This window comes from Ambystoma mexicanum, chromosome 6q (genome assembly GCF_040938575.1).
Source record: "Ambystoma mexicanum isolate Mex_15411 chromosome 6q, UKY_AmexF1_1, whole genome shotgun sequence".
NCBI classification, from domain to species: domain Eukaryota; kingdom Metazoa; phylum Chordata; class Amphibia; order Caudata; family Ambystomatidae; genus Ambystoma; species Ambystoma mexicanum.
In genome coordinates, this window is record NC_090937.1 from 193,327,567 (window position 1) to 193,399,655 (window position 72,089).

The window sequence follows — 72,089 nt, forward strand, 5'->3', positions numbered from 1 at the left end:
GTTGAATTGCTTCTATATTTGTTCTTAGGTTGTTTGTGATGTTGTCACAAAGGGATTGCGATCGTACGATGCATTTGTTGCACGATGTTGGGTTTTTGATTTCCTTCATGATTTTGAATAGTTCTCTTTTAAGTTTTGTTGCCGATTGGATTATTGTGGTGTAGTATGATTGCTTTGCTTTTTGAACTGCTGATTTGTACAATTGGAGTTGTCAGTATTTGTTTTTGTCTTATTGTTTGTAATGATTTCTCCATTGTTTTTCCAGTGTATGTTTTTTTTTACGTTCCCTCAATTCTTCTGTGAACTGTCCTGCTGCCATTTTATTTTGCATTGGCATTGAAGGGACTTGCAGGTGCTAATTGGTCTAGGGCCTCTTGCGCTGAGTCTGGAGTCATTTTGTTTAGCTTGAAGATGTTTGATTTGGTTGATTCCATTAGCTCTCTTAGGGTTTCTAGATCAATGGTTTTCCAGTTTCATTTGTTAGTAGCATGGAGTACTGCATTTCTGGGATCAAGTGGTGATCGCTCCATACGATTGGTTCCGGTGGGGCACTGGTCCAGAGTCCATCTCTTCAGAAAATTGCATCTAAGGTGTGTCCAGCATATTAGGTGGGTCAGTTTACTATTTGTGTGAAATGCTGGGTTTCCAGTTGGGTCCTGAGGGAGTTTGCTGTTGTTTCGTTTTCTCATTCAAACCCGATGTTGAAATCCCCCAGAACAATTATGTTATCATGATAAGTGAAGAGGTTGGCAATGGCATCAGTTAACTTCATTGCAAAGTTGGGGTTGCAAGATGGTGGTCTGTAGATCAGGAGCAATAGTAGGTTGGCTTCGTCATTGAGCTTGATGTTGATTAGGAGTGATTCGCAGTCTTCTATGTCGGTTGGGGGAGTGGTGTGGGGCAGATGCGGTCTTTGTGTGCTATTGTGATTCCACCTCCTATTTGGTTTAAATTCACACGGAATAGTTTCGGCCATGTGGGAACCATAGATGTTGGCTCTAATTGAAAGGAAGGAACCGGCATAAGCCCTCTTTGAAGTTGCATCTACCTTCATGTCCATGGTATCCCTTACAGCCGCATCTCCTGCTGACATTGAGGATCTTCCCACCAGACTAGAAAGGATCTTGCGCCCCCTCCACAGAATCAGTAGTGCTGCTTCGCCTCCTTTAAGGGGTTTCAATTTGGCCTTGAGCTGAGGCATGACCATGTGTTCATGCTCTTTCTATTCCTTTAAAATCGTATCCCTTACATCTGCAATCAATGGCGAGCTAGATGCACTGGTCCTCTTGTACTGCCTGATTTGTGGGTGCAAATCTGGACCTGTCCTAGCATCCTCATCATGGGTGCACCTAGGTTAAGATTTTGAAGGGGCTAACCCTTCAAATGTTGGGAGAGGTGCTAACCTCAGAGTCTGTGGGGAAGGACCAAACTTACATGTCTGGGGGCATCCAACTTCTTTGCACATTCTAACGAGACAATAGTGGTGCAGCTTCAATGTTACAAGCAGGTAACTCTCTCCTTCACATATAAAACCACACACTTAAGGACTGCTGTGATAATGAGCTGTCTCCTGTCCCCCCTACCCTTCCAATCACTCCCCTGGCATGCACGTACTAACCCCAAACCACAATTTCAATTGCCTAAAGATGTATGCATATGAATGCAGGTGCTAACAATGAAATACTATATGTTAGCAATAGCAGGGTCTTTATTTCTCTGTCCTGTCCTGCCACAGCTCTATAGGTCAGCCAGGTCGAGGGGTAAAGGGGCCCCCCGCAGCCCTCGCGGTGCGGGGGTCCCCACCAGCACATGGCCTGGGAGGGGGCCCCACTTGGAAAAAAATAAAATGAAAACATTTTTTTTGTATCAAAAACATTTTTTCTTTTTGATTTCACTTTGCATTCATAAAGAAATTATTTCTGTAACAGAAATAATGTCTTTATGAAGGCGGAGTGACTACAAAAAGAAACTTTCTTTTTGAAGTCCGAGGGATCCACCCACCCCATGCAATGGAAGACCTAAGCTGGAGGCCTCCATGTCATGGGGTGGGGAAACCCTATAACTTCAAAAAGAAACAGTGGGCCTCATTATGAGTTTGCCGGTCCGGAAACAACAGTACCGGTAAGCTTGGTGTTACCGTTGTTCCGGACCGGCAAACTACGAGTTCTGCAAGCAGATGCATTTCACCGCCAGGTCTGACCTGGCAGGCGGAACAGCATCAGTGCGCAGAACTCAACGGATGCACCGGCACCATTCATTAATGGTGCCGGTGCATCCGGCCTCCCCATTCCCATTGAGTCCAATGGGACTCAAATGGGAATGGGGAGTAATATTTTCCGTAACCTGGGAATGGGCAATTACCGGGTCCACCAGGGCTGTAATGCACCAGTAGTTGTGCATTCCCAGGCACTGGAAAATTCATTACTTCGGCAGCAGCTGTGCCGGTATTTACCGGCACAACTACCGCCAGGGTCATAATGACCCCCAGTATCTTTTTGAAGTTTATTTCCGTTATGGTTGAGAAATGAGTCCCTAAAGGAAATCATTTTCAACGTGACTTCAAAAAGAAACAATTTCTTTTTAAAATAATAGGGCTCCCCTTACCCCCATGACGGGTGCGTGTGTGAGGGTATGGTGAAAGGGTGTACACTTAAATGTATAGGTGGCTGACTGTGAGTGTATGGTGAAAGGGTGCACACTTAAATGTATGGGTGGTTGCCTGGGTGTGTGTGCCTATATGGTGAAAGGGTGCACACTTAAATGTATGGGTGGCTGCCTGAGTGTGCTTGCATGGTGAAAGGGTGCACATTTAAATGTATAGGTGGCTGCCTGTGTGAGTGAATGGTGAAAGGGTGCACACTTAAATATATGGATGGCTGGGTGTACATGTGTGGATATGGTGAATGGTGTGTGTGCTTGTGTTCAGGGGTGCAACAAAACCTACATTTCGGGGGGGCTAACCCTTCAAATGATGGGAGAGGCGCTAACTTCACGGGCGGTTGAGGAGGGGAAAACATATTTGCGTGGGAGAAATCCAATTTCATTACACATTTTAATGAGACTATTCTAGTGCAGCTTCAATGTTACACGCAGTTAACTCTCTCCCACTTATGGACTGCTGCGAGAATTGAGTGGTATGCTGTTCCCTCTCTACCCTTACAATCACTCCCCTGGCATGCAAGTACTAAACCCCCATCACGATTTCAATTGGCTAAAAAAATTGCCATTTGAATGCAGGTACTAACAGTGAAATGCTTTATGTTAGTAATTGCTGGGCTCTTGTTAACAGCAAAACCCAGGTGCCGTTTAACATCTTTGTCCTGTTCTGTCCCCCAACTGCTCTGAAGGTCAGCCAGGTCGAGTCAACATAGCCCAACATTTCGGTGGGGTGGGGGGGAGTGCTCAATCCCAGTCAACTCAATGGTGTTGCACAACTACTTGTGTTTAATGCCTTGATTACTTATTGGTAATCTTCATTACTCCTAGCCATATTCTTGATCGTCCCACTACTTGTGCATGAGGCACTCTGCCTCAAACACAAGTACTGGGATGATGTAGAGGTACATGGAGGTAATGCCTGACTTAGCTACCTGTAATATTCATTACTCCTAGTCCCACTCTTACCCATCCCAGTACTTACCTATGAGTAAAGGAGCCTCATATGTAAGCTCTGGGACAAGGAAGAGGGACGTGGAGGTAATCCTGTGCCAAGGAGCGGATTTTGGAGGTTGGGGTAGAGGTGGGAGTGAGAGGGGATGATATAAGTCATTTATAACGTGCCTGTACACAAGTGTTTCTAGGCGCGACAAGACACGGGAGGGAAGATAGAGGGAGGACAAGACAAACGATCTTACTGGGCCTTGTGTCATTCAGATCGCGCAGTTGTGAGAACGAGAAGTGCAAGGAGAAAGGGAGGGGGAAGTGCAAAGGATAGGGGAGGAAAACACAGGGCAGCAATTCTCCGAGTAAGTGTAGCCAGGGCAGGGCAGCTCTGAGTAGTGCAAGGAGAACAAGAGACTGTAGGGTTACAGTTACAGCCCCTAAGTGTGTGGTAGGCCCAGAGGCAGTGCAGGGGTGACTGACCAAGAAAGAGTCTGGACATAGTGAGACACTGAGGGTAGCCCAGCAAGCAGTCGTTACAGCAGACAGGTAGGTCAGGTAGGCCAGCAGAGGTGAAGAGGAAAGTTTTGAGCTGCTCCGGTTCTTCAGGTGGTCCAGCTCAAGTTTGAGAGGGGCAGGGAGGCCTTTCCAGAGGGAGGCACATGCATAGGAGAGAGACCTACCGCCCCCCCACTCTCTGCCTGGGGAAGTGTCTAACACTTAGAGAGTTGGAGGTAGCTGAGCGAAGGGCTTGAGAAGGAAGGTATTTTGGAAGAGAGTGATAGATGTAGTGTGGGCCCTGGCCCAGAAAGCTTTGTTGAAAATGCAAAGGGTCTTGAAATTGATCCTTGCAGCAACCGGGAGCCAGTGGAGAGATTTAAGGGCTGGAGAGATATGATCCATGGGCTTGAGACCAAGGATAAGTCTAGCAGTCCTGTTCTGGATTAGTTGCAGAGTGAGAAATGGAAGAGTCCCTTTGAGGAGGAGCAGCTGGTAGTGGGACTTTTGGCGATGTCCGAAATGTGAGGAGAGAAAGAGAGAGTGGAGTCAAAGATGACAACCATGTTTTTGCCTCACAGGAAGGCGAAAGAAGGGGGCCCAAGGTGGGCAGAGAGCGTGGAGAGGGAAAGCAGGGGCAGGGGACCCAATGAGAAGGATCTCCATCTTACTGGTATTAAGGGAGAGATCAGTGGATGCGCACCAGGCCTGAATCGTGGATAGACAGTCAGGAATGAGAGAGAGAGGAGAGGAGTCTGAGGGGAGCCTGAAGGAAAGCTGAGTGTCATCTGCATAAGAGGGGAAGGTAGAGATCAGGTGGGCCAAAGGGACCAAGAAGAGGTTAAAAAATCAGGGTAACAGGATGGAGCCCTGGGGAACACCACAGGTATAGAGAGATGTGGCGGAGAGAAAGGGACCAAGGTGCACCTGGGAGGGACAGTCCAAGAGGAAGGAGGTCTGCCACTCAAGGGCCTGATCCGTGATGCCCAGGTTCTCATGGAGTCGATTAATCAGGATGGCGTGGTTGACCGTGTCGAAAGCAGAGGAAATATCAAGGAGGATGAGGACAGAAGGAATGCTGTAATCAAGGTTAGAGAGCATATCTTCACAGGTGTTGAGGAAAACAGTTTCCATGCCTCTGTCATCTATGAAGCCAGACTGATGGTGATGGAGACAACCAAAAGATTCAGTGTGGAGAGTAAGTTGGGCAGTTTTTTTCCAACAGTTTGCCCAGGAAAGGGGTGATGGATATTGGGCAATAGTTTTCCAGGCAGGCAGGAAAGGCAGGCGGCTTCTTGAGGAGTGGGTGCACAAGGGAGTGCTTAAGGGGAGAGCGGAACATTCCAGTGGTGAAAAAGTGATTACAGAAATCAGCCAAGGCTGGAGCGATATGGTCCTTGATGGTTTTAGAGGAGCAGGGGAGCACCTGTTTGGACAACACATTCAAAGATCAAACTTGTCTAGAAACCTCATCAGGTATTGTCAGAGAGAAAGAGGAGAAAGGAGGAAGAGAAGTAATGCTGGCCAATGGGGGGGTCAGGAGAGGAAGAGGGAGAGGAAGAGGAGATGGGGGGCTGGATGTCCTGAGTTTTAGCAGAGAAGTGAGAGAACAGAGCCATACAGAGGGCCTGGGAGGGAAAAGGAGAGGTAAAGATCGCAACAGGATTGACCAGTTACTTACATGTTTTAAAGAGTTTGGCCGTGTTGTTAGAGGCCGAGATGCACCATGAATGTGTGTTCTCTTCTTGATGATTGTTATTGAGTCAACTGGCATTTGGTGCAACCAGTCTAGGTATGTCTAAATGTGGCCTGGCATGCTTTACTGTAATGTTACTACACTGGTCTACATTGTGCAGCCAGTTGGACATGTTTTCATTGTGGTTTGGCATTTTTAATAGCAAAGGATTAATATTCCTGTGCACTGTTGGTGACTTGCATGTATTGGATTGGTGTTACCCTACAAAAACATTGCAAACACTCTGGCTTTTTAGCCAATTTTTCTCAGAAAGTGTGCTGTATATTGCACTAAAACAGATATTTATATCTTTCTCCAAGTGCAGTGTGTGGCATACCCCTTCAAGCGTGATAATGTAGGCCGGCCCAGAGTGTGGCTCGCAGGGGGGCCCCCACATTTTGTGTTACGCCACTGGTGCCAGCTGAGACTCCTTTTATTGACAGTCAGTCATGACGAAGTCACGGCACATATTCTTAAAGGGGCAACACCACACTGCACTCTTTTACATCAGAGCAAATCACCAATACTCAGCTAGTGTCTCGTTTCCCTAACGCCATCCTGGCCTTAACTGCAGTAGCTGCAGCAGAGATTCAGTGCTCCCCCAAAGTCCAGCAGTTAGGGAGTTTCTTTGAGCTACAATTCCTCTTGTACCGTGTCTGGAGGGCAGGATTTAAAAAATACATCCATGGTATTGCAGGTTGTTGGGGGTTATATACCTCAAGGGAGGATGGGGCAGCTCCAAAAAGAGTTGGATAACATCCTGTCATGGAGGCTGGTGCCGCAAATGGTGAGTACTAGGACGAGGAAGAGGCACATGGAGGTAATGTGTAATTTATTCAGCACACAAAGGGCCTGATTCACAGAAGCGTTTTATAATGGTGCAATCCCATAGGAAAACGTTCTGTGAATCAGGCCCCAAGTCTCAGGACGAAAGTGTTAACATGAAACTTTGATTCAGTTCCACTTAAGCAACACCCACCCTCTATCTGCAGACCCGTCCTCCCATGGCCTGTCCTTGAGTGGTATCGTACTGCCAGCCGCTCTATCCCGGTGTACAGGTCATTATTTCTCTATTGCCGTCACTGGAATTCACCCTGTCATGTTTTGGGGATGGAGTGCCAGAAACAGCGAGCTTCATGTAGCTCTACCCTGTTGAAAAAGCTTTTTGGGCTGATTCTGCTGAAATTCAAGAGGTGCAGATAAATGCAAGACATGGATTAGACAACACTTTCAGGGTTAAATCGGAGGTCACTGGCGCTGGCAGATTGCAGCGCAGACATCACACCGACTTTGAAACAAAAGATGTGCAGACCGACATCCAGTATGCGCCCTTAGGTCATTCCCTGCAGGATGTCTAGGCCATATCATTCAAATGTATGCGACATGGGGAATGCTGTATTGTTTACAGTTCAGACCTGTGTGACAAGACAGAATTGAACCTTCAACCCTAACAATAGTTTGGCTTGTGGAGAACAGCGAAGGAATAGGGCAGTAAAGAAACGTAGGTAGAGAAATAATCAAGGACACCTTTGTTGAAAGATTGTATTTATACACAGAGGCCACTGATTCACAAAACATTTTTGAGGGTGCAAGCAAATGTGTACACACGCACATTGTAGTTGGCCAATTTGTGCCTGATTCACAAACAGCAAGTCAGGCCATCCAAAATATGCATGTGTGCAACTTGCGCAGCATGTGTGCAATTTGTGCACACTTAGAACTGCAACCTGATGGAAGTGGGACTGTACTGCCATTAACAGCTACCTTTCATATACAAAATGGGGGTGCCTGGAGGAATGACAATGGCTGTACAAGACAAAAGAGGGACACACCTTCAAACACAAATGAACACCCAGATTCCTGGAAAAGTAGCAGGTAATTGCTCCTGCAGCAATGTGTTCCTGTTCCAACCAGGCCCGGCTCCAGGAATTTTCATCTGGGGGGCCCAGGGTTGTAATCAGGGGGGCCCACATTCCATTGGGTGTGGGTCTAGGAGTACCATAAACAAAGTGCTGGCGTTGATCTAGATTTCCCAGATCCGTGACCAGCAAAAAATGTCTTCCCAGGTCTGCAAAAATACTTTGCACCTCTCTATAAAAAACAGTACATAGCAAAAGAGAAGCAAGGAAAATGGTGTTGCAACATCAATCTACCCATCTTCCCTTCCTGTCTGCTCTCCCCTTTTCTGTTATATCTGACCCTCCTTCACCTTTCACCGTCCAGTCACCTTCCTTCAGCTGCCCCTGCCCACCATTCCCATTTATCTCCACTCCCACCTACTCCCACCAGCACCCAGCATGCCTTTCCTGGCCTGGCTTGGGAGAATTGAGGGTGATGCCTCCTCTTGCTCCTCTGAGAGGGCTGAGCAGTGAGGTCCCCAGTCTTTGTACCATCTCAGATGGTATCCGCCTAACCTTGCTGAGCACTGTGGCTATTTCCAAGAGGCCCCGGAGGAGATGCTTGTGCTCCCTCCATCTTGTTGGGAAAGACATACCCCCTGCACCTAGAATACCGAAGCAAGGAATATGAGATTTTGTTTCCTATAAAATTACTTTTTTTTATCCCAAACTTATTTTCATTTCAAGGACAGAACATAACATGTCCAATCAATACAGGTAGCCTTGTTGATCTTAAGAATATTTCGAGCACAACAACATATCCTCCAATAATAAACACATGTATATACAATTCTCCCTTCACCCACCCATTCCACAACCTCCTCCCCCCTCCTTTCCAACTGAACCCCTACAGCAGTTCCATTTTAAATGTCTTCCATCAATGATTCATTTACAAAATTACATTTTAACCACAAAATGTTATTTTGTGTTGCATTTTTGCAGCACATTTTAATTGAGTTGAGAGTGCAAGGGCTGTAAGGGCGCATCAGGAGGCAGACGGTGCTGTTTGAGAGGTTTGCAGCCTCCTGGTATCACTCCTGGTGGGGAGTGCCCCTATACATCATTTTCTGGTACATACTGTTAACATACTGGTTATAATATGCAATTGTCCAAGATGACTCTTTGTTTGATGTGTTTACTTTGATTTGCTATTGAATGACACAATTCTGTTCGATGCATGTGGCCCAGATATTTTCAAAGTTAGATGTGTGTGCATCCTAATGCCTGTGCTGCCCATCTATTAAACCACGAGTGCGGCTTTTTGGAATAGCTTATAATGCAAACTGAATCACTTCTAGGGGCACCTAATTTTAACAGGTAAGGCATAGTGAAATTAAAACATATGCCCAGGATCACACACTTTCGTCAAGTCATAAAGCCATAATTTGAGCCCAGCCTGAAATTTAGATACTTGTCCACACATCTTCCGAGCTCAAGTTGGTACAAATATGTGTTGAAGTTTGGCTTTGAATACCTAAAATAATTATTTTTTTAATTTTTATTAAAATGCATTTGGTTTACATCTTAAACCTTACATTTATCATTCACATTCAGTTTACATTATTCTCCTTCTAATAAAATTCACAAACAAACACCAGACATCATTTATCTTTTATCCTTCTTCATTTCTGTTACTATTGTCCAGCGTAATGTTTTCCCAGAAGTGAACTATGGTTGCGACCATCTTTCTATTATTTCCTATTAAGATGTGACTCCATCTTTCTTCTTTTTCCATTTTTACTGTGGCACTCGAGTATTTGGCGCTAAAGAGCAGTCTCTTTTGATTTAGTGCCTCGCATTCCATAATTACGTGATAGAGCGTTTCGGTTTTTCCTCTTGTTTGGCAGAATCTGCAGTCGCTATTTGCACTTTTATATTGGCTCCATTTCCCCTGTACTTCTCTTGTTGGCATTAGGTTCAGTCTGAATCTTAAGAACATGTCTCTAATTCTTCGAACTGGATATAATTTTAAGTAATTTGGAAGTTGATTAAGTGCTCTTTCTTCTCCCTCGCGTTTGAGTGTCATTTTATATTGATCTTTCTGCACTTGAGTTTCAATCCAATCGGTTCTACTCAGCTTCTTTTTTGCGATTTGAGGCATTTTCGTCAATGTCTCCAGTGTGATTCCTTTTTTGTTACATATACACATGGCTGCTTCTTTCCATTTGTCCAATGTAACATCGTTTACGTGTACTTTTGAAGTTCTTAAGATTTCAAATGCCGGTATCTTTTCTTCGCTGTTCATTTTTCTGTAGAAGTCTATTATTTTCCATTCGATTATTGATTCTAATGATTGGAGGCCCAATTCATAGCGTATCCGTATCATAGGCATGTTCTGGGGTAGACTAAGTACTTTTCTCCAATAAATCGCTTCCAATTTCATCCATATGGTTCTATCATGGTTAATCATCGTTTCTGCACCGTATGCAAGGATTGCTGTCACTTTTTGCTTAGAAAAGGTTACCGCTGGTTTAAGCGAAAATTTTCCGAATTTCTTATGTATTGACAGGCCTTGTCTGGCTAACATTCTAGTTTTTGCTTTTAGCTGTTCTGCCCATGGTGCTTCTGTCAGAGATTGGTTGATCCATATCCCTAGATATTTATAAGTTGTAACCTGGATCAGTTTCTCTTCCTGGAGGTAATATTGGAATGTTTTTTTCCCATTTGAATTCTTCTTTGTTAGGTGCATGATTCTTGTTTTCTTAGTGTTTATTGTCAGTTCATTTTGTTCCATGTATTCATAGGTTTTGTTAAGAGCTTTTTGTAATCGGCACAGTGTTTTTGCTAATAAGATGATATCGTCTGCATAGATCAAACAAGGTACTGCAGTCGCATTTAATTTTGGTGGGTTGATGGTTGGTGTATTTATAGCCTCTTCAAAATCCGACGTAAACAAACTGAACAGTGCGGCTGCTAGCGGACACCCTTGCTTTAGACCATGCCAGGCGTTTATTTGCTTTGTTATTATTCCATCCGCTGTCATTCTTACTTGTATTTTTGTGTTGGAATACAAAAGTTTAATTGGTTCTAGGATGTCACTAGGGCATCTCCATTGTTCTAATTTCTTCCACAGCAGGTCTCTATTGATTTTATCATAGGCAAGGCTCAAGTCGACATACGCCACTATTGTATTTGTTTTTGTTCTTTCTGCTTCTTGTTTCATCAGATTTAGAATCATGAGATTCACGTTTGTTCCGACATTGCGCACAAATCCTGTTTGGCGCACCGCTTGATGTTTTGTTTGTTTTGCCCAAATGTTTAATCTTATCAGTATCAAGTTAGCAAAAATTTTCCCTAGTGGATCCAGGAGCGCCAGTGGTCGAAAATTCTTTGGTTCTTTTGATGATCCCTGTTTGTATATTGGGATTAGTGTTGCTATTTTCCAGGACTCTGGGACCTTTTTCGTGCGGTTAATCAGATCTATAATTTTACCACAGAATTGTGCCCAAACTTCTGGATTTTGTTTTAATGTTGCGTTCGACATGCCATCTGGCCCCGTTGCCCTTGATGTATTTAGTTTTTTTATTATGTTGGTAATGTCTTCAATATCGTATCTAATATTCCATTGCTTTGGCAAATGTTGTTGAGTTTTCTTTATTACTGTTGTTCGTTCTTCGTAGAGAGTTGAGAAATACTCTATCCACGCTGCTTCTGGAACATCCACTATCATTGCATTTTCAGCTTTTGTACGCGATTTCAAGAGTTCCCACAAACGTCTGGTGTTACGATTTTTCAGGGAGGCCATCATGGATTCGGGGTTTTCTTGGTCTTGCATCATTTTGGCATTTTTATGCCAATTTTTAAATTTTTGTTTTGCTTGGCCAATTATTCTTTTTTTGGTTTGAGGTGATTCTTTTTGTGCTCTTTTAATGGATTCCTTTTTTTCCTTTTTCTTTTCTGTGATATCTTTGTTGTAAATATATTTTCGCTCAGGTTTGGATGGATTATTGTATAAATGTTATGCAGATTACTTTAAAAATGCACAAGTCACATGATAAACCAACCTGACAATGTATTTATCATTGTAGAAACATATTGATGAAAAGATTAAGGGGGGGGGGCATTTTGTTTTGAATCCTAAATTGCACTGAGCAGAATTCTCCTGTTTGCACCTTTTTTGCAAAAGGGGCCATTCATTAATGTTAATTGTTTTCACCAGGTCCTGGAAAAGTAGAGTAAAACACAGGCAAAAATTGCATTTGCTCCTTTCTTTACCACTATGTGTCTGGAAAAGTGTAAATTACTTCCACAATTAACAATTGTGGGAGATATCCACAATGTATTCCTTTGGACTCTGCCCGCTTTTACCAGGTGTAAAAGTCAGGCAGATCCCATAGGAATCCATTGGTTTTCTGCCAATGTAAAAATGCATGCTGGTGGAACACCTATCGGATTTAGCAGGGGGACCTTGTTAAGTCTGATTTGCTCTCCAACTTCGCCTGTCAAATCATACAAAAACCTGCAGCTCATAAAAAGTGGAACTAAATGCATTTAGTGCCACTTCTTCCACTACGCTTGACCTGGAATATTATCCCCTATGACTGTAGCTTTATTTTCCCCATCCTGAATGGAAGCCTACAAGCTCCAGCATAGCAATTAATGAAAACTTACAAAAAATTTCATACAGACTTTACTTTAAATTATTTGTTAGGAACAGCTAAAGTTTCCCGGAGGCACACGGGCGCCAAAGACATTAGTTAGCAAGCAGTCAGATTGTAGGAGTCTGAGGACCCCTTTATTTAAACAAGAGTGTTTTAAGTTTGTTCTCGAATAGCTCGAGTGTCGGGCAGTTTCTAAGGCTTGAAGGTAGAGCGTTCCATCTCGCCGGGGCAGCTGCCCAGAAGGCGCCCCTTTTAACGAGTTCCAATGAGGTTTTTGGAATTTGCTCATTTTTGCCATCATTAGAGCGCAGAGTGCGCGCCACCTGTTTGTACTTCAGTCTGTTTGATATATAGGCAGGAAAGGATCCATTGAGGGACTTATAGGTGATGGTAAGCAACCAAAATTCAATCCTTTCTGCAATAGGTAGCCAGTGGAGCTTTCTTCTTATCTCCGATACATGTGCAAACTTACATAACCCCATGATGGCTCTGATCATGCTGTTCTGCACCACTTGATGTTTACAGAGTTCTGTTTTACCCACTCCTATGAGAATGGAGCCACAGTAATCAATGTAATCGCTTGAGCGATCGTTTCGCAACCCCGTTGGGATAAAAATGGACAAATATGCGCAAGGAGCCTGATATAATAGGCCGAGGTTGACACTAGGCTATTAACATGATCGGACATATTCAAGGCCTGATAAAATGTCACCCCTTGGATTTTTATGTTGTCCCTTGTCGGGGTGTCGTGATTCACAATGCAGAAAGATTCGTACTGTGGTGCAAGTTTTCCAATTCTAGGTCTGGATCCGATGATCATAAGCACGGTCTTGCTATGATTCAATGCCATTCCACTCATTTCCATCCACAAATTCAAATGAAATGCATAACAAGGTTGTTTCACACAGCTTGCTCTGTATCCCCTTAATTACTAATTACCCAACAATCACACTTAAATAGCTTCTTAAAACCCTATATATATTTTTTTTAAAGTGCCACAGCAATGGTCACTGCCTTTTTCCTTTTCTCATCTCTAATAACTTCCTGTTGTAAATAATCTGCCTCTGAGACACGTTAAAAAGATAAGATCTCACTGGTAGGGCCTGTTCAGCACTGCTGTTTGCATCTGATGGGAGGGAAATCCATCTCTGATTTCACTCTTTAGAATATATTTAAATACTTCTTTTTATGTACACCTTTTATTCTTTGTTCGTAACATTTTAGAAAATTCTGTTATTTTACAGGTGTTCACGTTTCATTTCCGGCAGTGCCTAAACACCCAGCACCCAGGATTTACATCATACTTTCCAAACAAATCCCACAATACACATGACATATTCTGTTTACATGCAAACTCTGTAAAGTTAATCAAACAGAATGAGGTTATCAAGGCAGTACTTATCAGTTTGAATCATGAAACGTTCTGGCAGAGTAGACTATGCTTCCAAACAAAGATACATTCTATTTAGGTCAGAGCCCTACTGGCAAGTATGCATTAGAAGATCTGAAACTGGTCAATATTTGCCAACCTAGTCTTATTTTCAGGTAGGGCCTTGTTGGACCAGCTCAGTGAGGTGCACCTTGATTCCATAGTTATAGCAAGCAAGACACCAACATCTGGGCATATGCACATTCACTTAGGGAGACAAAGAGACAAACTCAAGGCAACATGCATTGGCCTAGCCAACAGCTTGGGCTTTTGATTAGGCATGGATTGGCATTTGCCAGGCACTGCCATAAGGTTACCAGCTGGCCATAAAATGGGAAAAGCTGGAAAATGGTGTCAGTAATTGGGCATATGATGGCATGGAAAATGTCTGCTACTACCTATACGCATGCCAAAACGGCTGGCTTTGTGATTGCTTGTTTAAGACAGGACTTCAGTGCAAGTCAGAAGCATTGACAAATATATTGCTTATAAAATCAACTTGTTGACACACATTAAGAGAATTTTACTACAACAGGAGCTCATTTACAGAGGCAATTAAGTAATTAAACCCTCAAAAGAATGCCTAGATATAACACTGGCAGGCCCTATACAGCAACACGTTTGTTGTTACTTTGTGATAGAGCTTGCTCAAAGGGTTCTGGAAAGGTTAGATTTTGGTGGTGAGGCATTAACATATCCATGGCTAGTAATTAGGTGGGTAAATGACCAGACACACCCATAAGATGTGTGTTTCTCCTCACAGTTTATTGCCATCCTATCTGTGGTCCACAGCATGCGTTCTGGTTGTAGCTATCAGGTAAAAAGTCTCTGAATCAATTAGAACCACCATCATTGCTCTGGCTAGCCTTCTATACCATTGTTTGCATATCAGTCTTGGCCCTGTCACTAATGTTAGAAGCCCTTCCAAAACTGCTAGACCACAGGGACAAAAAATTCATGTGGTTGTTTGTGTTCCAGTGCAAATGGAACACGGCCTAGCAATTGAGATTCAACTGCGCCTTTTGGTGGCAGCACCAAAAGTAATTTGCTGATGGCTTTTTCCCTTCTCTAATCGCACAGAAATACTACAGAATTATGGCATGGAATGTTGTGCAAAGCAATGGTAGTGGTAATGTGGTAATTCAAAGCATTACATCTATCACTTTTTGATTTTACTACACTCTCCCCTCCAAAATTAAATTTGTGTTACTACCAACCTTATCTTTTCACTTAAACTCAAGTAGTTAATGCAGCAGAATATATACTACAAATGTAATTTGTAAGTGCCCCCCGTCAGTTGACGCACCTTCTGCAGAAATCTGTGTTAGCAATTTTACCTGTCATTTATTGTTTGATATAGTTAACCATTTTATTACGCATGATGTAAAAAACCACTTTATTCCCACAAAAAACAAACATATTTTAAATTACGGAAACCAAAATTTTGATTTTAGGTTTCAGAAAATATTTGTAGGCAGCCTGTTTGAATAAGTGTGCTACCTCACTTAGAGGTGTGAATGTCCCTCATCTCCCTGGTCATTTGTACTTTTATGGCTTTGTGGCATAAATCATTGTCTAGGGTAAGAAAACAAATCCTGGCCTGGCCTCCTGCAATTCAGCCTCTCGGAATGTCTTAGAGGTTGCTGCTGAATGTTTACAGTGACATCCACCTCCCCTCCCTCGTTTACCAGTAGTGTATAACACACCACTAACATGGCCTCCTTTCTACGGGGGGCCAGAGGCTGGCTCTGGGGGGGCCTGGCCCCCCTGACCCCCTGCTGGAGCCCGGCCTGGTTCCAACCTGGAGTAAGTCAGTTTTGGGACATGTTATGAGGTGTTGATATATACTGTGCACTGCTGCCATTTGCATGGTCTCTAGGGGCTCACATGGCTCTGTAAGAAAGTGGGTGGGGTTGGTTTGTAAGGGAAGAGGGATAGGATAGAGGTTGTGCTCTTCAAGGAGAAACATGCACCTGTGCGTGTCGGCTTGCTGACTGTGCTTTGATTGTGTGCACTGGGCTTGTTGTAGCTGCAGGGGTAATGTCCAGTGTCTGGGTTGTTTGTTGTTTGCAGCTGTTTGTTCTTGTGGCGGATGTGTAGCTTGTGTGTTTTGTGTGTAGTGTGGCTGGCCCTTTTGGGCATGTGTAGCACGTGGCAGATATGTAGGAGAAGAGCAAGGAGCAGGGTGTGGTTAGTAGGTTAGTATGTTTGGCTTAGGATGTGTGGTTGTTTTAATTGTCGGTTCCACAATCTGTACTAATCCATGATTGCTTTGGGTTTGGGGTATGAGTTGTGCGGTTGCCTGTTTTTATGCTTGTCTCAATGAATTGAATAGCCAGGTTTTCAGTCATGTTTTGAAGGTTAGGTGGTCTTCTGTACCTATTCTTTCCTTCAGTATCGAGTTCCATAGTTTGGCTGTCAAGCGGGAGAATGCGGTTCCTCTGAATTTTCTTTTCTCATAGCGTTTCATTTCGATTTGGACATCGTTGCTTGATCTTAGGTTTCTTCCTGGTTGGTAGTGGTTGATTTTGGCTTGGAGAACTTCGTCTCCTTGTCCGTCTAGTGATTTGTGAGTCATCCAGAGGGCTTCCAAGTTACAGTGTTTTTTACTGGAAGGCACTGTAGGCTTCTCAGGGCTGGGGTGATGTGGTCTCTTCTGTTTAGTCCCAGGAGTAGTCTTGCTGCAGTATTTTGGATGAGTTGTCCTTTTTGTTAAGAGTTCTGGAATTCCATGGTAGGCGCTGTTTGCCTAGTCTGGTCACGATAATACTAAGGAGTTAATTGCAAGAGTGTGTGGGAAGGTGAGGTACGGGAGTATCCCTCTAATTAGTCGCAGGAAGTAGATGAATTCGGTTGTTATTGTGTTGACCTGCGGTTCTATTGTGAGTCCGTTGTCCATGAGTATTTTCAGGTTTTTTATTACGGCAGATGTCTCCGGTTGGGCTCCCATGCATGATGGCCCGCTCAGGTGTGTGTGTGTGTGTGTGTTGTGTTGTCCTCTGTTGGGGAGATCATCACTTCTGTTTTGGTCGGGTTTAGTTTGAGATTATTGGTTGCCATCTAAGTGTATATGTCTGTGAGGCATTTGTTGTTATTAATATTATTTATTATTATCATTATTATTGTTATTATTATGCTATTTATTGAGCGAGGACCTTGCTTTGAAAAGCAAAAAACGCTTCACAGAGGTATACAATACAGATACATAACAGAGTGATTTATAGAGATATACAACAGTATAGATGCATAACTGAGTGCTTTTCAGTCGTAACAACAGAACAGATATACAGCAGGTGGTAGGATACAGAGGGGCACAGAGGAGGGTTATAGCTGTACCGAGAGGCGGGGAGGAGAGGGACGGGCAGCATCTGGCGAATCAGGTGTTGTGCGAGGGGCAACATGATGGCCTAGGTGTTGAGGAGGAAAGACTACTTGAAGAGGTGAGTTTTGAGTTCTTTTCTGAATTGTAGGAGTGTGGGGTGGGGGAGTTTGATGCCGACGGGCAGGAGGTTCCATAGTCTTGGGGCATAGGCAGAGAAGGCTTGTTTTCTGGTCCTTTCCTTTTTCCAGCAGTAGATTTCAAGTCTGCACGTATCCCGGCTTCTTGTGTTGCGCTGTCTGCCGGTGATGCTGAGTTTCTCTGTGAGGTAGCTGGGTCACTTGAGGGCGACTGCCTTATAGATGATGCAGCAAGACTTGAAGGTGATTCGTGAGTGCAGTAGAAGCCAGTGAATGTCGATGAGGGCCGGCGAGATGTGGTTGTATCTGCGTAGAATCTTGATGAGGCATTCAGCCGCGTGTAGGACACTTCTCAGGGATAAAAGGGGGGAAAACGGGGGGCCTTCGAGAAGGGCATTGCCCCATCCAAGTGTGATAGGGCCAGTGCTTGAATGGTGGATCTAAAGCTGTCCCTAGGGAGGAAGGGCTTGACTTTCCATGGGATGGAGAACTGATACCAAGCTGTCTGAGTTTTCTTAGCTATGTGTGTCTTGAAGGAGAGGTGTGTTTCGATGTGGAACCCGAGGGACTTAGTGCAGGAGGTGAGCTTGGGTCTGAAGCCCTCACAGTTCATGGTTGATAGCTAGGCCTGCATTTCTGGGTGTTCGGGGTTGTTGGTGAGGCGTAGGAATTCGGTCTTGGAGGGGTTGAGCTTCAAGTATGCACTGGACCTCTAAGACTGGATCAGTGAGAGCTAGGTTTTTAACCTATAGATGTCCTTGATGGAGTCGATCTTGAGGTATAACTGTGTGTCATTGGGGTATTGGTGGATGTGGATGTTTTGTGTGGCTAGGAGGGCTGCCAGCGGCTCCATGTATAGATTGACGATCACTGGGGAGAGGATGGAACCCTGCAGGACTTCACAGGTGACGGGTAGCATTGCTGATCTAGAGGAGTTCATCTGTTTGTTGAAGGTGTTTGAGTCTTAGGATAAGGTTATCTTGAAGATGAGTTGGGTATCGTCTGTGTAGTTGCAGGCGGTCAGTCCATGAGTTTGAATGAGTTTCATTGGAGGAGATGTAGATGGAGAAAAGGAGTGGGGAGAGGCTAGATTCTTGTGGTACGCCACAGATGATGTTTTTGGTGCTAGATGTAAATGGCGGTATGTTCTTTCTGTTTGGTTGGTGAAGAAAGATGTCAGCAATTGTAGTGCAGAGTCTTTTATGCCTCATTCCTCCATTCTCTAGATTAGTGTGTTGTGTCTGATTGTGTCGAAGGCGGCTGTTCTGTCTAGTAGTATGAGGGCGGATCGGGTGCTGTTGTCTGCATTTATTTTTAGGTCGTCCCATATGGAATGAAGTGCTGATTCCATTCCTCTTATGGGTCTGAAGCCGACTTGTGAGAACCATAGATGTTGGCTCTAATTGAAAGGAAGGCACTGGCATAAACCCTCTTTGAAGATGCATCTACCTTCATGACCATGGTATCCCTTACAGCCACACCCCCTGCTGACATTGAGGATCTTCCCACCAGACTAGAAAGGATCTTGCGCCCCCTCCACAGAATCAGTAGTGCTGCTTCGCCTCCTTTAAGGGGTTTCAATTTGGCCTTGAGCTGAGGCATGACCATGTGTTCAGGCTCTTTCTATTCCTTTAAAATCGTATCCCTTACATCTGGAATCAATGGCGAGCTAGATGCAGTGGTCCTCTTGTACTGCCTGATTTGTGGGTGCAAATCTGGACCTGTCCTAGCATCCTCATCATGGGTGCACCTAGGTTAAGATTTCGAAGGGGCTAATCCTTCAAATGTTGGGAGAGGTGCTAACTTCAGAGTCTGTGGGGAAGGACCAAACTTACATGTCTGGGGGCATCCAACTTCTTTGCACATTCTAACGAGACAATTGTGGTGCAGCTTCAATGTTACAAGCAGGTAACTCTCTCCTTCACATATAAAACCACACACTTAAGGACTGCTGTGATAATGAGCTGTCTCCTGTCCCCCCTACCCTTCCAATCACTCCCCTGGCATGCAAGTACTAACCCCAAACCACAATTTCAATTGCCAAAAGATGTATGCATATGAATGCAGGTCCTAAAAACGAAATACTGTATGTTAGTAATTGCAGGGCCTTTATGTCTCTGTCCTGTCCTGCCACAGCCAGGTCGAGTTAACATAGCCCAACATTTCGGGGGGAGGGAAGGGAGTTACAGCCACTGATCCTCATTGAATCCCATTAACTGAGCCAGCGGGATCAGTACATACTACACTTCTTCCCTGTCCCAGTACTTGCTCCTGGGATCCACGTTTTCCTCGGAACTTGACAACTGGGGTGATGAAGAGGAAGTTTCTAAAATAAAGAATAATGATGATGAATAGGAAAACAAGGAGGACATTAGTATTTTTCCTTTCTTTCTAGGTCTATGCACTTTTTTGGAAATCCTGTGATAATATTGTGCAATTTTCTTAACTTTCTTCCTCTTCTTGTTTTGAGAAGTCCTGAACAATGGTTCTTCCGTTTCCTTCACATACTTCCCTTTCTCCTTTATCTTGAGAGAACTTATCCTGAAGTGGCTCTGACAAAGAGGGCCAACATAATGTAACCCTTCCATGCTTTGTAGAGGGTGTTTACATTTTAAGCATGCCTGTGCATGGCATTCCCCTTCAGAATTTCCAAATCCAAGATGGCTGGTGGCTATCTCCACGCAGCTAGCACTGCCATCCTGGGACCTGGGAAATTTAAAAAACTGAGTGCATCTGGCACGCTTAGAATGAGCCCCTTCCCGGTTCCCTATGGAAGGGTACTGATTGCTGTTACCTGCCTGTGGTGTTGCCCCTTTAAGAATATATGTTGTGACTTTGTCGTCACATGGCGTCAGCCTGCAGGCCCAATAAATGAGATACGAGACAGACGTGCCAGTCATGGAGTCTGCTGCAGTTCTGGCGCACGTGCCGGCTGAGGCTCCTTTTATTGACAGTCATTCATGACGAAGTCAGGACACATATTCTTAAAGGGGCAACACCACACTGCACTCTTACATCAGAGTGAATCACCAATACTCAGCTAGTGCCTCGTTTCCCTAACGCCATCCTGGCCTTAACTGCAATAGCTGCAGCAGAGATTCAGTGCTCCCCCCAAAGTCCAGCAGTAGGGAGTCTCTGAGCTGCAATTCAGCTTGGTCCCTGGCTGGAGGGCAGGATTTAAAAAAACATTCATGGGGTTGCAGGTTGTTGGTGGTTATATCCCTCCAGGGAGGATTGGGCGGAACTAAAAAGAGTTGGATAACATCCTGTCATGGAGGCCGGTGCCGCAAATGGTAAGTACTAGGACGAGGATGAGGCACATGGAGGTAATGTGTAATTTTCTTTCCGCACACAAAGGGCCTGATTCACAGAAGTGTTTTATAATGGTGCAATCCCATAGGAAAACTTTTGGTGAATCTGGCCCTAAGTCTCAGGACGAAAGTGTTTTTATGAAACTGATTCAGTTCCACTTAAAGCGGCACCCAGCTTCTATCTGCAGAGCCACCCTCCCCATGGCCTGTCCCTGAGTGGTACCGTTCTGCCCAGGGCTGTCAGAAGATGTGGTGAGTCCCGGGGCAAAACATTTGGTGAGGTCCCCTTACAATTTTTTGCACTCAGCCAGCAGCGGCACCCCCGCAAACAGGAGACTCGAAAAATCTACCTTTGAGTTTGTGTGCAGGATCCCAAATATGGTTTATTAATACATCTCCAAATCAACTACAGCAAAGTTAGATTGCTCTACTGAAGAAAGGTTTATGCCGGACTACCCTTTGTATCATATGCATAAATATATACAGGATGGCATAAACCCTCCACTCCGCCACCTCCAACTCTCTGAGGGTCAGTCACTTTTCCAAGTAAAGAGTTGAGGGCAGATCTCTTTCTTTGGCTGGGGCCTCCCTCTGAAAACAGCCTCCCTGTCTCTCTGAAACTTGAGCAGAACCATCTACGGTTCCAGAAGCAACTCAAGACCTGTCTCTTTGCTTCTGCCTTCTCTCTTCCTCTCCCTTGCTGGTCACCTGCCTGATCCATGCACTGGTCATCTGGTCAAGCTCTGAATTCGGGCCCAGGTCTCTGCCTGTCCTGTTGCAATCCTGCACTGCCTCTTGGCTCCCCTGCACTTGTAGTCTGTATCTGTAACCCTACAGTCCCCCTCTTGCACTTATTCTCCACCCGTTGGCTGCACTTATGAGTACCCGCACTTGCCACCTGATGGCTGCACTCTTGTTTCTCCTTTGTTCCTGCACTTCTGCATCCTACCCCACACGCTGCACTTCTCCCCTCCCCCTTCCCTGCTCTTGCGCGATCTGAATGACACAAGGCCTAGTAAGTTCTGTGTTTTGTCCTACTCTTTTCTTTCCCCCTCCTTGCCTTGTCGCACCTAGAAACACTTGTGTACCGGCACGTTATAAATGCCATATCATATCATTAAGGAGCACCCTGCCCCTGTGTGTGCATTAAAACATACATTATACTCAGTGACAAATGATGTAAAGTGGAGGCTGGTACCTTTCTGAACTTAAGAGGCTTAAAAGTTTGTGCCAATTAGGCAGGATCAACAGAACACAGTGAGGGAGCCCAAACGGAACAATGGTTGCTGGAGGTGGGGTTCTCACTCCTAAGAAAATGTTTGAAACTGTGGCTGGATGGATCTCTTTTTGCACCACTTCACCAGTAGCTACCCCGGAGCCGGGGATGCGGCCCCCAGAAGCCATCGCAAGCCGCTGCATTGTCGCACTCCTCAGCTCATGCCCTGAGTGAGGCAGAGGCACCCAAGTCTGCGGGAGCTTCAAACCCAGTGCATCAAACCTCGCATCTTCCAACACCCGCGCATCCCCTGGACGTTGATGCCAAGTTTGCAGAACGATTTCTCTGCCCCAGCCCTGCTCTCTGGCGTGGGGGAGGGGGCACAGCACCCCATCGTAGTTGTGGGTGCCCCCCAGGCCACCACACGCCAAGCATCTCCCAAGGACGTCACGTGCCAGCTGCACAGAATGCAGTCCTTTCAATTCCTTAAAAATTAGTTCAACCCTGCGGCCCGCACATGCGCATCTCTTCTGCAATTAGAAGTAGTCAAGTAGATATGTATCATTGGGCCCAGCGGTGATGGGCAGGCCCGTGTTGTAAGGAGTCCGGATGCCGGAGCGGCGGAGCCACATACCCCCCCTGCTCCTCCCTTGTGTGTCTCACTGGCACTGGCAGAGTCAGAGTGAGGCTAATGTGTATGGGCTTGCTAATGGCCTCTTACGGCGGGTTTTATGCAGTCCATAATATTAATGATGTAGTTACTGCTGCGTGCATCTCTGCTATTTGACTCGCACTGTATGTGACCGTTTGTTTGGAAAACAAGTTAACAAACATTTTATATTGGAAAGATGCAGGCAGACATTTTTTCCCAACTTCTTCTTACCTTTCCAAGTGTCACTGTCGCCTCGCCCTCGCCTCGCTTGTGCCGGCCGCCTGGGTCAGGGTGGGTGGCTGCCTGAGTGGCGCTCTCTATGCCCTCAGCCCTCCTGGACTGGCTGGGGGGTAAGTGGGGGTGGCGGGCGGCCGGCCCTCTGGCTGCTACACTGCTGTGGTCCTCGATGGTCTCTGGGCCCGGACTCCTGACGGACTCCCCCAGCCTGGCCTGCCTCCTCCTCTACCTGGGCTGGTCCTGTCCTCCTGGACCACCAAGTTGTCCTTGACTCGAGTCCCTGGCGGCCACGGCCCTGGTGTGGTCTGTCCTGGACTCCTGGCAGACGGCACTGGTGGTGAGTATGACTGGTCCTACTCCTCCTATCTGTCACTGTGCGTGGGTGGCTCAGAGGCTCTCTGCAGCCCAGTCCTCTATGCACAGCACCTGTTGCCAGCTACTTGTCTGTCAGGGCAGAAGGCAAGGTCAGAGCATAATATAGGGGCAGGCGGGCACGCAGGCATAGAGTGCTGGTGGCGGCACAGACTCTTGGCGCCGTTTTTTCATTACTTAGTTGCTTTCAACTTCGCAAAGTGGCTGCGTGCAACAACAAATTGGTTGTTTGCTTGGCAGTGCGAAGTTGAAAGCAACTTTCATGTGCACGCCGCTTGCCCAGCCCAGCCATCCAGGCAGCCTGGCTCCAGCCTCCTCCTCAATAGGCCAGGTGTGAATCTTATCCCACATCGACAGGTCTTTGCAATTGCAAAGAAGAAACACTTGTTGTCTCTTTGTGAGCCGACGGAGGCGGAGCGGAAGCCGGGCCTGAGCACCGGATGGACCGTCCGTCGCCCCTGGTCCCCCGGCCCTCTTGTTGCATAATTGGTTTGCATACATGCTGCCTGATGCATGCATCATAATTTACGATGCACACATCATGCATGCATGCTGCAAATCAAAGCAAGGTAACAATGAGTGTTACCTTGCTTTGTTGATTTATGCTGCCCCTTCACCCCCGGCCCCAGCCAGCCCAACCCCTCCACCACCCCCCTGCATTAATAGCAGATACAGTTCAGAGCCGCCAAACATCCTGGCTGCTGGCGGTGTGGGCGGGAAAAAGCAACTTGCAAGTTAACTTTGCAAGGGGCTGAGAAGGGCAGTGCAACTCAGTCACTCTGACTATTTTACGGGACGCCAGCCGGCCACCAGCCAGCCCATAGGTTCTTGTTGGCGCGGGCAGGGCGGCGCCATGCCTGACCTCCGACCGAGCATGAGCTTGAAAGAGAAAAACAAGCAACACTGTTCTGGTGTTGTCAGAGTCACTGGGATGTGATGTTCCATAAAATACACAAAGCCGCACCGCAGGCACACAACAGTTCAGTGTCAGTCTGCAAAGCAGCTGCGCGAGGCCCCCCTGAGCGCGAGGCCCGGGGCAGTTTGCCCCCTCTGCCCTCCTTGTGACGGACCTGGTTCTGCCAGCCGCTCTATCCCGGTGTAAAGTTCATGAGTTCTCTATTGCCGTCACTGGAATTCACCCTGTCATGTTTTGGGGATGGAGTGCCAGATACAGCGCGCTTCATGTAGCTCTACCCTGTTCAAAAATCTTTTGTGCCTGCTTCTGCTGAAATTCAAGAGGGGCAGATAAATGCAAGACATGGATTAGACAACACTTTCAGGGTTCCATTGGAGGTCACTGGCGCTGACAGATTGCAGGCAGACATCACACCGACTTCCAAACAAACGATGTGCAGAAAGGCAGCAGCAAGGAACCACAGACCGACATCCAGTATGCGCCCTGAGGTCATTCCCTGCAGGATGTCTAGGCCCTATCATTCAAATGTATGCGACATGGGCCATGCTCTATTGTTTCCAATTCAGGCCTATGTGGCAAGATAGAATTGAACCTTCAACCTTAACAATTTTTGGCTTGTGGAGAACTACAAAGAAATAGGGCAGTAAAGAAAGGTAGGGAGAGAAATTATCAAGGACATCTTTGTTGAAAGATTGTATTTATACACAGAGGCCACTGATTCACAAAACATTTTTGAGGGTGCAAGCAATTGTGTGCACACGCACATTGTAGTTGGGCAATTTGTGCCTGATTCACAAGCAGCAAGTCAGGCCATCCGAAATATGCATGTGTGCAACTTGCGCAGCATGTGTGCAATTTGTGCACACTCAGAACTGCAACCTAATGGTGAAGTGGAAAATCAAAAATGAGTCATTGGCACCCCTGTACGAGAACGAACAAGGCAAAAATGGCCTGTTCTTTGGGATGTACCCACTCTAGAGTTTGCTGCTACACTTTAGCTCACTGTACCTTTCACAGATGGGAAATAACCATTTGCATATCAGTCTTTGTCCCACCCACATGGGCAGTTTTGAACCAAAATGCTATGGCAATTCCCTTCTGAACAAGAGTACCAACAGCAACGCCATACACGTGTTTCAGCATTGTTGGGCATCATCAGTGAGGTGAAGCTGCGCCTCTCTGAGCACAGTGAGCAAGGGGTTCACGTCTGGATGACCCTGGGAATCTTAGGATGACTAGACCTAAGGTCCTTCAAAAATCAAAAATTAGTCATGGGCGCCCCTCTATGAGAACAAACAAGGCAAACATGGCCTGTTCTTAGGGATGGTACCCACTCTAGAGTCCGCATCCACACTTGAGCTCACTGTACCTTTCACAGAGGGGAAATAACCATTTGCATATCAGTCTTTGTCAGGAAGGCAGTGTAGGCTTCTCAGGGCTGGTGTGATGTAGTCTTTTCTGTTTAGTCCCTGGAGTAGTCTTGCTGCAGTATGTTGGATGCGTTGGAGTTTTTTTTTAGGATTTCTGGCATTTCAAAGTAGAGGCTGTTTGCATAGTCTAGTCTCGATAATTTTACGGAGATGATTGTAAGAGATCTGTGTGCGAAGGTGAGGTAAGGGAGTATCCCTCTAATTAGTCACAGGAGGTAGTCACATTACGTTGTTATTGTGTTGACTTGAAATTCTAGTGTGAGTCTTTTGTCCATGAGTATTTTCAGGTTTTTTATTACGGCGGATGTCTCCGGTTGGGCTCCCATGCATGATGGCCAGCTCAGGTGTGTCTGTGTAGTGTTGTCCTCTGGGTGGAGATCGATACTTCTGTTTTGGTTGGGTTGGTTTAATTTGAGATTTTTGGTTGCCATCCAAGTGTATATGTCTGTGAGGCATTTGTTATTAATATTATTATTCTTATGGTATTTATTGAGCAAGGACCTACCTTCGAAAAGCAATTCGAAACAGAGCGCTATAGAGAGGTATACAATACAGATAGATAACAGAGCGCCTTATAGAGATATACAACAGTACAGATGTATAGAGGAATGCTTTTCAGTCGTAACAACAGAACAGATATACAGCAGGGGGTAGGAGGGGCTCAGAGAAGTGTCATAGCTGTACCGGGTGGCGGGGAGGAGAGTGAGGGCCAGCATCTGCGAGGGGAGACGTGATGGCCTAGGTGTTGAGGAGGAAAGACTTAAGGGGTGGCTTTTGAGTTATTTTCTGAATTATAGGAGTGTGGGGGCGAAGGTCCATAGTCTTGGGGTGTAAGCAGAGAAGGCTTGTTTTCTGGACCTTTCCTTTGTGGATTTCAAGTCTGCACGTGTCCTGGCTTCTGGTTGTGCCTGTCTGCCGGAGATGCTGACTTTCTCGACGAGGTTGCTGGGTCACTTCAGGGCGACTGCCTTATAGATGATGCAGCAAGACTTGAAGGTGATTTGTGTGTGCAGTAGGAGCCAGTGAAGGTCGATGAGGGCCGGGGTGATGTGGTTGCAACTGTGTCGAATCTTGATGAGGCGTGCAGCCGCATGTAGGACACTTCAAAGGGGAAAAAGGGAGGGCGACGGGAGGCCTTCGAGGAGTGCATTGCCCCCATCCAAGTGGGATAGGACCAGTGCTTGAACGGTGGCTCTAAAGCTCTCCGGAGGGAGGACGGGCTTGACTTTCTGCAGGAGGGAGAACTGATACCAAGCTGTCTGAATTTTCTTAGATATGTGTGTCTTGAAGGAGAGGTGTGTGTCCATGTGGAACACGAGGGACTTAGTGCAGGAGGTGAGCTTGTGTCTGAAGCCCTCAGAGTTCATGGTTGATAGCTCGGCCGATATGTCTGGGTCTTCAGTGTGGTTGGTGAGGAGTAGGAATTCGGTCTTGGAGGGGTTAAGCTTCAAGTATGCACTTGACCTCTAAGACTGGATCAGTGAGAGGCAAGTTTTGAGCCTATGGTGTCTTTGATGGCGTTGATCTTGAGGTATAGCTGTGTGTCATCGCGGTATTGGTTTATGTGGATGTTTTGTGTGGGAAGGAGGGCTCTCAGCGGCTCCATGTATAGATTGAAAATCACTGGGGAGAGGATGGAAGCCTGCAGGACTTCACAGGTGACGGGTAGCATTGCTGATCTAGAGGAGTCCATCTGTTTGTTGAGGGTGTTTGAGTATTGGGTTATCTTGAGGATGAGTTGGGTCTCGTCTGTATAGTTGTAGGCGATCAATCCATGGGTTTGAATGAGTTGCATTAGAGGAGACATGTAGATGGTGAAAAGGAGTGGGGAGAGGCTATATCCTTGTGGTACGCAGCAGGTGATGTTTTTGGTGCTAGATGTTAATGGCGGAAAGTATGTTCTTTCAGTTCGGTTGGGGAGGAAAGATGTCAGCAATTGTAGTGCAGAGTCGTTTATGCCTCATTCCTCCAGTCTCTGGATTAGTGTTTTGTGTCTGATTGTGTCAAAGGCGGCTGGTCTGTCTAGTTGTATGAGGGACGATCGAATGCAGTTGTCTTCATTTATTTTTTGATCGTCCCATATGAATTGAAGTGTTGATTCCATTCCTCTTATGGGTCTGAAGCCGACTCGGAAGTGGTTGAGTGTTCCATTGCTTTCTACACGGTTGAGTAGTATTTTGTAGAAATAGATCTCCAGTAGTTTTGCTGGGTTGGGTAGGTTTGTTATAGGCCTGTAGTTGGTGGGGTCTTCCGCATTTCCCGTTTCATTTTTTAGGAGGGGCTTGATGTATGCCGATTTGAATGTTTTAGGTACTATTCCTGTGTTTAGGGATAGGTTCATTAGTAGCTGGAAGTATGATGCTGGTGTTCTGTGTTTGGGGATCTTTGTGAAGATGCTTGGTGGACATGGGTCACTGGGAGATCCAGCAAGGTTGGTGTCTTTTATTGGTTTGTTGAAGGTTTCTTCATTTATACATTTGAATCGGTTGAGTGTTGTAGTGGATAGTGGTGTGCTGGTTTCTGATGGTTCCATATTTGTGTTCTTTGTAGGACAGCTCGCGTCGATGGTCTACTGAATTGCTCCTATTTTTGTTCTTAGGTCATTTGTGATGTCACTAAGGGATTGCAATGGTACGATGCATTTGTTGCACGATGTTGTGTTTTTGATTTGCTTGATGATTTTGAATAGTTCTTTTTGAGGGTGTGTTGCTGACTGGATTCTTGTGGTGTAGTTTGATTTCTTTGCTTTTAGGACTGCTGATTTGTACAATTGGAGTTGTTAGTATTTATTTTTGTCTGTTTGGTTGTAATGATTTTTCCATTGATTTTCCCAGTTTGTGTTTTTTTAATGTTCTCTCAGTTCATCTGTGAACCGTCCTGCTGCCATTTTGTTTTTGCAGTGGCTTTGAAGGGTTTTGCAGGTGCTAATTGGTCTAGTTCCTCTTGCGCTGAGTCTGGAGTCATTTTGTTTAACTTGGAGATGTTTGGTTTGGTTGATTCCATTAGCTCTCTTAGGGTTTCTAGGTCAATACCCTTCCAGTTTCTTTTGTTGGTAGCATGGAGTATTGCATTTCCGGGATCAAGTGGTGATTCCTCCATACGTTTGGTACCGGTGGGTCCATATTTACATGTGCGGGGGCATCTCATTTCTTTGCACATTCTAACGAGACTATTGTGCAGCTTCAATGTTACAAGCAGGTAACTCTCTCCTTCGCATATAAAAGCACACACTTAAGGACTGCTGTGGTAATGAGCTGTCTCCTGTCCCCCCTACCCTTCCAATCACTTTCCTGGCATGCAAGTACTAACCCTAAACCACGATTTTAATTGCCTAAAAATGTATGCATTTGAATGCAGGTGCTACCAATGAAATACTGTATGTTAGTAATTGCAGGGCCTTTATGTCTCTGTCCTGTCCTGTCCTGCCACAGCTCTGTAGGTCAGCCAGGTAGAGTCAACATAGCCCAACATTCCGGCGAGATGGAGGGGCGCTACAGCCACTGATCCTCATTGAATCCCATTAACTGAGCCAGCGGGATCAGTACATACTCCACTTCTTCCCTGTCCCAGTACTTGCTCCTGGGATCCACGTTTTCCTCGGAACTTTACAACTGAGGTGATGAAGAGGAAGTTTCTAAAATAAAGAATAATGAAGATGAATAGGAAAACAAGGAGGATGGTAGTCTTTTTCTTTTCTTTCTAGGCCTATGCTCTTGCATGGCTTCTTTAACTTCTTTTTTGGAAATTCTGTGATAATATCGTGCAATTTTCTTAACTTTCTTCCTCTTCTTGTTTTGAGAAGTCCTGAATAAGGGCTCTTCCGTTTCTTTCATATGCTTCCTTTCCTCCTTTCTCTTGAGAGAGCTCATCCTGAAGTGGCTCTAACAAAGAGGGCCAACGTAATGTAACCTTTCCATGTTTTGGAGAGGGGTTTACGTTTTAAGCATGTCTGTGCATGGCATTCCTCTTCAGAATTTCCAAATCCAAGATGGCTGATAGCTATCTCCACGCAGTCAGCGCTGTCACCCTGGGCCCTGGGAAACTTAAAAAACGGAATGCACCTGGCACGCTAAGAATTAGCCCCCTCCCCGTTCCCTTATGGAGGGGTACTGTTTGCTTGGATCACTTGACAATGGACCACTTTTCACAGGATTTTCGTCACATAAAAAAAACAATGCGCTAGGTGGGGTGCTTGCCCTGCTCAACCCCCCCACCCCCCTCTTGTTACCTGCATGTGATGTTGCTCCTTTAAGGATATGTGTCATGACTTTGTCATGACTGACTGTGAATAAAAAGAGCCTCAGCTGGCACGTGAGCCAGAACGACTGCAGACGCCATGACGGCACTTCTGTCTCGTATCTCATTTATTGGGCCTGCAAGCCGATGCCATGTGACCACAGTACTGCGGCAACAACTGATTTGGGGGCCCCAAGAACAGCATGTGTATCCTGGGAGTACCCAGACCACTGTCAAGCTGTGTGACCACAGCAACGTTGCGTGCCTGGGAGCCCCCAGCAACTGGTGTCAGCCGTGTGACCGCGGAAACTGTAGGCGCATGCTGGGGGCACCCAGCATCATCTTTAGGTACCACTGTTGTTGCAGGCTTGCTCTCACGCGCATGGGCCAGCCCGAGGTCATGATGAAGTCACAAATCATATTCCTTAAGGGGCAACACCACACTGCACACTTACATCAGAGCAAATCACCAATACTCAGCTAGTGCCTCGTTTCCCTAACGCCATCCTGGCCTTAACTGCAATAGCTGCAGCAGAGATTCAGTGTTCCCCCAAAGTCCAGCAGTAGGGAGTTTCTTTGAGCTGCAATTCCTCTTGGTCCCTGTCTGGAGGGCAGAATTTAAAACATCCATGTGGTTGCAGGTTGCTGGGGGTTATATACCTCCAGGGAGAATGGGGCAGCTCTAAAAAGAGTTGGATAACATCCTGTCATGGAGGCCGGTGCCGCAAATGGTAATTACTAGGACGAGGAAGAGGCACATGGAGGTAATGTGCAGCCCTGTTTCTTGGCCCGGGCGGAGCGGGCGGTGGCCAGGGACGCAGAGCTAAATAGTTCAGGAGGTGAGCGCAGTAAGGGGGCTACCCAGAAAGCTTACTCTGATCTTGCCGCACAAAAGAATAAACAGCCTACTGTGCCGGTGGGTGCTCCTGAGATGTCCGGTTGGCCGCTCTCTGCCGACTTGTGGATGACTGCAATGCGTTTGGAATATGCAAACAAAGGAATGCATATTCCAAACACAGCGTGTGAGATGCTCGTGAGTCACAGCCTATGCCCCTCTTTCTTTGTGTTGACAGCCTCTCAAGTGGGGCAATTTATAAGTGATGGCTCATTTCACAAGCCATTGTTTTTACAAAGTATGTCCTTAACATTTCAGTGTTAAGAACTGAACATGGGCGTTTGCATTCACCAGGCCAGCACAACTATCAGTTAACTGACCAAACCTATGCTTTCTTCAAACTAAAATGTTTTCTTTATTTTCATCTCTTTATTTGACACACAAAAAGGTTTTTTTTTAATATTACTTTTTAGGTATATATGGTGCATCCCTTGGAATGTTAACTGTCATTTTCTTGCTTAGGTATTCTAGTGGCTGCCTTGGGACATGGACTAAATGCATCCCATCAGCATCAAAGGTCTTTTAATTTTCTAAACAAGCCAGCAACTGCCTAGCGCGCACACCAGATGGCAACTCAGTGTCACTTGGCACCTTGATTAGCAAACGTAGAGTTCATTTTGTGTTACCATGCAGACAGTAGTCCACGGCAAATGAATGCAACGATGTGTGCAGCAATGTTTTGTGCGCTGCACAAGCCACCAACCCCGTTCGTTAATGGAGTCTATGTGGTGCTCCCTTATGTAACAGCACACACGCCTGTTTTTGTCTGATGTGTCCAATGTCCATACAATAGCATACTGGAACCTTTTGTGTATGTGGCTCTGACAAGCATGCCATACTGTGCCCACACTTTCAACGCATAAAGCAATCAAAGAAGTTGCCTCAAATTATATTTCCACTAAGCCAAACGGCCTTTCTACACTGCCACACCATGATTTTCACTGGCTGCATCCCAGCACTAATACGAGATGCTAATGCTAGTTCTCTTAGATAGCAGAAGGGCTTCTAGTTTTTGAAGAAATAACCCCAGAGGCCTGCATAATAGTGAGGAGGTAGTGGCTGAGGCCCCGTGGACCCTTTACCATGCATTAGAAGTCCCGGTTTTGTTTAAAACTCTTCATCAGCATATTACTGGTCAGGTTAAAGATTGTAAGAGGTACAAGCCTTTCTGTGTAGCCTGTCTGTGTATTGTTTATTGGTCCTCTCTTCCACGGTATCCTGTCATGTCTATAGATATAATTCCCAAAAGATGTTTCTGTATTGGGGGTTGGGCATGCTCACACCGAGACCCAGCCCGTCCTCATCTAAAATTCCTAAGAAACAAGAAGCAAAAGAGCCCGTGTTCCCCATTTAAGTGGCCGATGTTGCAGCCATTTTATACTCGCATCCAAAAACCTAAGCTGTCGAAATGAATATGTATGGATAGAGAATTTTAATGTTACGGTGAGTGTTGTGAACAGTGATGTGAGCACCAAGCCACGCATCTGTTATGAATTTAGAGATTCAAACATACAATCCTTTTATCAGACTTGTTTATCCAATATCGAGATCCGTCTGATCACTGTTCTAGTCCTGAAAGGATCTTTAATGCAAAGCATACAGGAACCCTCACTGCTACCATGTGTCCCCTTTCCCACTCTCATAGAGGTTTTTTGAAAGAGTACAATAAGAGTGTACCAGACTCTCCATCTTGGAATGATAACCTTCCATCAGAAAGAAAATCCTAAGGTTAGTCTAGTATTGCCCCTTGTGAAATACAAGTGAGCTGGCATGAACAGAACACCTGCAACACAGGGCCAGTGGGCCCTCAAACCCTGGTAGGCTGGTCACACCGCAGTGTGCTAGTATGGACACTTTCAGGCAAGGCCTTCCCTATGAGGAGAAAAACCATGTACTTGGGCAGCAAAGCTGTGTTTTCACATTATAATTCTTCAGTAAAGTACTTGCATTACAATGTAATGAAACCAGCTTCCTTTATAAGTAACTATTTATTCATATTGAGGATGAGTTTTATCACATGATAGAGGTGTAGATTGGGAGTGACGTGTGCCAATTTGGGGCGGGGGTTAGGGGTTTGTATTCTGATGTTTCACCCTGGGCACCAAGTTGGCTACAAACTGCCATGGTAATGTGTGCTTTTTTCATCACGCAAAGTCTAAGGAGGAAGGCATTTTCATGAAACTTATATTCAGTTCCACTTACAGTGACACCCACCCTCTATCTGCAGAGCCATCCTCCCCATGGACTGTCCTTGAGTGGTACGGTTCTGCCAGCCAGCCACCTATTCCAGTGTAAAGTTCATGAGTTCTCTATTTGCGTCATTGGAATTCACCCCGTAATGTTTTGGGGACGGAATGCCAGAAACAACGAGCTTCGTGTAGCTCTACCCTGTTCAAAAATCTTTTTGGGCTGATTCTGCTGAAATTCAAGAGGTGCAGATAAATGCGATGGATTAGACAACACTTTCAGGGTTAAATCGGAGGTCACTGGCGCTGGCAGATTGCAGCGCAGACATCACACCGACTTCCAAACAAAAGATGTGCAGAAAGGCAGCAGCAAGGAACCACAACCGACATCCAGTATGCACCCTGAGGTCATTCCCTGCAGGATGTCTAGGCTATATCGTTCAAATGTATGCGTCATGGGGCATGCTGTAATGCATGTGTGCGACATGGGGCATGCTTTTTCCAGTTCAGACTGTGTGGCAAGATAGAATTGAACCTTCAACACTAACAATTGTCTGGCTTGTGGAGAACCGCAAAAGAATAGGGCAGTAAAGAAAGGTAGGTAGAGAGATTATCAAGAACACCTTTGTTAAAAGATTGTATTTATAAACAGAGGCCACTGATTCACAAAACGTTTTTGAGGGTGCAAGCAATTGTGTGCACACGCACATTGTAGTTGGGCAATTTGTGCCTGATTCACAAACACTAAGTAAAGTCATCTGAAATATGCATGTGTGCAAATTGTGCAGCATGTGTGCAATTTGTGCACACTCAGAACTGCAACCTAATGGTGAAGGGGGACTGTACTGCCATTAACAGCTTCCTTTCATATGCAAAAGGGGGTGCCTGGAGGAATATGCAAAAGGGGGTGCCTGGAGGAATGACAATGGCTGTTCAAGACAAAAGAGGGACACACCTTCAAACACAATTAAACACCCAGATTCTGGGAAAAGTAGCAGGTAATTGCTCCTGCAGCAATGTGTTCCTGTTCCAACCTGGAGTAAGTCAGTTTTGGGACATGTTATGTGGTGTTGATATATACTGTGCACTGCTGCCATTTGCATGGTCTCTAGGGGCTCACATGGCTCTGTAACAAAGTGGGTGGGGTTGGTTAGTAAGGGAAGAGGGATAGGATAGAGATTGTGTTCTTCCAGGAGAAACATGAATCTGTGCGTGCCGGCTTTCTGAGTGTGCTTTGATTGTGTGCACCAGGCTTGTTGTGGCTGCAGGGGGAATTTCCGGTGTCTGGGTTGTCTGTTATTTGCAGCTGTTTGTTCTTGTGGCGGATGCGTAACTTGTATGTTTTGTGTGTAGTGTGGCTGGCCCTTTTGCGCATGTGTGGTACGTGGGAGGTATGCAGGAGAGGGTGTGGTTATGTTTGGCTTAGGATGTGCGGTTGTTCTATTGTCGGTTCCACAATCCGTACTAATCCATGATTGCCTTGGGTTTGGGGTATGAGTTGTGCGGTTGCCCGTTATTATGCTTGTCTCAGTGAATTGAATAGCCAGGTTTTCAGTCATGTTCTGAAGGTTAGGTGATCTTCTGTCGTTCTTCTTCCCTTCGGTATCGAGTTCCATAGTTTGGCTATCAAGCGGGAGAATGCGGTTCCTCTGAATTTTCTTTTCTCATAGTGTTTCGTTTCAATCTGGACACCATTGCTTGATCGTAGGTTTCTTCCTGGTTGGCAGCGGTTGAATTTGGCTTGGAGAACTTCGTCTCTTTGTACATGTAGAGATTTTTGGGCAGACCCAACCCCAGTTTAGAATAATCTTCAATTCTGGACTCCCTCACAATTTCAGAAGAGGATTTATTTTCCTCTCGTATCTCAAATAAAATGTTCTTCATTTTCTTTTTTTGAGTTAGTAATATAGTCAGAAATATAATTTGGCTGCACAAAAAAATAAGCCTTGCTTCTGATTAAACGAAAGGATCTGATCGTGTAATTTACACATGCCCGTTTCCGTGTTCAATTTGTTTTTGTTTTAATCTTATGTACCTTATGTCTTTGTTGATGCAAATGTTATTTCAATGTGCCCCTTGATGTTGGGCTTCAATGTATGTATTTTTTTCCGTTTTTCCTGCAATTGTAACATGTATGATGTTTCTTATTCATTTTCTTTTTTTGATATGACTGCGTTTTCAATAATAACTTTTTGATTTTCTATAAACTTGGGGCTGATAAAGTATCTTTTGTTCTGTATGATTGAATGTAATAAGAAAAACCTTTGTTGCTTAACAGGATTGGACCAGGTAATTGCATTCAAATAATTTAAACCTAATAGGTGCCAATCCGCGACGTAACACTACCCTTTTGTCATGAGATTTGTGAGCGATGCAGAGGGCTATCAAGTTGAAGTGTTTTTTTTATTGGAAGGCAGTGTAGGCTTTTCAGGGCTGGTGTAATATGGTCTCTTCTGTTTAGTCCCAGGAATAGTCTTTCTGCAGTATTTTGAATGCGTTGGAGTTTTTTTGTTTGAAGTTCTGGCATTCCAAGGTTGAGGCTGTTTGCATAGTCTAGTCTCCATAATACTAAAGAGATGATTGCAAGAGTTTTGTGTGGGAAGATGTGGTAAGGGAGTATTCATTTAATTAGTTGCAGGAGGTAGATGCATTTAGTTGTTATTGTGTTGACTTGCGGTTCTAGTGTGAGTCTGTTGTCCATGAGTATTTTCAAGTTTTTATTACAGCGGCTCTCTCCGGTTGGGCTCCCATGTATGATGGCCCGCTCAGGTGTGTGTGTGTTGTGTTGTCCTCTGGGGGGAGATCAATAGTTCTGTTTTGGTTGGGTTGGTTTAGTTTGAGATTATTGGTTGCCATCCAAGTGTATATGTCTGTGAGACATTTGTTATTAATATCATTATTCTTATGGTATTTATTGAGCAAGGACCTAGCTCTGAAAAGCATTAGAGTGCTTTACAGAGGTAGACAATACAGATACATAACAGAGTGCTTTATAGAGATATACAACAGTACAGATACATAACAGAGTGCTTTTCAGTCGTAACAACAGAACAGATATACAGCAGGGGGTAGGATACCAAGGGGCACAGAGAAGGGTCATAGCTGTACCGGGTGGCGGGGAGGAGAGGGACGGACAGCATTTGGCAAGGGGCGACGTGATGGCCTAGGTGTTGAGGAGGAAAGACTCCTTGAAGAGGTGAGTTTTGAGTTGTTTTCTGAATTATAGGAGTGTGGGGGCGAGTCTGATGCTGACGGGTAGGAAGTTCCATAGTCTTGGGGTGTAGGCAGAGAAGGCTTGTATTTGGTCCTTTCTTTTTTGCAGCGGTGGATTTCAAGTATGCACGTGTCCTGGCTTCAGGTGGTGCGCTGTCTGCCGGAGATGCTGAGTTTCTCTGGGTCACTTGAGGGCGACTGTCTTATAGATGATGCAGCAAGACTTGAAGGTGATTTGTGTGTGCAGTAGGAGCCGGTGAAGGTCGATGAGGGCCGGGGTGATGTGATTGTATCTGTGTAGAATCTTGATGAGGCATGCGGCCGCGTGTAGGACACTTCTCAGGTGCAAAAGGGAGGACGACGGGAGGCCTTCGGGGAGTGCATTGCCCCCATCCAAGTGGGATAGGACCAGTGCATGAACGGTAGATCTAAAGCTGTCCAGAGGTAGGAAGGGCTTGACTTTCCATGGGAGGGAGAACTGATACCAAGCTGTCTGAGTTTTCTTTGCTATGTGTGTCTTGAAGGAGAGTTGTGTGTCGATGTGGAACCTGAGGGATTTAGTGCAGGAGGTGAGCTTGTGACTGAAGCCCTCAGAGTTCATGGTTGATAGCTCGGCCTGTATGCCTGGGTGTTCGGTGTTGTTGGTGAGAAGTAGGAATTCGGTCTTGGAGGGGTTGAGCTTCAAGTATGCACTGGGCCTCTAAGCCTGGATCAGTGAGAGGCAGGTTTTGAGCCTATAGATTTCCTTGATGGAGTCGATCTTGAGGTATAGCTGTGTGTCATCGGGGTATTGGTTTATGTGGATGTTTTGTGTGGGTAGGAGGGCTCCCAGCAGCTCCATGTATAGAGTGAAAATCACTGGGGAGACGATGGAACACTGCAGGACTTCACATGGGTAGCATTGCTGATCTAGAGGAGTCCATCTGTTTGTTGAGGGTGTTTGAGTCTTGGGTTAAGGTTATCTTGAGTATGAGTTGGCTATCGTCTGTATAGTTGTAGGTGATTAGTCCATGGGTTTGAATGAGTTTCCCTTTTCCTCGTGTGTCAAATGTGGATGCCGTTTAACTACTTTTATCGTATACAAGAGCCGTCTATAGTGAAATTGCTGTGTTTTTGCAGGCATTGTGTAGCCCACTACGGCACTACATTGGAGCTGATGTTACATTTTAAGGTGACTGGATACCAGATAGCCCTTCTATCACCCTTCACGGTTGATGACATAGGATGTCCACACAGCCAAATATATCTACAAAAACTGTTCTTTTTTTATCCAATTTTAGATAGATCCGCCACCGTCCGCTAGGAACATTTGTGGAGAGGCAGGGATAGTTAGTAGATAGAGCGCGCAAAGGGCATCGACCATACGGAGTATCCTGCTGTTGTGCTGTGGCTGCATCTACGACCCACAATCAGCTGTTGGGAGGAGTGAGGAGAACGAGAACGAGGAGAGCGAGGAGCGGCGCATTGAAGGAGAGGGAAGTGCGGTCCTAGCTCCGCCCCTTGCCCGCCCCCGGGCACCGCCTCCAGGAAGTGCCATAAAGGTTCTTCCCAAGCACCCTTGCGGCGCTAAGCCCGAGCGCGCAAAGGGCATCGACCATACGGAGTATCCTGCTGTTGTGCTATGGCTGCATCTACGACCCACAATCAGCTGTTGGGAGGAGTGAGGAGAACGAGAACGAGGAGAGCGAGGAGCGGCGCATTGAAGGAGAGGGAAGTGCGGTCCTAGCTCCGCCCCTTGCCCGCCCCCGGGCACCGCCTCCAGGAAGTGCCAAAAAGGTTCTTCCCAAGCACCCTTGCGGCGCTAAGCCCGAGCGCGCAAAGGGCATCGACCATACGGAGTATCCTGCTGTTGTGCTGTTTGGCTGCTGGGCTGCGTAAGCAAGTATTACACTATAAAAGCCAACTGCTACGACAGGCAGAGCTGAGGAAATAAAAGCTCACACCGAGGAGCTGCACTACAAGATGAAATCTACGGCTGTGCACATGGATTCATCAGGAACAGCTGTGCGAACTCGCCTGCAGGTAAGGCAAAAATTTACATCACTCCCAGAAGCAAATGGTAGCCCGGAGTGTGTACAGAACATGCCGTCATTGAAACAATCTCGTCTACCCTTTAGCCCTAAGAAGCGGGAAAGCTCATCTACGGGGGCCACTACGATCGATATAGGTAGTGGAAAAAGGTTGAGTATGGCTACAGAAGACCCCATGCGATTAGTCCCAAAAACACCTGCTCTACCTAAGGCTTGCACAGTTTCCACTCTTGAAGCACCTATAAGCCACTCCCCCCTGAAACACAGAACTTGTATGAGGAGGGCGCCGATCAGGCTAAGAATTTAGACCTAACTCCCGGTGAAGGCTATCTGAGCAAAATTATCAAAGCTGTGTCCCCAGGAGACAAAGGAAAAAGTTTAATTGAAGTTAATCAGACGGTAGGGGTGCCATCCGAGAAAGGTCCAGTTCTCTCGGCTAATCTGAGCCTTGAAAAGAAGACGGATACACTAGACCAACCTAGAAACCCTGATAATTGGAGAGACTCACGTGGTCCGATTTCACCTGTAATTTCCCCAAGAAAGGAAATTGACTCTGTAAACATGCCGATTTTTGAGGTAACCAATTGTGGAATTGCACCTATACGAAACATGTGTGAAAGCATTCTGGACGGAAATATTAGTCGGGACGCGGCATTGGCCTCCCCTACTTTGACTTTAATGGATACTACAAACAGATCTTTACTGTGTGAGTCTACCGAGGAAAAGGAGGATCAATGGGCCACAAATGATTTAGAACTATGGGAGAAAGCTTCGCTGGATTCAAACAAGGAAACAGAGAAAAAAAAGCAGCACCTAAGAGACATGGAGGAATCCACAACGATAAGCGACATCTTCCAGCCATACAGGGAAGAGAACAGAGGTCAGTGGCCCAAGGACAAGAGCCCCCAAAATAACACCCAGCAGAGGACTACTGCCCTGTTACCTAATGACCCAACGGCCCATCAATCTCCTCCTTGGAACCTTCATAAAGATATACCGGAGACACCCTACCCTAAGGGGACGCTCCCCCCAAAGGCCAGACTAGAAAAGAAAACCCTGTGGAATTTTGGAAGCGAAACTCTGCTAAAAACTACAGGCACTGAAGGAACGACTATGTTGCCTCTAGCTAATCTGAGTAACTCAAATTTAGCTAGCAAAATCATGCAAGACCTCACCCTTTTGATGGGGAAAATTGAGAGAGAAAAAAGGAGGAGTTTCTCGATAATAAGCGAGAAAATGGCTGAACTTGAAAAGGACCAAACCAAAGGGAGTTCCCTGGAGTTGGAGGTTGTGGGGGCCGAGCTCCTCGTAACAAAAACCCAAAGAGACCCCAGGCCACTGACCCTATCACAAAGATCTCTAACTGATAGGAGAAATTCACGTCTCGAAGATAGACTGCTAAGCTCAAAACCACAAGACCGTTTTGTAGAACCTCAAGTGACAACAAAGATAACTCAGACGCCTGTGTTGGATGGCCAAGAGCAGTGTTGTAAAACTCTTACGAAAGACCAAACTATACAGCTAATTAAAGACACTTACCAAATGGACAGAGAAAAGGATATGAAACACCTTCAGCAAATGATCATGACCTCACTGAACATCACACTGGCTCCATACCTAAAATTGTATGAGATGATAAATGACTCTGTGAAAGAAATGACTACTACTAACATACAAATTAAAGAGGCAAATATACAAACAGATCTGTCCCTGAGGAACTTGAATGTACGAATGGACAAAGAAGCCGAAAAATCGCTCACATGGCAAAATCGCCTCACGGATCTGGCAAGGAGAGATGCCAATGATAAGTCCCTATTGATGGAGGCTGTTCTGGAAGACTGCAAGTGGATGCGAAACCTATGTAAACAGAGAAAAGAGGAGATAAGCTTGGTTGAAAATCCGCGTCGAGGCAAAGGTCCCATGAAACTAAGTCAAAACAAGCCACATCAACCTTTGCAAACTGAGCAAATGACCAAAGAGGTAATATTGATCTCTCCTGGCTGTAAGGGGACGGGAACTTTTGACTCTAAACTTCAACCAAAAAAAACAAACTTTGCCATCTTTAGAGGTGGGGCATCCAAGGATCTGCTCTCGGATAAGAAAAATGAACTGAAGGAAAAACCTAACGAAAACAGTAAAAAAACTAAAAATGAAGGATTAAAACAGAAGACAAATGGCTCTAGGGCATTCTTAAGGAATCTAAGAACGCCTCCAAGACGAGAAAACTCCCAACAGGCAAAGAACCCGAGGAGAGAACTGGCAATGAGAGACACGAACATTTTGATAGATACTGATGCTAAGGATGTGGGAGGGGGGATCCACCCCACTACCGCCCCGAAGGCCAATGTAGACGAATCAGACCAACGAGCAGATCTAAGTGATCTGATTGACATGATGGAAGAATATAGGGAGGATGAAGAATGGCAATGCATCAGCCCATCAGAATGGGAAACTCTGGACAACTGGGAGATGGTGGAGAGGAGCTCTAATCCCTCTAATTGTAAGAATCCCCAACGAGATACCCCGCCGATAATCTTAAAGGAGACAAAAAGCCGACCCGACCCATTTGAAATGGAAGAATTCAGTGAGGCTGATGACAACTTTGCTAACTTCAAAACCCTAGAGCAAAAAAGGTTAGAGCTGGCTGCTAAAGAAAGGAGGGTACAATTTCAACTCGAAAACTCTCACCTAAAACAGGATGGAAAGAACAGAATTAAAGAAACAAAGAAGAGCAATAAAGGAACGAAAGTGTCCGCCCCTCCCCTGAGGCCAGCTCCATCAAAAGAATGCCGGTTGAAATTAGAGACGACACTAAATGGACCAAGAAGGGCTTTGCTCAATAGGAGCTACGTCGTCTCGCTTTGTAACCAAACATCAGCTCTACGCACGATATCTACCGAGGACATCAAAGTTGTGGAATTCCCAAGAGAACTAAGAATGGACCAAGTTATATTGCATCTCAACTCAAATGATATTAAGCAGAAATTTCTGAAAGCAACTGACATCCTAAAAAAAAAGGGATTCCGCCTGACAGAATTGGAGGATGATATTAAGCATGACAATATCAATATATCCTCAAAGGACAGAAGAAAAGAAAATAATGAGCCCTCATCCCGTACCGAAGAAGAGTCTAGGGGGAAAAGGTGGGAAAATAATGGTCAAGAAAAAGAAGGAAATAATAGGAAGATTCTAAAAGAAAACTTAAAAGAAGGCAACAAGAACCCTGAAACCTATTTACACAGCACCAAAGGAAATGTCGATAACTTAAAATCTTTGAGGTTCACGGTTGATAATTCACAAAACCCAAGGAAGGATAAAATAACGGAAAACAAATTTGAAAATAAATCAAATGTTTGGACCCCTACGTCAAATGATCATAACTCAAAAAAGAAACAATAGAATAAGGAAACTGGGTATGGATCCGTTCGCTGTGCCTCATGGAACACCAGAGGATTCCATCACCTGTTCTCGACAGAAAGCGCTTTCTTGACCAAATACGATCTCATTTGTATCCAAGAATCATGGCTGTGTGATCCTCCAATATGCGAAGGATTTGAAGTCTATTTCAATCCGGCAAAGAAGGGGCTGAGAGGCCGACCGTTTGCTGGCCTAATGGTACTAAAAAAAATCGATAGCAACTTACAAATACTCAAGCACGAAATTCCAAATCCTTACGTCCAAATATTGAAAATTATCTCTACAACAGAAAACCAGGAGGAGCCGACTAAATTGCTATTGATTGATACATACTGGAGGGAAAACATGCCAAACCCAGGGTCATACTTAAAATCAATCACAAACGCTATTGACAAGTCCATGACGGAGGAAGATGACCAGCTTATACTGCTGAATTGTGATTTAAACATCAAGCTCCTAGACAAAAGGGGCACAATTAAAGAGTTAGGAAATCTCACAGGAAAAGAAAGCCAATGGATGACGGAAATGGGCATACGGGATATGATGATGTTAAATAGCCAAACAAAGGGTGACCTATTGGGGGCTGATACTTGGCATAGTGGAAAATTGAGAGCCTGCTTGGACTATTGTTTTGTTGGAAGAGATACGCTGGCCTGGATAAACTCATTCCGAGTCATCAAGCAAGCAAATAGTGACCACTCTCTTCTGGAAACTGAACTTGTATGGGATTCAAGAACTCTCCCTAAGGGAGGAAAGGTGATGGAAACTGAGATATCATGGGGAAGAAACAGACTGCGACTGAAAGATCAGATCATACCTACACTGGTGAAAAACTTCCAGGAAGCTGTAGAAAAGGGAGAGGAGGTGGTCGATTACAAATGGCTGTTCAAAGCCTATGAGGTTCAGTATGATCCATCTAAGCTGAAGCAGATAAAAAAGAAACACGCCTTCAACGAATTTGTAGTCGCCAGACGAAAAAGATACAGAGCCGACCTTAGGCGTATTAAAAAATCCCATAGCCTGGACAAACGCGATCTGGAAAGAAAATGTCGTCAAACTTACAAGAATTGGCTAAAATCAACCAGATATCAACGAACTCAAAGTGACGCAGAACACATGATGGCAGCCTTAGCAGCAAATAACACAAAAAGTACCTGGGATCTAATCAACAACAGAGACTCTAATCAGTCGGCCATAGGTATTAACCAAGTCTCCGAGAAAAACTGGTTCGACCATTACACTGCCCTGTTTAAAGGATTAACTGAGGCAAAGATTATTGAAAAAAGACCAGGAAACGCTACGTGGTCATTGAACTTTGATAAAGAAGACATTCAAATGTTGATTAAAAAATTAAGCTCTTCCAGGGCTGCCGGCCCAGACGGCATTTCCAATAAAATGCTGAAAGCAAGCATGGAAGGTTGGTCTGACCTAATTTACGCACTTTTCAAGCAAGTAGCGAGAACCAAACAAATACCAAGTTCATGGACGGAGGCCTACATCGTGCCTATTTTTAAAAAAGGTGACCGCGGCAATCCTAGAAATTACAGGCCGATTGCGCTACTTGACTCCATTGGCAAGCTTTTTGCATCCATTCTCCTACGGGATTTAAAGAATTGGGCAGTTCAAGCCGGAATTCTAGACGAGAGACAGACTGCCTTCGTGAGTGGAGTAGGCACTAGCCTTAACCTGTTCCTGATCAATATATTAAAAGCGAAGGCCTTAAAAGGAAAAACACCTATCTACCTGGCCTTTATAGATCTAGAACAGGCGTTTGATGGAATAAATAGAGAACGGCTATGGGCCAAACTGAGTAATTGGGGATGCCCTTTGGACCTATTGGAGGCAATCCAGGCACTATACACCGATACCTCAATCCAAGTTCAGATTAATGCAGATGGTGGTCTATCAAGGAGGATCAAGACAGCCCGAGGTATTAAGCAGGGATGTGCCCTCGCCCCTTTTCTCTTCATACTTTATATGGCTGACATGAAATCCTCACAAGATCGGATCCGGGCCTTCCCTCCGAAGGTAAATGGCATAGAAATACCATGGATGCTATATGCGGATGACGCAGTGCTTTTAGATCAGACGCTGATAGGTCTTCAGCGCAGGATCGAGGCCTTCAATGAATATCTGAAAGCCAATGATATGAAAGTAAATGCAAAAAAATCTATGATTTTGACCTTGAAATCAACTCGCGGAAAGAAATCGGCAGGGAAAATACCGTCTTGGTCATTAGATAAAGAAAAATTGGCAGTGGTCGATACTACGATCTACCTCGGGATAAGAAATAATAGAAGCAAGAATGAGCGGGATCACTATACCCTGATCAGAGAAAAACTAAAAAGTCTGGTCAATCAAGGGCTACTTGTACATCGCAGATACGGAAAATTTTCTCTATTGCCGATTATAACCTTCTATAAGCAAAAGGTAATAGCTGTCATCACATATGGAGCAGAGGCCCTTCTAGCCCTAAGATGGGAGGTCTGGAACCACTGCGAAGCCTATTTTTGGCGAAAGATCTTACGCCTACCAAATTCGCTACCTTTGGACCTTATAAGAATGGAATTAAGACTGCAATCTATTTCTTCAATTACAACGTGGAAATCATTATTATTCTATAGAAAGTGCATTTTAGACAATCCGCCTGTACCATTCAGAATCCTAGCAAAGCCAGGCGTTTTCTATTGTGACTCAATTCTTCAAGACTGGAAAAAGAGCTGTGAAGAAATTTTAAAACACCTGACAATTTCTGACGACACTCTGAAAAATAATCCAGAAAAGGCTAAAAGAATAAATCGGGAAAAAGATTGGGAGGAAACTCAGGAAAATAAATTAGCACGTGATCTATGTCACAACATCATCTGGGAACGCAAAGTCCTGAATCTGCTACCGCCATATCTGATGAAATTTCCCTCTCAGCACTATCGAGATCTGCTTATGCGCTGTAGATTTAACATCTGGCAGTCGAGAGAAATAACGTGGCGTAGAAGGCAAATTGACAAATCACTAGCATACTGTAGATTCTGCAGAAAGAAGGGCCAACTGGAAACTATAAGGCATGTTATGCTAACTTGTCCGAACCTGAAATTGATTTGTCTGATGTATATTGGAAATTATACGAGTCTGATCACGGAGGAGAATGAAGAAGAGTATTGGGAAAGGCTCATCACAGCTGAGAAAGTGGGCCGTACCTTGGACGCACTGAAATTTGTTGAATCTTTGAACCTGGAGTGGGAGGAGGGAGAGTCTGAGGTGGACGCCTCCTAAACAGCTGGTGAATCTGGCCTAGGGGTGATCATTCAGAGACCCTTTTGAACCCTTTGAACTCTACCCTATTTTTGGGGGGCCTCCACCTCTTTGAGGAGGGATTGCTAAAGGAATGTTAAAGGTTTAACTTTGTCTAACCAATAAAACAAAAAAAAAAAAAAGAATGAGTTTCATTAGAGGAGACATGCAGATGGTGAAAAGGAGTGGGGAGAGGCTATATCCTTGTGGTGCTCTGCAGGTGATGTTTTTGGTGCTAGATGTAAATGGCGGTAAGTATGTTCTTTCAGTTCGGTTGGTGAGGAAAGATGTCAGCAATTGTAGTGCAGATTCTTTTATGCCTCATTCCTCCAGTCTCTGGATTAGTGTTTTGTGTCTGATTGTGTGGAAGGCGGCTGTTCTGTCTAGTAGTATGAGGAACGATCGGGTGCAGTTGTCTGAAGCCGACTTGGGGGTGGTCGAGTGTTCCGTTGCTTTCTACATGGTTGAGTAGTATTTTGTAGAAATAGATATCCATTATATTATGTTATAGGCCTGTAGTTGGTGGGGTCTTCCGCATTTCCCGTTTCATTTTTTAGGAGGGGCTTGATGTATGCCGATTTGAATGTTTTAAGTTTTATTCCTGTGTTTAGGGATAGGTTCATTAGTAGCTGGAAGTATGATGCCGGTGTTCTGTGTTTGGGGATTTTTGTGAAGATGCTTGGTGGACATGGGCCACTGGGAGATCCGGCGAGGTTGGTGTCTTTTATTGGTTTGTTGAAGGTTTCTTCGTTTATACATTTGAATCGGTTGAGTGTTGTAGTGGATAGTGGTGTGCTGGTTTCTGATGGTTCCATATTTGTGTTCTTTGTAGGCAGCTCGTGTCAATGGTCTGTTGAATTGCTTCTATTTTTGTTCTTAGGTTGTTTGTGATGTCACAATGGGATTGCGATGGTACGATGCATTTGGCGCACAATGTTGTGTTTTTGATTTTCCTTGATAATTTTGAATAGTTCTTTTTGAGGGTTTGTTGCCGACTGGATTCTTGTGGTGTAGTATGATTTCTTTGCTTTAAGGTCTGCTGATTTGTACAATTGGAGTTGTCAGTATTTGTTTTTGTCTTATTGGTTGTAATGATTTCTCCATTGTTTTTCCAGTGTGTTTTTTTTAACGTTCGATCAGTTCTTCTGTGAACCGTCCTGCTGCCATTTTGTTTTTGCAGTGGCTTTGAAAGGTTTTGCAGGTGCTAATTGGTCTAGTTCCTCTTGCGCTGAGTCTGGAGTCATTTTGTTTAGCTTGGAGATGTTTGGTTTGGTTGATTCCATGAGCTCTTTTAGGGTTTCTAGGACAATACCCTTCCAGTTTCTTTTCTTAGTAGCATGAAGTATTGCATTTCTGGGATCAAGTGGTGATCGCTGAATGCAATTGCTACTGGCAGGGCAGTAGTCCAGAGTCCATCTCTGTAGAAAATTGCATCTAAGGTGTGTTCAGCATATTGGGTGGGTCCGTTTACTATTTGTTTGAAGTGGAGGGTTTCCAGTTGGGTGCTGAGGGAGTTTGCTTTTGTTTTGTTTACTCATTCAAACCAGATGTTGAAATCCCCCCAGAACAATTATGTTATCATGATAAGTGAAGAGGTTGTCAATGGCATCAGTGAGCTTCATTGCAAAGTTGGGGTTGCAGGATGGTGGTCTGTAGATCAGGAGGAAAAGTACATTGGCTTGGTCATTTAGCTTGATGTTGATTAGCAGTGATTCACAGTCTTCTATGGCAGTTGGGGCAAGTGGTGTGTGGCAGATGTGGTCTTTGTGCGCTATTGTGATTCCACCTCCTATTTGGTTTTCTCTGTTGGAATGTATTAATTTGAAGTTGTCTGGTATGGCTTCATGGGTGATTGTTTTGTAATTGTGTGATAGCCATGTGCCCGTGAAGAAGAGTGCGTCGGTGCCTCCTTCGCTTAGGAGGTCATACATTTCTGTTTTGTGTTTGTCCATGGTGGTGTTTGTTGGGTTTTTGGTTCTCTCTTGGATGAGGCATTTATGTGCTGATCGTTTAGGCGACGCCTCTATCTCTTCATTTAGGAGTTCAAATAAATTGAGGGATGGGTTTCTTTGTTCTGGTTCGCAATAGTGGGCTGTTTGTTTGTATGCATGGTCGTCTTTTTGGCAGTCTTTGGTTATTTAAGGGGTGTGAAAGGTTAGGGATTCTAACTTGGCTCTGATTTTTGTTGAGATCTTACCGAAAATGTCTTTAGGGTTGCTGGGTTCTGTGTCTTGTGGTGTGCGGTTTGGCAATCTGTTGGGGTCCAGGAATGGTTGGGTCCTTGCTTGTGGATTGTTTGTTTTCTGTTGATGTAGGGTCATATATAGGTGAAGAGATAGCAGGAGATGTATTCTGTTTTTGTTCTTGTCTTGGCCCATATCCTTAGTCCGTTTAGTGGTGGGTGGTGGGGATTTTGGGGTGTTGTGAATTCTGGTAGGTGGTTTCCATTCCACAGAGGTGTGATTTGTTTCCTATTTCTGTTTTCCATTCTTATTTCTTTGTCCTTCTTGTATCGTGGCATGTTTGTTGTCTAGATGTCTTGGTCTTGGATTGGGGTTTGTGGTATGTTCCAGGGGTGGGTGCCTCTAGGTGGCTTCCTTTCCTGAAGTTAGTGTTAGGTCAATGTGCTGCAATATACGGTGGCGTCTGCCTCACTGTTTGTTTGTAGGTTGTAGCCTCCATTTTGGATTTGGAATCGGATTGCAGTATATTCCAGGGGTGGGTGCCCTCCTAGGTTGGTTACTTTCCTGTTCTGCGGTTAAATCAGTGTGCTCCGGCACACAGTATTGTCTTCCTCGCTGTGGTTGTTGTATTGGGCCTCTTGTCTGGGTTTGGGTTTGTGATATATTCCATGGGTGAGTGCCCTCCTAGGTTGGTTACTTTTGGTGTTTTGGTTTTGATTGACTGGGTGCTGAGTGGTGCTGCGTTATGGGGTTTCCTGGGGCGTGAGACTCCCAATTAGACCCTTCTCTTGCAGGATTGCAGTGACTTGCTTTGTCGTCTTGGTCTTCGGTTTGAGTTTGTGGTGTGTTCCAGGGACGGATGCCCTCCTGGGTTGCTTGGTTTCCTGAGATCAGTAGTAGATTAGTGTGCTGTAACCCATAGTGATGTCTGTCTCACTGTGGTTGTAGGGTTGTGATCGCTTGCTTTTCAGCTTGTTCTTAGGTTTTGGCTTGAGATATATTCCAGAAGGGGGGGGCCCTCCTGGGTTGATTGCTTCCCTGGTGTCAGGTTATGTTGCTGCGTTGCGACCTGCAGTGGTACATTCGACAGTAGCACTGCCTGATGCCATGCGATTCTAGTGTGACTGAATTCACCGGCAGCATTAACCTGGTTCCGTTTAATTCTAGAGCTACGAACTTCAGCTGCAGTTTTTTATCTAGCACAATTACAGTTCTGGAGTGGCTACGTTCCGCAGCAGCATTCGCCTAATTCAGTGTGATTGTAGTGTGACTAAGACCAATGGGCTGTTGGATTAAAACAGTGGCAGATTTCAGAGGGCAGCTAGCTTCAGCACAGTGGCAAACTTCGAAGGGCAGCAGGATTCAGTACGTTGGAAAACTTCAGAGCGCAGCCAGATTCAATATAGTGGTAACCTTTCAAAGTTCAGCAGGATTTCAGACAGTGGCAAACTTCATGGGGCAGTTAGATTCAACCTAGTTGCAAGCGTTGAAGAGCAGCAGGATTTAAAACTGTGGCAAGCTGCACAGGGCAGCTAGATCCAGCACATTGGCAAAATTCAAAGGGCATCAGGATTTAGGGCAGTGTGATTAAGTTCAACAGCAGCGTTACCTGGTTCAGTTTAATTCAGGAATGGCTCACTTCGTTTGCAGTGTTATCTAGCCCAATTACAGTTCTAGAGTGGCTAAGCAGCGTTGCCTAATTCAGTAAGAATAGTAGCGTGACTAAGTTGAATGAGCAGCTGGATTTAAACAGTGGCAAACTGCAGAGTGTAGCTAGGTTCAACACGGTGGCAAAATGTAAAGAGCAGCAGGACCTGAAACAGTGGCAAACTTCAGAGCACAGCAGGATTCAACACAGTTTCAAACATGGAAGGGCAGCAGGATCCAAAACAATGTCAAACTTCAAAGGGCAGCTTGATCCAACATAGTGGCAAACTTCAGAGCGCAGCAGGATTTAAACAGTTGCAAAAATCAGAGCGCAGCAGGATCCAAAACAGTGGCAAAACTTTGGAGCGTAGCTAGATATAACACATTGGCAAACTTCAGAGGGCAGCAGGTTTTAAACAGTGGCAACATTTCAGAGCGTAGCTCCACAAAGTTGTGAAAGCTGATAGTATGGAGAAGCCTGGGTTGTTATCATTATGGCATCATTACTTTGTTATGGAATCATTACCCAACATTCCATCCTGTTTAGTTCTGATTAGTACATGAAGTAGCATCATTAGACTATCCACATTATCCTGCCACATATATGTAGCCATTTGTATTTGCTTATAGAATGACACACTGTTGTATTTGAAATGCCATGCAGTCCCATTTAGAGACACATTGTTATACTTGTAGCGGCATGTAGAGACACATTTAGAGATATGTTACTCATTGAGTGTGCACTTAGAATATGCATTGAGCTGTAAGTATAGTGCTTGGTATGAATGAATGTTATAGGCACTACATTCGAGAATTGAGAAAGCATGAGGCCTATGGCATTGTACAGCCATTCCACTGAATAGAGACAGACAGAAGCGCCACTTGGTTCTGTGCAAAGTTTTTATGGTACCGTGTGAAGAAGGAATTCGTAAACAGTTTGGTTGATAAGAGGTCGCCTTTGCCTTAGTAGAGACACAGAGAAGGAGGCCTAATCAGCCTTGGGCTGGTGTTCGCAGAGAGAGAAAAGGTGGAGGCAGCGCCACATTGGGAGGGGGAGAGGAGCTTTTGTAGGGAGAGCTTTGCATGCAGACGGATAGAGGGAGTGAATGGTTGTGAATGGAGAAATAGATGGTAGGATGGTACCGCAGACATAAGATAGATAGGATATAGATAGGCCGAAATGTCACATTGACAAAGAATACGCAGTGATTGACCAGAACACAGAGTGATTGCAAGTGAAAGAATATGCAACACAGACATTTAGGCACAGCTCAAATATAGAATTTGCTGACAGACAGAGAGAGGCATTTTAGCTTAGAGAGACATGTAACCATGCAAAGGTGTGACATGAATTGACGCTATAACTGGAAGCCTGATTTAGAGGTAGAGGGAGTTCGAGTTCGATGAGAGAGAGACATCTGGTTGTCATGAGATCGAGAGGCGTTTGGTGGGGGATTGATGCAGCCTTGGCAGACCAGCTTGGCAGAGAACGATGAGCTTGGCAGAGGCTTGAGGCAGTTCGAGTGACCAGACTTAGCAGAATTGGAGAGGGGAGAGATGGAACACATTCGAGATGAGACCATGGGAAGCTCAAATGGGAAGTATGGTTTATGGCCTAAACTGATTGATTGATTAGGGCAGACGCTCACACAAAGAGCTTTGGGTTTGGGGAAGGGGAAATCAGACAGGGATTGTCTTAGGGAGAGAGGATGAAGTATGGTGTGGAATGGAGAGGAATGCTGAATGCTGGCACTTGCCATATGTATATCGCATTAGACATTATAGATCCAGTTAATCACAGGCTTGCATTGGAAGCCTGTTAGGCTTATAGTAAGTACACTGCATGGTAGATTTGCACCAAAAGTATAAAAGGTGCAAATTTGATATTTGTATTATATTATTGTTCGCATCATGCTTTGCTGTGCATGAATAAAAGTGTTCCTATTGTTTGAATCGATTCATGTGTTTTCTTTGTGTATTATGTTTATTGTGTCCATAGGAGTAAGATAGGAGTATGTTGTTAGGAGTAATCTAGAAGTAACACAGTGCACAAAGGCTCTGAGATACGAAAGCAGGGGGGGCATAGTGATCCACACCCCCCTAGTAGATTGTCTAAGATTGTCTAAGACGGAGGCATGGTCGCCCACACGGGGCTAGACCATAGGAGGAATTGTTTTACAGCTGGCTTTGTTGATCCACTTATCGATTTTGCAGCAGTCGAAGTTTGAAAATCATGTGCAGCTGTGTTTTGTTTTCTGTTAGTTTGTGGGAATAGATATTTTATGTGTATGTTTTGTCTGTCTTGGGGATATTATGAATTACAGAATGCTTCGTCCACAATGTTGTTCACCGTAGGAAGGGGGACGCAATTGTCTGACTGACTTTGAATCCGGAATTGGAATTTGGAATTGATCCAGAGCAGTATTTCATGACTGGCAATTTTTTGGGGGGAATGAATGTACATTTATATAGCCGAGCTAGAGAAACAATTTTTTCTTGAAGACGCTTGTGTTATTTTGTTTCTTTGGAAATCCGCGGAGACTGACACTTTTTGGGGAAATCTGACCTTTGTTTTGGATTCACATTTTTGGCAAGTTGACGACTGTATCTGCATGTTTAGAGAAGTCTTGGAACTTGTTTTTTGAAAATCACTTAAGTGTCGCGAGGGTGAATAATTAAAACTGCAGAATGAGCAAATGTTTTAATGATTTGAAAGCAATAAGAAATCGGCTTAGAAATATGCTTCAGGCCTGGGAAGTATCACCGGCACCAAGCATAATGATTGCAGAATTGAAAGTGAAGAGTGAAGTTGCAGGAACAGAAATGGTAGACGTGACACCATCATGGGCGTAATTTTAGGGGGTGACGGGGGTGTTTGTCCCCCCCAACTTTCATGGCACACTATTTTGTCCCCATTCATTTGAATGGGGCACATTTTCTTCAGAGGTCATGTCCCCCCCAACATTTTCAGCAAAGTTTCTCCACTGGACACCATATATTAGTGACTTGCAGGCAATAATATATCATCTCAGACATGTAATTAAAGACTAGGAAGATGTCCCAGTAGCAGACCCATTGAAATCTTTGTCAACAACAGCAGTGATGGGAGGGAACAGTGTTCCTAGAGAAATTAATATTGTTCATGGGGAGAAAGAGTTACCTCAGAATAATGACAGAAATAGTGTGACCCAGAAAGCAGTTTGTTTCACTGATAGTGCAGCAATAAATGAAGATTTGCATTATGAAACTGTAGCATTGGAGACACCTGTGCATGAAGGCAGTTATGTGAAAATCTTTGATTTGAATAGAAATGACATTTGTGATGACATTTTTGGCAGGAGTAATAACAGCAGTATTTTGCCTATGTTATCGAGTGAGAAAAATATTTTGTCTATTGACATTGAAACTTGGATAGCATTGAAGGAGAACGTTAATAAAGTGAATCGTGCTAAAGTTGGATGTTCTGAGATAAAGAATTCCTGGAATTTTTTGAGTTTGAATGAGTGCATGGAGAGAACGTTTATTGACATTAGACAGAAACATTGCACGGGATTAGCAGACTGTTAATACAGAGGAGGAGAAAGGAGTGAAGTGAAGGAATGTTGTTTGAATCTGAATTGTATTGCACATGTGGGAGGCAGTGTCCGTTTGAATGAAATCGATTTCTTTTTTCAACATTTAGTGATTCAGCATCGTTGTGAATATATTATGTTGAAAGGGGAGTGTGTGACTAGAAGACATGGAAATGACACAGAAAGTAATGTTTCAGCACATGGAGTGAACGTGAATGAGAGGAATGCAGTGGTGCAGCATTTGAATGTGCAATTTTTGAATGTGTATTTTTTGGAGTATGTGAAATTGGCTGTTCTGTTTTGTTTTGAGAAGGATAGAAATGGAGGCAGGAGTAATGCATCATGAGGCATGGTTAGACAGATGCACTGATAGACTGATACACTAGAACTGAGACACTGAGAGAAACTAGCATTGATGTATTTTGAGAGACATGGGGAGTTTAGAACTAGCTATGTGCAGTAATGCACAATAGAGAAATGCTGTTTTGTTTTTGGCTTTGAATACATCTGAAACTGATTTGAAAACTGATACTTGCACTTTTGTTTTCTTTGCATGACATCTGGAGAGACCAGACCGAGATTTGCAGACTGTGATACACCTTGCAGATCGCATTGATGACTGACCAGATTGCATCGCAGGAATTGACCAGACCATGATTGGCAGCAGCATGACGACTGAAAGCAGCATGACCAGAATGATTGACTGACCAGACCAGATTGGCCAGACCTTGATGAAACTATGTGACTTTGCATGGCTGTTTTGAAGCAGCACCGAAAAGATTTTAAACGTGCACATTCCATCGAATGTGCTCATGGTTTTATTTATTTTTTGTGGGGGGTTCCCCCCCAAACACACACCCAAACTTATTTTTTAATATTGCCCACCCGCCAAACCCTTATTTGCCCTTTCCCACCCCCCTAAAAAAAACAATGAGCACATTTGATGGAATGTGCACGTTTAAAAGCCTTGCGATGTAAAAGCAGGCGATGAAAGGACGTCGTACCGAATAGACCAATACATAGCATGACTAGTTGCAAATTGTATAAACAGTATTAAAAAAATATCGGGACTAATGAACCATCCTCTCTCTTTTTTCTCTCTTTACACTCCATTTTTTCATTTTTTCTTTTCTGTTCAATACACCGACTGCACAATTGTTCTTTTTCTCACTTTTATACCCCATGAATCCTCCCCGTCTCCAACCCTTGAGTCTCTGTGACTACTTTATTCTATGAATCCAATACAATGTTTTATCTATTATAAAATGTGGAAATAATTCTTTCAACCGATTGCAAATTTAATTTACTTACCGTGTATCGCTTAACTCTTCATCAATTATACACATTCTTTTACCTTCTGTTTTTGTTAATAATCAATATTGTTTAATTCTGTTTTTTTTATTTTTGAAATCGAAGCCCGTATTTGGGAAAGGCTAATAGTGCTAGCCGAAACACATGTCATACAAAGGGCTACAACAAATAAATACTCTTCTCAAAAGTATTTTTGGCGCTGTCTTCAATCTGAGTAATTTTTTATTCTAGAACTAGTACCAGTGGTTTAAATGGCTTTTTTGTAACCACTACTCAGTCGAGACGCGAGTCACTTTCCATCATCTTTGCTTTAAATCAGTACTCGCAAAACCTATTTCTGTTGCCTTGACAGATTGTGCCTACAAAGCCATTGACTGTATGCAACTATGGCAGGTATAGGTTTCTACCTCGTATCATCCTAGACCTGGTCAGGGAGTAGGAAGATGACCTTCCATCACCCACCCTGTGCTCCCAAGCATTGAGCCCCTTGGAGAAGGTGCTCAATGTCCTGCATTTTTTGGCCACTGGGTCATTTCAGCAGACAACTGCCATAGTGGGGGGGGGGTCTCACAGGCCACGCAGTCATGCTGCCTTCACCAGGTGTTGGCAATCATGACTGCGCACCCCTCAGTCCGCAGGCACGTAAACATGCCCAGAACACCCACAGAAAGGCAGGCCGTGGTCCAGGACTTCTACAGGGTGGCACACTTCCCCTAAGTGCTCGGTGCCATAGATTGCACCCATGTGGCCCTACATCCACCTATGGCCACTAAGCACATCTGTGGAAACTGCAAACACTGGCATTCCATCAACGTGCAGTTTGTATGCGATGCAAATGGAATCATCACCTCTGTCTATGCAAACTACCCTGGCTCAACCCATGACAGTTTCATATACAGAATGTCCGCCCTGAGCTGGGCCCTGGAAGCTGGGAAACATGGCGACACATGGCTCCTAGGTGAGTACAAATGCCTGTGCACATGCATGCATGTCACACACAAATACACAAACTCAACTAATCACAACCATTATCACCTCCCCAGGGGACAGTGCCTACCCTCTGAGCAACCACATGATGAGTCAATCCGGAACCCCACCACCCCAGGTAAGATACAACGCTGCCCATATTGCAAACAGGGCCATAGTGGAGCACACATTCGGAGTGCTCAAGTCACGCTTCCACTCCCTTGACCGCTCTGGCGGCCAGCTACTATATGCACCCCCAGTAGTGTGCAGGATCATTGTGGCAGCATGCGTCCTGCACAATGTTGCAACACAGCAGGACGTACCGGTGGACATGGTGGTGCCCCCACATCCCCAACCACATGCACAGGCGCTGCCCATGGGAGGGGAAAGGGCACGTGGCGAGGCAGCCCGGACCCAGCTTGTGGCCACATTTTTCACCTAAACTCCCACCCCTGCGGAGTGCACACAGGCCTGGCACATACCAGGTGACAATCGATGATGACAAAGAGACAGTCAACTGTCAAAACCTTACCACCCTGAGAATGTTGCCACGGAAGTGCTACATTGTGTGCATCTCTAGCTACTTAAACATAACCAATCCTGTTTTACCAAAAGGAACACATGCAAGGTGTGTATCACACCACCCCCTGTAAAACAGGCCATGACAATCACTGGTATGTCACCCAAGCCCTCCCAACCCACATCACCCTTGTCTGCCACACCATGACATGGCATGCAACAGCAAAAGCCCAACACATGACCAATAAGACACGAAGTGACATGTGATAAATGGAAAGTGGCCCGACACAATGACGCCTGACATGGAATCAGATTAAATGACTGACCAACAACCTCCCACACATACCAGGTCATACACAAATGCTTTCCACCAGTGGTAGCATGAACAAAAGACAGAATGCCAGTTCACATGCACATTGGGCAAGCCAAAATGGCTACTCCCTAACCCGTGTTCTGTGTGTGTCTCCTGCAACACACTGCTCAGCACAAAGCACAGTGAGCAGCCATTGTGTTGGGGATACACCTTGAGCATCACATCAAAAGGTCAAACAAAATAAACAACCTATTGACGCATGTACACGATCCCCAAATGGCAATTGATCATGTGCTTCAGGGACACAGCGTGCCTGAGAAGGCAATCTGTGTGCACCTGTGGGCATGGAAGGGTGGTTGTACATGTGGTGGAGCATTGGTGGAGCATTGTGTAACTGTGTGTGTCAGTAGGGACATGCACTCAATATATGCATGTGAAATCAAGTGACCCTCAGTGTCCTGTACACATCACATGCCAACATTGCCCATGTGTACACCTCAGCATGTCAAACCACAACAATCCCCTGACGCCTGAAAAGTAAATACAAAACAGGAACATCCATTGACCAGTAGAACACATCATGTACATAGTACCCCACAATGACATTGTCAGAGAGTGCCCAAACGCTGTAGCCCAGGCTTACTGTCCAACAACAAAAGGCCCTCCCTCATTTACACATCACCATGACCTTCTGAACAACTGTGTCTGGGGTATTTAGTCTAGTCTACCTGGCTACAGGATCCCCCTACCCCTTGGTCTTCATGTTCCACCTTGCATGTAAATAGGGTCCAGCTACCTCAGAGGCCTCCTTGACTGGTAAAAATACCAAATCACAGAGAATGCCAAGGAGCCAAACCCCCAAACCAGGGAAAAAGCCTCTAGGCACAAAAAAAACCTGGAAGAGTCTCCAGTAGATTACTTGAAGTAGCAAAAAATGTCCAAGCACATGTACAAGCAGAATGATAGAACTACCAAGGTAGCACAGTTCAACAATGGTTCAACAGGATGGTTATCTTTTTCAGGACACAATATACAATGAGGATGCAACAACTGATGGGTAGTGTCACAGCTCCGGTCTCCAGGCGCAGAAGTGGCACGAACCAACGACCCCCTCCGTGGTCTGGGCGTCTGCAAGGTAAACTTACACAGGCCTCCGAGACCCCGACGGGGAAAGAGGGTCAAGGATCTGTTGTTTGGACAGGCATTGGTACCAGGCATTGGTATTCAGGATAACCGGAAAGAGGGGCAGTAGAGGGGAGTTGGATTGGCAAGGGAAAGTAGGCAAAATACAAAATACAACTATTGACAATAACACATACTCAATCAGAGAAACCATGGTCTACATGCACATTGTACTAAATGAGACAAATGCAAGACAAAGAGAGACTTATCTCTGGGGTGAGTGCTGGCCTCCTGTCTGCGCACTCACAGGTCCGGTAACAGGATCAGTTCAATGCTGCAAAGAGAGCGTGAGTTACTAATCTGTGTGTGTTTGCAACACACACACACAATACCATTCATGCACCAAAGTAAGTGACTTCTCCACAAACAAACACTCTAGTCTGCTGCTTTGTAGGTATATGTTAGCTTGCCCCTGTGATGCTTCATACACTGTGAATGCAGTAAGGCATGTGCACGGTAAATGGAAGACCAATTTGTCAAGAATCACACATGATAGAATGGTCCCTGGGTGAGCTGCTAGATGTGTATAGCGAGGTGCGACTTCAGTACAAGTCATGTTCTGGCAGCCGTGGATTTCAATAGGTTGTGCACGTGGCAATTTGCACATGCAAATGATATGCACTGTACACGAGTCTGTGCCTCGCTGGGTGTCCCTGTGCGCTGTATTAGTTTCTGGCTAGGAACGCTACTGCGCTAATAACTCAGTTTCTATGGAGCAGGGGGGACTCGAGGATATGTGCGACGGCCCCTGCGTGTGCCACTGACAACTTGTAAAGCTACTTGGCATTTGTCCCTCAACGCATCGTAGCTCTATTGTGCACTTCTACAACAATGCCTCCCTAGCACTGGCCCTACTTAGCATGCATGTGCAAGTGGCCTGGTGTAAGGTTAGCTGCAGTGTGGCCCCTTGTGCTGCTCACCTTGCTTGGAGCTCCTGGAAACACGTCTGCTTTTGTCGGACGTCTGAGTACAAGCCCTGTGCTTCTGCTTGCGCACAAATGCGCACGTCTGCACCACCGAACGTGGCCAGGATTCAGTAGTACTTGGCCCTGTGTCTGCTGGCAAAGGTAGTCTGGAGGCTCATTTTCCTGCAGAAAGGGCATAAAAGATATTAATAAGGCTGGACAGGTCCCTGTGTGTGTGTCTTCCTGCTGGTTGTCACTGGACCATGTTAGAGACCTACATCCAAACTCCTCCCACCATCAGTGTGACTTTGACAGGCAAAGGGTGCAGGCTACTGTCTACAGCATGAAGTGTATCAAGCACATATACAGGCAAGAAAATAACATACATCACAATCCACATCAATTAATGGACATATCAATCATGTACTACCCCAAATTGATTACAGACATGCCGTGGATAAAACCCACTCAATCCCCACTAGGGGTGTTAAAACAAGTAGTACAGCAGCAGACAGGCCACAGATATGACGAAAGTCCAAAGCCCTTGTGTAAATGGTTGTTACACCGAACCATCCTTGCAAGCCCATAGATAAGGGAAGCAGGAGTGGCCTGTGTGAGTCAGGACCCCAAGCTGCAAACACATACACGAGACAAGCTTGAAGGGCCCAGCTGGAACAGACAGTGGATGCTTTCAAAAGCCGCAAAGCACCACACTGTCACATGAATGCACAATAGACAAGCAATTTTAAACTATATTAACTAATTAAACTAACTATAAAAATGTATATTACCTAATTAAACTATCAAAAACCATATTAACTAACTAAACTAACAATAAAAATCAAAAGTGGCCACATACGACCCAGGGGGGGGGGGAAGGCACCCAGGGGGGAGGTACAGGGTGCACCTCAACACCCACATGCGATGATGTTGAGACAGAAAAAAAACCTCCATGGGCTCAACGCCTTTACACCCCGACCTGTGTGGGAGATAACTCGTCGTCCTCATCACCCTCTGGCTGAAAAGGTTGACGTGGCACAGTACCCTGACCATGCCTAGGCGCAGCTTACCACTCGTCGGCAGCAAGTCTGCGGGACGGGTGAGCCTGGTTCTGTGCGGCGATGAAACTTAGGTCAGCATGTAGAACCTCGCGTGATACGCGTGCTTCCTCTTGCAAGGTAACACGTGTAACACAGAGTTCTTCCTGCATGGCCTGGCTGGACAACTGGTAAACCTCCCGGCAAGCACGTAGCTCAGCCGAGATGGTATTCTCTAGCTGCTCCAACCTCTCCTCTGACCGCGTCCTCTGGGACATCAAGAGCACAGCCAGAGTAGATTTGAGGGATTCATAGTCAACCCTCATGCAAAGACACCATTTCAGCCCGGCGTGCCCTGTCTGAGGCCGCCATGCCCAGCATGAGCGAGCAGGCTGTGGACTGTGCCACCCGCTGCTAGAGTTCCAACTGCCTAGCAGGGGGTAGCACAGATTGGGCCACACGTTCCATGCTCTCAGCAATGTTATCGATTGCCGCCCCCTGGTGTTCTGAATTGGCAACCATGGCTTGCTCCCACTCAGTATACCCCAGTGGCGCGCAGCCACCGCGTTGCTGGGCTTGACACCTGCGGGGCCCAAGGAGCCGGCGTCCTTATTGGGTTGGCACCGCCCACGGCTGCAGGGCTACATTCCTCCATTGACCTGATGCCCCAGGCATATCAGCAACTGGAGTGGAGGGTGACCCTGCATCCCGATCCACCAGAGGCGGAGTTTCCACCATCGTCTCTGGCCCCTGAGTGCAGGTGTCGCGGACAGAGGAGCGTCCACTTCAGAATCACTCACCACTAACGAATGGACCTGATGCACATCCAACTCGACATTGTCGTCAGAGTGATCATCTGAGCTAGACTCATTGCGAGCCGTAGACAAGATGGTCTGTAACACAAGTGGGTTCTCATGGCCTACCATCCCACGACCCCCACTTGTGCTGGGTTGCTCGTGTGATAGCAATCCTGTGTCTGGCATGACAACACCATCCTCTGGCTCCATTGCATCATCATCTGAAAAGTGGAGAAAAGATAAACAATAGTACACATGTCAGAAGCACATAACACACACACATAGACATCACATAGACAGCAACACATGAATCAGACATGTCACAAACAAATGAGAACCTGGCATGCATCCAGTGGCCTTGATATGCAAACACATCCCAAAAGCAGAAATGGATGTGTCTAAATAGCAAAGCCTACACAAGTACAAAATGTAGTATATGAACTCCATCAGACACCACCTCTGTCAGGCACATGTCACAGGCAGAAAAGACAGATGGCAACTAAGAGATGCAACACACCATAAGCATTTCTGAACTGCAAATTGACCACTGCTGCAAGTGAATTCAAACACACAATGACGCAGGTAACATGCATGTAGACATGCATCACTAAAACATCATCATCAATTTAGCTACATCCATCTGCAGCTTGGCCCGTACCGGGTGGCATGGGCCATGTAGATATAGTGAATGTCCCAAGCAAAGCAAGGGCCTGCAACCAGGCATGAGGGATCATAACGCCCAGTACCGTCCGAGCTGCAGGATATGAGGCATCCACAACACCCCTCAGGGCCTGATTGAGCACATTGGGCTATGAATATGCCCTATTACATCATTCCTTGTGGAAACTCCACGCCCAGGATCCACCATAGTAGCTAAGTGGGGCTGGGCATACACATACTGCACAACAGTGAACCTTTGGGATCATGCCAGTTCCACATAACGAGCGCAATGCAGAAATCTCACCAGCATAAAAGTCTATCAACTACATATTAGTCAGTCAACAAAAAAGCTGCTGAAGACACATGTGTAAATGGACACTTTCACAAACACATAAGTGAGTACTCGCAATGTTGCACCACACAACGTTGAAGCTGCTTGCATATGTACATGTGAAAGCGTTCAAAAACACCCCTTTCCCCATACACCTATATTTTGAACATGACCAGCATCCAATACACCCAAGCAAGCAGCTGTAACCCTGCTTGCTTTGATGTATGTGGAAGTGTACACATACACACGTGAAGGAAGCGCCACAGTCATTACAACCCGATTGGAAGGCTACATCCAATCAGTGCCCTATGCCAGTTGGTATAGGCCGCAGATTGACCAACCAACTCATCTAAACAACCACTAGGGAGTTCCAATACTGAGTACATGTGTCAGAGGATGCACATGTGCCGTCACATACATGAGAGAGAAGGGATGAAAAACTGGCCATACATGCCAGGTGACTCTGACATTGCATCAGTGAGTAGGCATGTAGAAGGGTGTAACACGGCTCAGAAGTGGGTTGATGCAGTGCAGAACATGTGTACTTTACCCACTATCTACATGAACAAGTACATTATGAGGTCTATCAATAAATGTGAAGGCAGTGCGTGCAAGGGCAAGTTCAGGCATCACGTGCAATGTGCATGCAATGGGTTGCATGGCTACAAGCAAACCCCCTAGCCCTCCCAAGTGAAAATGCAGGGAGGCATTGCATGGCAGTGAAAGGGTGACCAGAGACCTGGGTATTGGCAGACAGTGTTGAGTAGCATCAATTGCATCATCTGAGTCAACTGACAACACAGCAGATGATGATGGGACAGTAAGCAGGACACATGGTGAACCCTCAGTAGTACACCCATGTGTGCAGAAGCCACTACACCAGTTGAACAGAGTCAGTGGGCCTGAAATTGGGTGAGGCCTGTGCCCCACACAGACTGTGACACCATAAACCTGTGTGTGATGCTGGACTGAGCTCGAGTGGGCATGGAATGGATGATCAAATGCCATGAAATGTAGGTCATCCTGGACACGTACTACAATCATCATCCTGTCAAGGACACATAGGGGCATGCATGGAATGCACATGGAGTATGAATGTGCACTCATGTCCCTGCGGAGCATCTGCCATCTGCACAGTCCAAGTGAGACACCCTGCATCAAGGACAGATGATGTACCCCACTGTATGTGTCTGGCAGGTTGGCTGGTGGAAGTTTGCATGTACACAGGAGCCTAGAACAGGCCATGCAGTACGCCAACATGATGCACACCAGTGCCATGGTGAAATTGGAGTACAGGGGGGTGGAGGGGCAAGGGAGCATGCCTACGTGGAGTATCCGCATGCAGGAAGAAGACACATGCACGTCAGTCATGCAATGACATAGTCCCAATGCTGAGAAGAAAGACACCCCAGGCTACATGCAGAAGGGCCAGTGAGCTGGAACATGGACCGGAGGGGCAGCCGGGTGAGTAGCATGTGAGTAGGATGCAAGTGTGGTGATGAGGACAGTCCCTGTCTGCTCTACAGGTCCAGCATCCTGCACAGCAGGCAGGCATCAGTGAAGCATTGCATGACTTGCACATGAGAACCATGTACACATGACATGTAGTGGCACACAACACATCACACAAGCAAACCACACATGGCCTCGACAATCACGCAACAACACTCACTGGACGGGGCATCAAAGTCCAGCATCTCTCCCACGCCTTTGACCATTCCTGCCAGTATGAACTCCGCAGCGACTGACTAATGCGAAGTGAGGTCTTCCTCCTCAGATGGTGGCCCACTGCCAGTCACCAGAGTCATGTTGTAATTAGAGGCACGCTTCGACTTAGTACAGATTTTGAGGTCATCCCAACGCTTTTTGCACTCTTGAGCTGTGCGCACCTCATGGCCGAATACACTCACACAATCCGAAACTTGCTTCCAGTGGGACATACGCTGGGCAGCCGTAGTTCGACAATTTGGCCCCACTAGCATGTCACGATTGTGGTCCCACACATAGTCCACAAGGAAGTCCAGTTCCTGCACGTAGAAAGGCTTCTTCCTCGACGAGCCGAATGCCCGAGCTGTGTCTGGGGTCTCAGCCTCTACTGCAGGTTCAACCTTCCTCTTCTTGGACAGTGGTCCGGACCCTGGCTGGCAAATGCCGCCCTGATCAGTATGGGCTGTGGCGCTGGTGGGTTGAACCGAGGGAGTGGCAGGTGGAACAAGGATGGAAGCCCTGACTTGCATCAGTGGCTGCTGGGTGCCCTGGAATGGACCCTGCGCAGCAACCTCCGCTGTGCCAGGGTCATTGACCGGGATGGTAGACTCACAACTGGGGTGGTGTCGGCTGCATCTGCCCATGCACTTGCCAACACCCGGCTGGTCGGGGCACCAGATGACATTATTGCTCCAGGGACATGTTTCTCGGTCAGGGCAGCCCTGCGTGCACCTACGGTGTGCCTCCTGACCTCCTGGAAATCTTCCAGGGACTCTTCAGGTGCCAACGCAGCCTGCGCTGCCACTCCCCTTGGGCCCGTGGCAGTCGATGAAACGGACTGCCGGGTCACATGGGCGCCAGTGCCAGAAGCAAGAACTGCATCTCCTGGAGCCGCAGGGGGTGGTAGCATGACTGCACCAACACGTGGCACAACATTGTGCCAAGTGGCGCACCCCTGCCTCTTCCCCCTCTGCAGCCACCATGGACACCCTGCAGTCCCCCTACTCCTTGGTCACCTCGGCCACGTCCCTGACCATGCCCGCCACGTGGAGTATGCCCAGCTGAGGCACCCCTCACCTTTCGTGGCCTCCCAGCCATGGCACAGATGTAGTAGTGCCAGCACAGATGTAGTAGTGCCAATGGGAGGTGTACACAACAATTTTCCTGGGCAATTTGGGTGAAGAGGGTGGGATACAAGATGTTAACCACACCCCTGCACCTGCAAGGCTGTATGTGACCCCGGTGATAAAGTGACAGGTCACGCAACGCTCAGGCACCCCAAAACTGCAGTAAAACCGTGCACGCAACCCCCGGTAACCCACGTGTGTGGAATTAACCTCTCGCAGTACGCGGTGGCAGCAGGGACATGAAAAACACGTACACGTGGGACATGCAGGCTACTATGACCTTGAAAACGGGTACGCGATACACAAGGGCACCCGCAGTGGGAAAAATAGCGTGCGTGAATCACCGTCAGACTAGTGTGATAATGAAAAACACGCGTAGCCAATACCCCCGCCAAAAGAAGAGATACGTCGTTGATCCGCTTTGAAGTTCTGATGGCGCGCAAAACAACACACCAATGATACACCATGGATGCATGTGACACCGACATGTAGGAGGCTGATTAGCAGATGTGACATGGATGCCGATGATTTCACTGCGACAGGTGGTGGAGATGTACAGATGCATGTATGTCTGGTGGTGTGTGTGTATGTGTTTGGCACTCTCTGTGTTGCATGTAACGTCAGGCTAACCTTCGGATGCTCATGCTGTTGTATGTGTATGGATGGTGCTGCCTTCTGCAACATTCCTGTGAATTTGCGCATGTGTGTGGGTTCAAATGATATGTGTGTTGGGGAGTGTGATGCCATGTGTGAAGTTTGACACTGCCACTCATGGGCAACTGTCATGTGTGTATCAGACAATTGTACAGTGCCCTGATGCCTGTGTTCTGTCTCTCCCTGTCTGCAGCGTCAACTGATGAAGAGGGCGGAGACGGTGCTGTGGAGCACAGCGGCAGGGATCCCACCGCCAGCCGGAGACACAAGGCCCAGCTCCCCTCCCAGGTTGTCATCTCGTCGGAGAGTGAGAATTCTGGTGCCGCGTCCGTGGGCGCAGCTGCCGAGGGTAGGTCCAAGAGGCAGAGGACGGCGGTGGACTCCTCGGCAGCATAAGGGGCAGCTGAGACCCCACAGGGGCCTATGGAGGAAGATGGCATGGAGTCATCCAGGTTGGTGGGGGGTTTGGTTGAGGAGGAGGCCGTGGAAGGGCCACACACAGGGTCTGGAGGGAGGGATTCCACTGGTGCTAGTGGTGCAGTCCATGGGCAGGGACAGGAGGCAGCACAGGCGGCCGTGGAGGTGCCTGTGTGTAATCCTGTCCCCGATCCTGTGACTGCATCATCCCGCACCAGCAGAGATGCCTTTGTCCAGACCCGTTTTCAGGGAGGGGATCCGCTAAGAAAAACTGGCCTTCCTCTCCCTGTGGACGTGGCAATCCGGGACCGTGTTTAGCCTGTCCTGGCTGGGGTGGCGTTCATGAGGACTCTGCACGTTATTTCGGATGCCTCATTAACTGTGCCGACCTACTAGGACGGGTCACCAGTGCTGGGTTCCTCCATGTGCTGGACCTTCTACCGACCACCTCCTTAACTGAACCCCCTATGCGCCAGTCGTCCTCCGTGCCATCTTCCTGGCCATGTATCACCTGGCAACCCTGTGGAGCTGCCCCTGACCCAGCGGCCAGGCTGGTGGAGGACACATCCCAGCCACAGTCAGGAGTCAGAGGTCCAGCAGGGGTGGCCACCCCAACAACTGGACCCCAGCAGGAGGAGGGCATGCAGGCATCAGCAGGCAGGGCACGTGCACGGCAGCAGCAGGCTCAAGGTGGGAGCGATGATGGCTCGGGGCCATCAACATCAGACGGGCAGGCATTGGCCGGAGGACAGGAGGTCCCTGGATTGGGAGTGTCTTCCGTGTGGCAGCAGTTGGGCCGGAAAATAGATGCGGAGCAGCGGCGGGTGGAAGAGGCACAGCTCACTATGGTCAGGACAGAGAACTCCATGCGCAGGGCGTTCAGGCGGGCTGAGTGCCTCGAGGAAACTCGCAGGGAGTTGGAGGTGGACATGGCTTTATCCCTGTGAAACCTCGGGGCCAAGGAACAGGCCCGCCTCCAGGACATTGAACAGTAGTTCGATGATGCCCTGGCCCGGGAAATCAACAAGTGAGCCGTATGACTTGCCCGCCGCCATTGTACATAGTTCATTAGTTTTAGGTTTCCTTTCTATTTTTCTTTCATTTGGGGCGCATGGACTATGCCCCACATTTTTTTAAAAATATTTATTAGGTAGGGTTTTTTGTAGGTTTCCTTTGGATTGTTGGGTTCATGGACCCTTGGATGTTCTTTTGTAAATAGTTTTCAATGTGGATTTCATTTTCTTGGACCCATGGTGGAATACTTTGCTTTTTTTGAACTGTGATTTTTTTTTATGGACAGACCCATAGGAGCCATTTTACTTTTTGGATTCATTTTGGAGTTCTGGACTTGGATTATTTCTTTTCATTATTGTGTGATTTGGTTTTATTCATTTCGTTGATTCTTCAATACACTTTTTTTCTTTACTTTACTTCTGTGGTCTTCTATCATTTGTTTTGTCCATGTCACAATGTTGTTTTTCACAGTCATTTGTCACCATTGTGTGGGTCTGAGGGACATGTATTCATGGGTGTTAGGGAGAATTCTCTCTTTAGGCTGAATTTCCTAACCTAGTGAGTCCCCCAGCAGCTTTGCTGGATTTCTGGAGTTTGTTTTTTTCTCCTGCCAAGAGTGAGACTCTTTTTCTCCCACTCTTGGACATGATTTATGGTGTTCCTTTGACTGTTAATGTGTTTTGTGGGCTATGGGGTCCTTTACTCCATAGGGTCTCATGTGTTTTACTATGTGTGTTACAGAGCACCCTCCGTGCAGTAACACAGGGGTGTCATAGTGACACCCCACGATAGACCCTATACCCTGGGACTGACTTCTGTCTCCCAGGGCATGTAAAGTCACCATTGGCTTTACCAGTTCCAAATTATTAACAGAAACCGGTACAAACTGTCATATTGTGGACGTACTGGTCAGGGCAATTCTATTGCCCCGGAGTCTGTTAGTCGAAGGGGCACGTCTCCGTCCCACCTGATCGAGTTTTGGCTGGTGGCAGTGGATACTACTTTTTATATTCGACCGCGAATATTTCCCTATGGGATTTTCCCATTGTTCGAGGCTACCAACTTTGATTATTTAATTCTCATAGCCTCAAACATACCGCCGGTTTATTTAATTAATATTAATTCACCTGTTGGTATTTTTTGCCAGGACTCGATTCTAAAATGGTTCTTGTGTTCTCTTCTGTGACTCCAACCCAAGTCGAGCCCTTTGTTCCACTTTTTGGCGGGCTTTTCCACAGAAGCCTCCAAAAGTGGTGCCACTCTGTCTGGGTACCACAGGGAGTGTGGGAGGGGGTTTAGGCACCCTGGACTGAGTTACCTTGGTAACTCAAGTCGCACTCGTGTGTGATTGGCCCAAGTGGTGAGCCGGCCGGCTCACCACTTAGCATGTTTGATTGACAGCTAGGCTGAGTGAATGGGGGTATGCTGCATAAAAGCAGGGCTTTTGGGACTGGAACTTCAGAAGTCGCCACAGGACCTGAGAATCCGACGAGGGAGAAGCTAAGCCGACCTACCACGACGACACCACCAGTGGAGCCCTGCGGAACCAACTCACCACTTCCCGACGACAGAGAAGATCTCCCGGCTGGAGAGGCTTCTTCCCCTGACTGGTGGGCACAACCAGTTTACCTTCTTCTCTTTGCACCCCAGACCGGTTTGTGGTCGAACTTGCCATGCCGAGCACCCCGGCAGCCGGATAGCCACTTACCACTGAACCGCGAATCAACGGACCTGCGAAACTCTGCGGCTGGTTTCTTCCCTGGCAGTGCAACTGACTCCTGTCTTCCTCCCCGAGGAGATCCTCTCTTCCCCCGGACGAAGCACCGACTTGCATCCGCTGCCAGGAACAACTGCCCCCGCTGGAGTGTTCTCACCACTTTAAGGTACCGTGTCCGCCAGGCCTCCCTTTCTAAAGATTGCTACAAGGTGTAGGGGAGGACTGGTCCAGGAGACCCCTCTCGCCTGCGTTTCTTCCCCAGGTGAGGGCTATGGCCCATTGGGCGTTCCCTCATGCCACCCGGGCCCAGGTGGTGGAGGGCTCACCCACTGGAGACATTGCCCACACGTATCGAATGCCCACATGTATTGATTACAACACAAATTTAGCTAGGCCCAAAAACCATTCTTTGCCCGGTAAAGATGGTGTGAGCTCAGCGCACTGTAGCGCGGCCCCCACCCTTGGAGAACATCCCTGTTGCCGCAGCACCCTGGCAGATCCGCTGCGAGCACGTTCCCACGAACAAGACGGACATGAGCTAGCGCAATACGCTAACATTGTAACAGTTCACCTCCCGCAGTGTACCATCACTATCAGCATGACCCGGCCAGCAGGCCTGAACAATGAAAAGAACGGTAAAATGGTCATCTGAGGGCAGACAGTCTTTATATATATATGTATATATTTAATGTCAAGACCTCTTGCGAAGTATGCTTTCTTCCACAAAATACAAACGCCTGAAGAATGTATTAAAACGAGAGAGCATGCTCCCATGATATAAGCAATGGCGAGCACACACCATTGCAGGTGGATGCTAATGATAAAGGAACGCTCCAGGGATCTGTTTGTTGCGTGTATCACTGGGCAGCCTACCTCACATGGTTTCGCGCCATAACTAAAGCTAATGCTGCTAGAGTACACGAGAAAGCGGATGCAACTATACTATGAACTCATGTAAAGAATGCGCGAGAGTGCATTTATCATGTGTGAATGTCTGAGCCCCTCATATGCCACCACCGTCACGTACAGTGGCGGGTCGATTTCTATGTACTCCACTGATCTAACCACTACCTCATTTACTGCGAGTGTATATGCATGTAACTAAAACACTGTAGTTGCTAGAATATAATGTACAAATACGGTGCTCGGACTGGGTATAATCGAGACGCATCCAGCAAAGGTTAAATGCATGTTTTGAAGGGATTTTAAATAAGTATTATAGAAAGTATTCAAATGTTTGCGATGTCTTTACCTATATTCGGCAACACACGAGGGAGATACCTTTGTGAAAGCGTACAAGGTCTCGATGTATCCCCCTCCCTCACTGAGAAGGCTGCCAAGACATGAGAACAGAGCCCCGCTCTGCGTTATCACGCCTCCCCCGACCCGACTGGAGCCGCTTCAAAGACTTGTAGCCCCACTGCAGCACCCAAGGCCGCGGCCAGCCACCTGCATTATTTACAGCACAGCAGTAAACCTTTGTCTAAACCCAAGCGCCCCCTCGTAAACCCCACAACCCACCGGACTGTCTCAGACTTATGGCCCTGTGCAATCAGGACACCCAACACTTTGACAACACACAGCGAAACATCCATGACCACTTCTAACAAGACAGAAAGACCTGTACCACCCGCCCCAGTCCCCGAAGCTTAGCCCCTCGACCCATGGTCCCGGTCAACAGATCACGAGTAACCAGGCCTCGATATATTACCTCCAGACCCCTCACAAGGTGCACTCCTCCTGTGTTGCATTAACCTATAAAAATAACCTATTGAAAGATTTACTAAAGAGAATAGCACTGTAAATGACTGAATGACTGCGGTGTGCATGGCAGAGGGCAAGTAAGTCAGAAAAGGCATTCATCTCTGCCACAGGCCGCCTCGGCATACCAACACCGCCCGGATGAACTCAAGCCGACCTGCCAGGCCCAGCCCAACCCACGAGGGTGACCAGTGACGTCCTCCAGCCAAGACCAACCACGCCGCAGCAGCACCTATAGTTAGTCGTCGCCACCCAATCCCAATGAACTTGTGCCCCCTATAGTATGTAGGTTTTGATGACGTTTTTTGTAAATATATACGCCTGTCTTTGCTATTGTCAGACAGAGCGCTCTCGGAGTTTGCAGAGTTCTTTGCATGCCCAATTCTGATTGATAAACTCCCATTTACGCTCACCCGCACTCTGTCTTGGCCTTATTCCCATTTTGGGAGAGTCCTTCATTGTCTCTCATTGCGGGGAGGATCGTGCTGTTTGGGGACGCTTGCTTTCAGTGGTGACCCCGATAGCGTGATTTTTATTTCTTCCTAACTCCTTATAACCGTCCCCGTTTGGCACGAGAATCTCCGGTCGAAAAGGGATACGCACGGTGAGCCGGCTCCGGGAGGCTGCCCGCCAACGACGACCGGTACACTAAGAAGTGCGCACTCAATAGAGAGGGGGTACGGGATCCCGGTTGAAAAATCCCCTTTGAGTACCGCTCGCCGGAGCCGGGGCTGACTGTTGAGCTGACGGCGACACTGCCTGGACGGACCCAGTTTCGGAGAGTATCGGTTCAAGACGGGCACGTGAGTACTGAGTGCGAGCGATCTTAAAAGGAGCGGGGAGTGAAGTGTAGGACAGGAAACGAAGAGGGGGTACGCAGATCTACTAAAGATCATCTTAAATTTTCCTTGCTTTTTCTTTGCATATGGCCATTAGGATTAAGAGGTGAATAAGAGATAAAAGTGACGGGAACCTAGCTCCAAAAGGGGGTGGAAGGCGGCGCCGCATAGTGCTATCTTGACTAGTACTGGGAATATATGAAGAAGTGGAGTATAAAATAAAAGTGTTCAGCAAAAGGGGACACTGAGAGTACATTAGTGACCGCTATTACTTTTTTCCTTTTCTTAAGGGTAGGGGGGAGAATAAAGAACTGTGATTAGCACAGACTTGGGGAGACAGTAAGAGAAACAGAGTCCTATTAGAAGGAGGGGAAAACAGGTTAATATCTATATATATATGCGCATCTAGATATTCAAATAAGGCGATCAGGGACAGCCGGCTAGGGAGGAAAGGGAGGGCAGCTTGAATGGTGAATGGTGCCAAGAGGTGTGTGCACCTCGTATGTGCTAGAAGAGATTTTGACGTTGTGAATGTGTGAGCGATTATAAGTGCATAATAGTCAAATGGTCATGATAAGTGTGGTCGGATAAAATTTTTTTCTCTCTTCAGATAACGTCAATATAGTGGAGTGAGTGAGTACTTTTTTGATTTCCAGTCTGACATTGTCAAACCAAAGGATGGGTTGCTCTTGTATGTGCCCCTCAAAAAGAACATAATAGACATTGTGTACGGCCAGTTTTGTAGTGTGCAGTCAGGGAGGGGGAGAGCCCAAAGGGACCCAACATTGAATGTGAAGTAAAATATAAAGAATAATATTGATACTACATTTACATTGTAGTTGCAAACACACTAGGCACATCAGCACTAGGAGGGCACAGAGATGGGGGCTGAAACACCCTTATCACATATTTGTAAGAATCTCCCGGGATACGTGGAGCGGATTAAAAAATATCACGACCAATGGGTGACCGAGCTAAAGGGGGAGGGGTTACCTCAGATTTGGCCCGAGGGGGGGTCGTTTGATAAAAGTGTCCTGGATACAGTGGCCACATGCATTTTTCTAAAATACAAAGGAAAGCAGCTGCAAAATAGGAGGGAAATATTAGATCTTTGGAGGTTATTTGAAGAGATACCACCGCCTAAGACACCAGCACTAAATCCTGATCTCCCGTCCACCACAGACAATCCACTGCTAATACAAAGAGATGTCAAAGAAGGCTCAAGTGTGGCGCCACCAGTAGAGGTGGTAAGTTTGTACCCGATAATAAAGAAGCCTGTGCCCGCAGAGGGGTACAGTGATCCCACTTACATACCTCCCCCGAAAGATACTACACCCCACCGGCCCACGGCACCGCCGCCATACGAAAGCACGAGGGAGCGAGCCCAGGCAGGCGCACAAAGGGTAGATATAGAGAAGCTCACAGATGATTTAGAATCAAGACTGACGATAGCAAAGGATGAGCTCTCGAGGATAAAAGACATATGCGAACGAACAGCACTAGATGCAACTAGATCAGGGCGTACGTCCAGAGCGCTAGGTGAAAATAGAAAGCCCGAAGAGGGGTGGAAAAAGGGCGAGATTTTGTTCAGAATTGAGGAAGAACCAACACGAATAATAGAAGTAGGGCCCGGAGAGGGAGATGTTGCAAGCGAAGAAAGGCGGGGGGGAATTAGAGAGGAGTTGCTGTGTGATATAAGGGACGAGGTAGAAGAAAGCGACAGGTTGAGTATGGCGATAGGAGGGGGAAGCGAGGGGGAGGAAGGTACATGTTCACTGAGAACCCTGGATAATGAGTGGACGGGGCGACTAAGGAACAGAGTGGGAAAAATGGCATCACTGGGGACATCAACAGCTAAAACGGGTCCGGACGGAACGACAAAAGGGAGGCTACAGCTCCCGTTGATACACAGGGGAGGAGGGAGGCCTAACTATATCCCATGGGCACAGATGGATAAAGCCAATTTATTAAAGCTATTGCCCCCGTTGTCAGGAGGGGCAAGTAAGTGGATATATGCCTTTGAGAAACATACTGCCGGGGTACCCCTAGCCATAGGAGATGTAAAAAGTCTACTCGTATCAGCAGTAGGTGATCAGGCTGAAAGGGTATGGGTTAAGGCCGGTTTCCCGGGAGTAACGTTAGACTGTGACCGCCACGATGGGGCATCCTTTAACACGGTGCGTGCCAGGGTGTGGGATGCCTTACGCGAAACATTCCCAGACACACCGGACTTGCAGTCAGTGATGCAGTGTACAATGAATGACGGGGAAGAGGCTATGGATTATATTTTTCGGGTCCAAGAGATGTGGAGAGCAGAAACGGGCACGCCCTGGTATCAATCGACATCTTTATTTTATTTTATTATAAAGAGAGGGCTCCCAAAGGAAGTGCAGAAGGCGCTTGACAAGATAGCAGGTATTGAAGCAAAGGGATGGCCAGAAATTCAGAGCATAATAGTACACCATTGTAAAAGAATCAAGGAGAGGGAGAAGGAGGTGGCGCAGAAAAGATTGGCAGACGAGGCGAAGTTAGTACAGTCAAAGTTAGTGAAGGTTGCAGCAGCAGTAGCCGCGCTCCCACACAGTAGAGAGGGAGATGAGGAGGAGGAGGGGCTGATAGCACTCCAAGGAAGGGTGGCAACTAATTGGGCAGGACCAGCACAGCGGCAGTGGACTGAGCAGGAGCAAGGTGGAAGTCCGCAGTGGCAAGAGTGGACCCCTCGAGGGGGACGAGGTGGGTACAGGGGCCGGAGAGGAGGCGGACAGGGGTATGGGGGAATGGGAGGAAATGGATGGCAGGGTCCCAGGGGCC